This window comes from Phyllobates terribilis, unplaced genomic scaffold, assembly GCF_046119375.1.
Source record: "Phyllobates terribilis strain yellow unplaced genomic scaffold, ASM4611937v1 Scaffold_1__5_contigs__length_1240528914, whole genome shotgun sequence".
NCBI classification, from domain to species: Eukaryota; Metazoa; Chordata; class Amphibia; order Anura; family Dendrobatidae; genus Phyllobates; species Phyllobates terribilis.
Window position 1 is genome coordinate 592,376,335 of NW_027362761.1, and position 71,542 is coordinate 592,447,876.

The following is a 71,542-nucleotide window of genomic DNA, read 5'->3' on the forward strand; positions in this document are numbered from 1 at the left end:
CATTTTCAGTGGAGTGATGCAGTCAAAAGCCAGATTTTAAGCGGTCAAAGAGGGAGCAGGAGGAGAGGAGATATTGTTACAGTAATTTTGAGGTATAGGGGAGAAGTGATATGGGGCAACAGCTAGACACAGAAGATGAGTCAAGGGAGGGCTTTTTGAGGATGGGTGTGATCGAGGCATGTTTGGAGCATGAGGAGAAAACACCAGTTGTTAGGGACAGGTTGAAGTGATGGGTTAGGGTTGGGATGAAGACTGTGGTGAGGTTCGGGATGAGGTGGAACGGGATCGGGTCGAGTGCACAGGTGGTGAGATGTGATCTTTAGAGTAGAGAGGAAAGTTGATCTTCTCTAATGGTGGAAAAGCTGGAGGAGGAGGGCTGAGTAGTTATGAGCAGGAGCTGTGGGGACTGTAGGCCAAAGCTTTCTCTGTTGTTATCGATCTTCTGCTTGAAGAATGAGCCAAAGTCTTTAGCTGAGATGAGAGGAGAGGGGGGAGGTGCTGGGGGACGGAGAAGAGAATTGAAAGTGTTGAATAGCTGTATCTGACAGGAGAAAAACAACTCCACCATGCTTGCTGCTGTGGGGGAGTTCATGTGAGAAAAGTGGAGGGAGTGAGCCAGGTTTCGGTGATGCCAAGGAAGGAAAGTTTGTTAGTAATGGAAAGATCATGGATGTATGAAAGTTTGTTGCAGACGGAGCGATAGTTAAATAGAGCTCCTGTTAGAGGGACTGGGGAAGCAGTGGCTGGATGAATGGGTATAAGGTTAGAGAGAATATTTGTGATAGATTGTGGATGAAGGGTAGAAGTGACTTTGGGGATGTGGTGAGAAGGACCAGGATTTGGGGAGGTATCACCGGTAGTGAGGAGGAGCAGAGAAAGTCTTGGTAGGTGGGAGCAGGAGAGGGCATGAGGTGACTGTGTTTGGAGACACAGGATTGTATGTTGAAGAACAGTTCTGAGGAGAAGGAGAGATGGATGGGAATATGGGGGGAGAGATGACCAGTTCATTACTATGTGTATGGATTAGGGAGGTTAGTAGGAAGTGAAGGACTATAGGGGTGAGAGTGAAAACGAACAGAAACATTATTTACTGTGACTATTTATTCAGTTACCTTCAATTCCCTTCTGATTTAATTTGGGTCTAATTCATAGCAGTACACTTAAATGTTGCACTTATATGGTACACGAGCAGAATATCCATCTTGTCAGCCGAAGTGTCCATGAGGAGAAGCCTCCTCCTGCCAGCGGATCTGTCTTTAATAATGCACGTAATCTTAGACCGGCTGCCAATCCCCTTTACCCCTTAGTGTAACCACCCGTTAGAGCCCCTGTAATCTGATTTTTTAATTTCTCGTGTGCACCAGTAGTGATGTCACTCAATTGTGACTTCCGGTGATGTCCTTCCAGGGCTGTAAACTGCACCAGAGCCCAGCCTAATCCAAAGCCCGTCATCTGGTCTGCAATCTTTGGTAAGATGGGGCATCCACTGATGAATCCTGGGGTCTTGAAAGGGCTTCTCCTGGAGCCGGGTCAGGGTCCTAGAGGGAAAACTGCGCTTTGTGCACTCCAAAACCCAAATAAGGAGTTTCTTCTATTTTTTAACAAAGTAATTGCCCCAATTACCTCAGCCGCACTGCAAATGCAATATGATGGCAATAAGTCATTAATGTGCACTCCACATCACTAATGGGTCTTCTTGGCTTTTGAAATCTGCCATATACTGATGCAGCACTGTACAACAACACAGGGGTCTGTACCTTACTGGGTAGAAACTGCTTAACAAATGGTGGGGGGCTATTTGTATTATTACTTTATCACAAGGGGGCATTTAGATGCAGTGACTGTGAGGCAGCTCTTGCCATGAGACCGAGAACTGTAAGCCGAAAACTGCAGCACGATCCCTATGTCAGAATATATTTCTTGGCTTGTCTTCCAGGATCGTGGCAGAGAAATAAATGTACCACCATGTTGAGGACGTGAGCCATGCAAGGCACGTGTGTGAGCTTGCCTCGCCCTAGGGCCGCTAAAGGGTTCGCACTGTTATCGCACACGGCCTTCCCTGGCTCTAGGTTCCGCGGAGACAACCATTGCTCAAACTGAGCCTGGAAAGCTGCCTACAAATCTTCACCTGTATGACTGCGATCTCCAAGGCATATTAATTTGAAGACTGCCTGACTACGGTGAGCCTTGACTGCGCAGTATGGAGGTGGTGTGTATTCGCTCCACACCCTTGGAACGCATGTCTCGTTAAGGTGGAGGTTGAGTGCGCAAGTGGAGGCCCTAGAGGAGGTGGAGGACGCAGAAGCAGCAGAGGAAGTGGAAAATACAGAGGTTTCTTCTTCAAGCCTTGGGGATACCAAGATTTGTGGAGCAGCCCCCTCCCCGCCTGCCCCCACAGTCACCAGAATCAACCAATGCCCAGTCAGCAAGATGTAACGCCCTTGAGCTTACTCGTTCAGGTGTCTGTGACGAAATGCACCCCTGCACACGTAGATTTAGACAAGGAACGGGTGATGTTGTCTGCGACATGCTGGTGTAGCGCAGGCACAGCTTTCTTAGAGAAGCAATGGAGACTGGGCAACAGGTACTGGGGGACTGCGACGGCCATTAATTTTCAGAAACCGTCTGTATCTACCAGGCGGAAAGGCAGCATTTCCATGGCCAACAGATTGGAGATGGTGGAGTTCAACCTCTTAGCTTTGTCATGTGTAGGATGAAACAATCTTTTACATGACCACAATTGCGGGACCGAGGGCTGGCTAAGGTGCTGAGAGAGGGCGGAGTATGGTGAACAGGAAAAATTGGTGGAGCGTGAGTGAGGTGCAGATGTTACGGTGGATTGAGAAACATGCGGTGTGCTCTGTGAAACAAACACAACAGGCAAGTCCACTTCCGTTACAGCTGACGGGCTGTCACTCAGCCTGACTGGAGCGGGTAGAGAACCAGAGATTCTGCGATGGGAGACCTGCGTGACAATACTTGGCACGGTAACAGAGGAGGAGGAAGAAGCAGCTGATGTGTTTGATGGGGCAGCTGATGGTTGTTGGTGTGCGCTGGTCCCAGGGTAAAGAATGTTGTTTGAGCATGTGAACGTTCATGCATGCAGTAGTCAAATTATTGCAGTTTTTCCCTCTACTGAGTTTTTTATCGCAGAGTTTCCAGATATTGTGAGTTGGCTCATCCTTTGCATTGACAAAAAAGGCCCAAGCTACGCAACCCTTGCTGCCCCTGCGAGCTGCAGACCAGTGACCGCTGCTGACCACAGCCATGGTTGTGGCTAAGGATGCAGTGCTCCTCGTGCTTGCCTCACTCCGTGTCTGCACCGTAGGGTGAAATATAACCTCCTTGTCTTCCTCCTCCATCTCCTCAGATGAGCTACTCGACTGCGTGACTCTGGGTTCACACCAAGTAGGATCTTCAACCTCGTCATCATCCAATGTGTTATCCCATTCCTCACCCTCAGAGTGACCCCTCTCCTCTTGTTGCCCTGACAGCACAGTACAGTCCGCATAAGCCTGTAAAAAAATACTTATTTCCGTATATTTTTTCTATTGAGGACTTCTTATCAGATGTGATCGATCAAAGTATCAATATCACGATATTCTTATAAAAAATTGTATCGATTTATTCTTGGATTGTCCATTAAAAAGAATGATTGCAATAGTTACATAAAATAGTTAGTTACAATGTGATTGTCCATAATTAGCTTAATTGTTGAGAGTCACCCATCTTTCCCTGGGATCCTGGGTGATAGGTTGCGTCTGTCTTTGTCCAGCACGTGTGTCAGGATGACACCATATGTTGTCCAGTGTCCTGTGAAATGGCAAGAGCGCGCCCCGTCTCTAACATGGGGTTATATTACCGATCATACCGGCTGTTCTTCTATTTATGGTACTAACTAGACAAACTACACAAATTGTGCATGTCATCTAGAAACCCTAGCATGATGGCTGATGCATTCTAATGCAATGTATGGTACAGAATTCAGAATAAAATGAATATGCATAATTAATATTTAACGAACCTCAGGTATCTGAGTCTCATCGGGATCACCTCCCTCCCCTGCGGTTAACGTCTGGTGAAGAGGGTCAAGAACCTGCACGGACCCTACTTCGTCCTGCCCCGAATCCAAGCTAAAAAAATTTTGGGCATCGGTGCAGATGCTTTCCTCCCCTTGACTCTGTGACTGTTTGGAGTACACTTCTGATGCCCATGGTGTAGAATGGGTGAAGAGTTCTACAGACTCAACCATCTGTGGTTCGCTACAGTCAGTTGGGCAGTTGTGACGTGGGGGGGGGGGGGGGAGCATGGTTAATTGGGATACCACCTCTGTGGACTGTACTGTGTGTGATGTTGAGGTGGAGGAAGAAGAGGAGAGGCCATTGGAAACAGAGCTTGCCATCCACTGGAGCACCTGCTCTTTCTGGGCCTTATCAACAAGGAATATCGCTGTGCGGCAGCCAAAGGAAGGGAGTGCAGTAGGCCGTCCACTAACATAATTTGTCTGTTGTCTTTGGATAGGACCTGTTTGTGTTGGTTCACTAGTGCTTTTACTAACATTACCATGTGCCCCACGTACACCAAGCCTATTCCCCCTTCCACAACGCCCTCTCTTTTTCCCACTCATGTTGATCAGATACAGTGGTAGGAGCACGCAATTAACTAAAGAAAAATACTTTTTTATCCTGTGCAATAGCTCAGCACACGCCTGAATTTCAGCGACACTAAATGACAAGGTAAGATATGGCCTGCCGTATAAAGTTGCCAACAGACAAAAGAAATTTGTTAGTGTGCATGAGGCCGATAAAACCTACGAGATATTCTCCAAACAATTTCAAACTGAGATGTCCCCTGCTGTATTACTTTAGGAACAGAAGACATTTTTTTTTTTAATGTGGATGAGGCCAGTATGACATAGAATATATGCTCCAAAATATTTCAAACTCAGATCTAGGCTGCTGTATCACTTTACTCAGAGCAAAAAAATTTTGGGGGTTACTCTGCATAAGCTCTGCGTCCAGCTGACTTTGACCGCCACTGACGTAGTAGCTGGCTTATAGCACTGTATGACTTCTGGCACAGGAAAAAAATATTTTTTGGATTGGGCCTAGTAAGAGAAGGTTTTTTTTTTTTTTTTTTTTTTTTACTGTGAAACAAGTTCAATGCCACTAAAATAGGATCTGCCTTTTAGCAGACTGGATCAACTTTGCCACAGTAAAAAAAACCTTTGATGGACTCTGCCTGCCAACCAAAAATAAATATAGGTTTGACTGTGTATACAAGCTGAATTTGACCGCCACTGACGTAGTAGCTGGCTTATAGCACTGTATGACTTTTGGCACAGGAAAAAATATTTTTTTGACTGGGCGTAGCAAGAGAAAAAAATTATTTTTTTACTCTGAAACCACCTGAAGTTCAACTCCACTAAAATAGTATCTGACACAAAAAAAACTTTAGTGCACACAGCTTTCAATATCACAATAGCAACGAAAAAAACCAACTGATTTTGTGCTCTGCAATAAGAAGCTCTGCAGACTGTGCAGAGCACAATTTCAACCCCACTAAATGAAAAGGTGCACTGCGCTTGCTTGATCACATTAGCAAGTGCAAAAAAAGATTCAAGGTAGACTGAGACATGGAGCTCTATACCAGCGGTGCACAGCACTATTGTATGGCATGGGCCCTCTGCTTCTGTCAGAATCTCAGTACTTGCACAAGAACACCAAAAATGTGCTGCACCAGCGGTTGCAGAGGTACACAGGCCAGGAATTATCTACACTCTCTGACTACCACACAAGCGCCCATTTATTCGGCTAATATCTCTCATTACACAGGAGAAAACTGAGCTGCGTCAGAATCCAGCAGTGACATGGATATAATGGCGCTGAGGGAACATGGCCGCTTTTTATATTGAGAGAACATGTGATTTCTGCAGTCAATTGCAGAAGCCCTTATGTCTGGACAGTGTAGATGCTTTCTGAACTATGATTGGCTGACCACGCTTTCCTCAGTTAAAGTTACCGCCCACAGGGGAAAAAAAAAAAACAGTGCGCCTCTGATCTGACCTGTTCTAAGCTCTCCACAGCCCCCACACTCACCTGGCACATGTCACCGCTCATCATACACTTGCACTATGCTAACAAAACTGTTCAAAACGCCGTGGCTGACCTGTATTCGCGGTCCCGCGCAAATTCGTCAAACTTCTCCGATTTTAAGAAAATTTGCTCGCCTTTGCGATCACGAATCCGAATGTGCCATATTCGTGCCGAATTTGAAACTTTCGAACATTCGCCGAACAAATTCGCTTAACACTAGTTCTGTAGCCCTGCTAGGTATAGCACAAGCAATCGGATGATCGTAGCTTCAAGTCTTCTAAGAGGACTAACAAAGACAGTAAAAAGTTTTTAAAAATATGAAAAAATAAAAAAGTTCAAATCACTATTTTTCCCCATTAAAGATAAAAGAAAAAAACCCACATATTATTATTATTTATTTATATAGCGCCATTGATTCCATGGCGCTGTACATAAGGGGTTACATACCAAATACAGATATCACTTACAGTAAACAAACTAACAATGATAGACTGGTACGGAGGGAGGAGGACCCTGTCCTTGCGGCTTACATTCTACAGGAGTGGGAAGGAGACAGTAGGTTAGAGGGTTGCAGTAGCTCCGGTGGTGTTGAGATGGCAGCAAGCAAAGTCATGGCAGGCTGTCATATTTGATATTTCTGCATTCAAAAATGCACAATCAAAATATAAAATAAATTAATCCGATCGGTACAGGTGTAGCGAGAAAAAAACGGCAAAATTAGTTTTTTTTGGTCACCGCAGAATTGCAATAAATGCAATAAGAAGCGATCAAAAGATTGTATCTACCCCAAAATGGTATCAGTAAAAAAAGCTCTAGGTGCAAAACGAAAGCGACGAAGGCGACAAAAGCAAAATAATTTTTACCACTTATATAAACTATACATGTTTGGTATCTGCGTACTCATACTGATCTGGGGAATCATATTGCCAGGTCAGTTTTACCGTATAGTGAACAAGGTAAATACAATACCCAAAAAACTTTTGTGGAATTGCACTTTTTTTTGCAATTTCAATTCACTTGGAATTTTTTCCCATTTTCCAGTACACTATATGGTAAAATTAATGGTGATAATCAAAAGTACAACTCGCCCAGGCAAAAAACAAGCCCTCATGCGGCCATATTGATGGAAAAATGAAAAAGTTATGGCTCTTGGAAGAAGGGGAGTGAAATGCAAAAAACGGAAATTGGCCATGTCAGGAAGGGGTTAAAGCTATATAATGATTTTCCACATTCTGAACCGGAAAGCGTTTTTTTCCCGTGTAAATTCTCTGATGTTTAACAAGATCTGATCTAACAGTGAAACATTTCCCACATTCTAAACATGAAGCTGGCTTCCCTCTGTGTGAGATCTTTCATGTCTAACAAGACCTGATTTACGGGTAAAACATTTTCCACAATCTGAACATGAAAATGGCTTCACCCCTGTGTGAATTCTCTGATGTCCAATGAGAGTTTGTTTCTGATTAAAACATTTCCCACATTCTGAACATAAAAATGGCTTCTCCCCTGTGTGAATTCTTTGATGTCTAATAAGAGATAGTTTTTGTTTAAAACATTTCCCACACTCTGAACATGAAAATGGCTTCTCCCCAGTGTGACTTTTATGATGTCTAATGAGATCTGGTTTCATGGTAAAACATTTTCCACACTCTGAACATGAAAATGGCTTCTCTCCTGTATGAATTCTTTGATGTCTAATAAGATTATTCTTCCGGTTAAAACTGATCCCACATTCTGAACAAGAAAATGGTTTCTCCCCTGTGTGGCTTTTATGATGTGTAACGAGATTTGATTTTTCAGTAAAGCATTTTCCACATTCCTGACATGTAAATGGCTTCTCCCCTGTGTGAATTCTATGATGTTTAATAAGAATTTGTTTTTGATTAAAACATTTCCCACACTCTAAACATGAAAATGGCTTCTCGGTTGTGTGAATTCTCTCATGTCTAACAAGATCTGATTTTTCAGTAAAGCATCTTCCACATTCCCGACATGAAAACGGCTTCTCCGTTGTGTGAATTCTATGATGTCTAACCAAACCTGATTTAGTGGAACAACATTTCCCACATTCTGAACATAAATATGGCTTTTCCCTTATGGGAACTTTTTGACGTTTGACGCCCAATCTGTAACTTCTATTTTGCTTTACAGCCTGTGATGAATCAGGAGATAGGATCTGTGTAATAGGATCAGATGATACATTTTGGATATGAGGGGCGGAGGGTATATCTTCAATATTGCCATTTTTCTCATATCCATATTGAATGATCCTACAATCATCTGCATTAACATGTGAAGATTTTGGATGTCCCTCTGAGCTCCCGGTACAGTCATCTGCAAAGAATAAAACTGATTATATTATTTTATAGCAATATAACCTAATATTACAATTGTACTAAAGGTTTATGACATTACCATTGAGAAGTATTCATTTAATAACTAAAATATTTGGCTGCAAAATGGATCACAATCTCAGAGCAGGGACCACTAGATCACAATCTTATGATAACAGGTTTTTCTGTTGCGGTTTCCGCGTTTGTGTTGAAGACATCTTCATGTTTCAGGTCTGATGTCGGTTACCGCTCTTTTCTCAGAAAATTGCCTAATGGAAAATCCTAAGTGAACCTGTAGGTCAAAGCTGTTAGGTGCTGTCCATCTCAGAAATCACAGAAGAAATCAATTCCTTAATACCAACAGTAGACAAGGCGCTGACAGATTTAGTACTTTATTTTTATATTTAAAAATTAACTTTTAATAAATGTATCTTAAAACTTGACACCATTAAAACAACAAAGCACATTATCCGTGCAAACAAATGAAAGAAGGGGAGTCCCTTTCCTTAATACGGCACTACCTAACCCTACCTTGCAGCGGAGGTTGGCACCCTATGTCCTGCTCAATGGCGCCGCTGCTCACCGACGACTAACCCTGCTTTCCCTAGATCACCCTGTAGCGACAAAAAAATAAAGTGCAAGGTGCAGAAGATTGAGGTAGAAATGTATATAGACTATTAGCAAATCGTAGGGAAAAATATGTAAAAGCTGCTCTGATCAGTTCAATTTAGCATCAGATACAAAAAAAATCTATGCTGGGAATCCTTCACATCCCTGGCATGTATATTGACAATACTTTCCTCAGAATGGTAAGTATAGATTATTCAATCATGATTTATTAAACAGTTAGTCATTTTTAGATTGATACTGGGCAAATGTACAGTGGTGGCCAAAAGTATTGGCACCCCTGCAATTCTGTCAGATAATACTCAGTTTCTTCCTGAAAATGATTGCAATCACAAATTCTTTGGTCTTATTATCTTCATTTAATTTGTCTTCAATGAAAAAACACAAAAGAGAATGAAGCAAAAATCAAATCATTGATCATTTCACACAAAACTCCAAAAATGGGCCAGACAAAAGTATTGGCACCCTCAGCCTAATACTTGGTTGCACAACCTTTAGCCAAAATAACTGCGAACAACCGCTTCCGGTAACCATCAATGAGTTTCTTACAATGCTCTGCTGGAATTGTAGACCATTCTTCTTTGGCAAACTGCTCCAGGTCCCTGATATGTGAAGGGTGCCTTCTCCAAACTGCCATTTTGAGATCTCTCCACAGGTGTTCTATGGGATTCAGGTCTGGACTCATTGCTGACCACCTTAGAAGTCTCCAGTGCTTTCTCTCAAACCATTTTGTAGTGCTTTTGGAAGTGTGTTTTGGGTCATTGTCCTGCTGGAAGACCCATGACCTCTGAGGGAGACCCAGCTTTCTCACACTGGGCCCTACATTATGCTGCAAAATTTGTTGGTAGTCTTCAGACTTCATAATGCCATGCACACGGTCAAGCAGTGCAGTGCCAGAGGCAGCAAAGCAACCCCAAAACATCAGGGAACCTCCACCATGTTTGACTGTAGGGACCGTGTTCTTTTCTTTGAATGCCTTTTTTTTTTTCCTGTACACTCTATGTTGATGCTTTTTCTCAAAAAGCTCTACTTTTGTCTCATCTGACCAGAGAACATTCTTCCAAGACGTTTTAGGCTTTCTCAGGTACGTTTTGGCAAACTCCAGCCTGGCTTTTTTATGTCTCGGGGTAAGAAGTGGGGTCTTCCTGGGTATCCTACCATACAGTCCCTTTTCATTCAGACGCCGACGGATAGTACGGGTTGACACTGTTGTACCCTCGGACTGCAGGGCAGCTTGAACTTGTTTGGATGTTAGTCGAGGTTCTTTATCCACTATCCCCACAATCTTGTGTTGAAATCTTTCGTCAATTTTTCTTTTCCGTCCACATCTAGGGAGGTTAGCCACAGTGCTATGGGCTTTACACTTCTTGATGACGCTGAGCACGGAAGACACCGGAACATTCAGGTCTTTGGAGATGGACTTGTAGCCTTGAGATTGCTCATGCTTCCTCACAATTTGGTTTCTCAAGTCCTCAGACAGTTCTTTGGTCTTCTTTCTTTTCTCTATGCTCAATGTGGTACACACAAGGACACAGGACAGAGGTTGAGTCAACTTTAATCCATGTTAACTGGCTGCAAGTGTGATTTAGTTATTGCCAACACCTGTTAGGTGCCACAGGTAAGTTACAGGTGCTGTTAATTACACGAATTAGAGAAGCATCACATGATTTTTCAAACAGTGCCAATACTTTTGTCCACCCCCTTCTTTAGGTTTGGTGTGGAATTATATCCAATTTGGCTTTAGGACAATTCTTTTTGTGTTTTTTCATTGAAGACAAATTAAATGAAGAGAATAATACCAAAGAATTTGTGATTGCAATCATTTTCAGGAAGAAACGGAGTATTATCTGACAGAATTGCAGGGGTGCCAATACTTTTGGCCACCACTGTATGCTGCCAATTTAAATGCCAATATATAATCAGGAATTCTAATAATTAATCCCACAAATACAGTATAATCAGCTGGACTCAGTTTTGGTCCATTCAGCCTTATCAGTCTATCTACAAATCAAAATAAATCTCAAGTTGATAGTAATCTACACAATGTCATATCAGATGCGGCTAAGTAAACCCAAGCATGATCTATGCAGCCTAATCAATACAAATATCAACTCGACGCATTTCTCCTTTTACAAGGTTCATCAGGAGTAATCAATTAGGCAGACTTCATAATCAAAAACTACTTATCTGGCTCCTTCAGTTTCTCAGACATGGCTCAGTAAGGACCCAGCCTCATGATAGGGCGTTTTCTTGTCATCCGAGGAGAAACCCCCGTAACTCCCATACCCTGATAATGGGACAGCTTACCTCACCAAAAGACCCTTCTTATATATGCCTGGGGTGCGATACAGCGTGCGTCTCTCCTGCACGTGCTTTGCTTTCCAGCCATAGCAGGGGATCGCTGTGTGTCTAGAACAACCGGAAATAAGTCACCGGAAGTCACTATAAGTTTCAGGGTGTGTTCCAAACAGCGTAACCACGTCACCGCAGCTTTCTTAGTTAGACCATATGATCGGAAAGCACCGTGCGTTCCACGGTACATTATCCCACCAGAACCACCACTGATCAAATACGGGTGTATGACCTGAGATGTTAAATTATAGTCCCTACATATCCCATTATTCAGACTAGACATTATTCAATATCAATTTGCCCCATGTTATGTTCGCCCTAGGCTTGATTTGTGTAATGAACTTAGTAAGTTCGTTTATATACATATTAATAATATTACAAAACACAAATGAATGCAGATTAACACATATGCACGGAACAGTGGTAAATTAAATTGTACTATTTCATTTAAAAATCCCTCAAATCAGGGCATTCTGTTCCAAATTAAATCACTCATTAAGGCCGATGACATTGATCAGATTAATACGGTCATATTTTAATCATGTAAAATACAAGGGAGTATTTAAATGTAGCATCCAAAATGTAATTGTTCACTCAGCCCATTTGGCTGAAAGGATTTAAATCTATATATCCACATTAGTTTTTTTTGCAGGACCTTTTTATCCCAGTCGCCCTTTCTAATTGAAGGTGTTATTACCTCTATGACTGAGAAAAAGAACGAATTCAAATCACCATGGTGTTTTTCCTTAATGTGCCTTGACATCAGCGTATCCCTGGCATGCTTAATGTCACCAATATGGTCCCCTATCCTCCTCCTAAGCGCCCTTTTCGTCTTGCCAAAGTAATTTAAAGGGCAGGAACATTCTAACAAGTATAGGACCCCTGTCGTCTTACAGTTAGTGAAACGTTTGCTCTTATATCTGGAGCCCGTTCTAACGCTCTCAAAATCATCTCCTACTTTTATATATTTCATTTATTTGTTTGCACTGATAATGTGGTTTGTTGTTTTAATGGTGTCAAGTTTTAAGATACATTTATTAAAAGTTAATTTTTAAATATAAAAATAAAGTACTAAATCAGCGAGCTGTCCATCTCATCACAATCCCTAGCTCCATTCACTGCTGTTTAACTATTTACATGCCGGAGCAATGGTTACATGGTTAAGACCTCTGTGCACATGACAAAATCGTGGAGTGCCGATGGGTTACCGTGAAAGCTGGGTGCTCAATGAAGGCCCTGTCGACATAATTTCTGTGCTCCTTTTAATTTCTTTATATTCTGCAAAACCAGTATTAATAATAAAAAATAAGTAATGTAAATAGTTAAATTTAATTGAAAAGTGTGTGTGTGTATATATATATATATATATATATATATATATATATATATATATACACACATACATACATACACACACACACACACACACACACACACACACACACACACACACACACACACACACTACAGACCAAAAGTTTGGACACACCTTCTCATTTAAAGATTTTTCTGTATTTTCATGACTATTAAAAGTGTACATTCACACTGAAGGCATCAAAACTATGAATTAACACATGTGGAATTATATACTTAACAAAAAAGTGTGAAACAACTGAAAATATGTCTTATATTCTAGGTTCTTCAAAGTAGCCACCTTTTGCTTTGATGACTGCTTTGCACACTCTTGGCATTCTCTTGATGAGCTTCAAGAGGTAGTCACCGGAAATGGTTTCCACTTCACAGGTGTGCCCTGTCAGGTTTAATAAGTGGGATTTCTTGCCTTATAAATGGGGTTGGGACCATCAGTTGTGTTGTGCAGAAGTCTGGTGGATACACAGCTGATAGTCCTACTGAATAGACTGTTAGAATTTGTATTATGGCAAGAAAAAAGCAGCTAAGTAAAGAAAAACGAGTGGCCATCATTACTTTAAGAAATGAAGGTCAGTCAGTCCGAAAAATTGGGCAAACTTTGAATGTGTCCCCAAATGCAGTTGCAAAAACCATCAAGCACTACAAAGAAACTGGCTCACATGAGGACCGCCCCAGGAAAGGAAGACCAAGAGTCACCTCTGCTTCTGAGGATGTTTATCCGAGTAACCAGCCTCAGAAATCGCAGGTTAACAGCAGCTCAGATTAGAGACCAGGTCAATGCCACACAGAGTTCTAGCAGCAGACACATCTCTTCAACAACTGTTAAGAGGAGACTTTGTGCAGCAGGCCTTCATGGTAAAATAGCTGCTAGGAAACCACTGCTAAGGACAGGCAACAAGCAGAAGAGACTTGTTTGGGCTAAACAACACAAGGAATGGACATTAGACCAGTGGAAATCTGTGCTTTGGTCTGATGAGTCCAATTTTGAGATCTTTGGTTCCAACCACCGTGTCTTTGTGCGACACAGAAAAGGTGAACGGATGGACTCTACATGCCTGGTTCCCACCGTGAAGCATGGAGGAGGAGGTGTGATGGTGTAGGGGTGCTTTGCTGGTGACACTGTTGGGGATTTATTCAAAATTGAAGGCATACTGAACCAGCATGGCTACCACAGCATCTTGCAGCGGCATGCTATTCCATCCGGTTTGCGTTTAGTTGGACCATCATTTATTTTTCAACAGGACAATGACCCCAAACACACCTCCAGGCTGTGTAAGGGCTATTTGACCAAGAAGGAGAGTGATGGGGTGCTACACTAGATGACCTGGCCTCCACAGTCACCAGACCTGAACCCAATCGAGATGGTTTGGGGTGAGCTGGACCGCAGAGTGAAGGCAAACGGCCAACAAGTGCTAAGCATCTCTAGGAACTCCTTCAAGATTGTTGGAAGACCATTTCCTTTGACTACCTCTTGAAGCTTATCAAGAGAATGCCAAGAGTGTGCAAAGCAGTCATCAAAGCAAAAGGTGGCTACTTTGAAGAACCTAGAATATAAGACATATTTTCAGTTGTTTCACACTTTTTTGTTAAGTATATAATTCCACATGTGTTAATTCATAGTTTTGATGCCTTCAGTGTGAATGTACACTTTTAATAGTCATGAAAATACAGAAAAATCTTTAAATGAGAAGGTGTGTCCAAACTTTTGGTCTGTACTGTATATAAATATATATATATATATTTATTGTTAGGGAAATATTGAGGAATAATGAAAGTCTGTCATAGATATTGACCATTTCTCCCTCATTACCCTTTTGCCCAGCACAAAGCCCCAATTAACACATCCATGAGTAAGAGCCTACACAAACAAATGGCAGCCAAGAGGTGCCACCAAGCTACTTAGAATGCTGGAAGACACAGGGGGTGATTAAAACGCAGGATTGCCATAATTTGTGTGTAATTGGGAAAACTTGTTTCCCAAGCTGCAAACAGACATTTATAGACACTTCGACTCCGAAATGAAATATGAAATATTGTACGTTTCATATGTCCGACAATAGTGGGACCTATATTTTTAGTGGCAGGGATAGCCGACGAATGTACCCATAGTTTTTCATGGCTGTAAGCAGAATCAGGGAGCTGTAGCGCAAAAACACCAGAATAGCAGACTGCAGCTATGCGATGTGTGTCCTCTTTATGAAGGTAAAATCATAATAGAAAATATGATATCACTTTTGGGCTTCTGGGATCAACGAGCGAAGAGTTATCCCAAAAAACAGGTTTATAATACAAATCTGAAGGGTGGAGCCCAGCCCCTGTGATGTCATCACAGGGGGGGGGTCTCTCCCTTCAGCATAAAATAGTTTGTTTAGGCTGAAGCCATGTTCTTTGCCCGGGTGTATATGTCTATCATAGCGGAGGACCCTGTTCGATAACAGTTTAAATGGAGCGTCTCCCCTCCACCTATATTGAATCGTCGCAGCGGCCTTTATAGTGCAAGTTTCTCTCCTTTTATCCTGTTTTATTTGTGTAACTGCTTATGTATTTTAATGTCTCCTTTGTAACATCCTTGTATATATTTTTCTTAAACACTGCCTCCCTTTTGGATTAAATATAAAATTTAATAGTTCTGTTTCTTTTGTCCTGTAATCGTTCCTTTCCCCGAAGCCTTATACGCTACCAAAACGCAGGCGTCCGGCCAGGCCTGTATTATATTTCAAACTCGACCAGTGGTGGCAGTGTATAATATTAATAATCGGGCTATCGTGAAGCTGACAGTGATCGTACAGAGGGCGTAAACACTTGTTCCATGCTTTGGAACCCAGAGGTGTGACGCCATACGCTCACTGGTCTCTTGCCGATACCTACGCAGCGAGTAGTCTGGATATTATAATATATATATATATATATATATATATATATATATATATATATATATATATATATATATATATATATATATATATATATATATATATATATATATATACATACATATACATACATACATACATACATACATACACAGTACAGACCAAAAGTTTGGACACACCTTCTCATTTAAAGATTTTTCTGTATTTTCATGACTTTGAAAATTGTACATTCACACTGAAGGCATCAAAACTGTGAAATAACACATGTGGAATTATATACTTAACAAAAAAGTGTGAAACAACTGAAAATATGTCTTATATTCTAGGTTCTTCAAAGTAGCCACCTTTTGCTTTGATGACTGCTTTGCACACTCTTGGCATTCTCTTGATGAGCTTCAAGAGGTAGTCACCGGAAATGGTTTTCACTTCACAGGTGTGTCCTGTAAGGTTTAATAAGTGGGATTTCTTGCCTTATAAATGGGGTTGGGACCATCAGTTGTGTTGTGCAGAAGTCAGGTGGATACACAGCTGATAGTCCTACTGAATAGACTGTTAGAATTTGTATTATGGCAAGAAAAAAGCAGCTAAGTAAAGAAAAACGAGTGGCCATCATTACTTTAAGAAATGAAGGTCAATCAGTCCGAAAAATTGGGCAAACTCTGAAAGTGTCCCCAAGTGCAGTTGCAAAAACCATCAAGCGCTACAAAGAAACTGGCTCACATGAGGACCGCCCCAGGAAAGGAAGACCAAGAGGTACCTCTGCTTCTGAGGATAAGTTTATCCGAGTCACCAGCCTCAGAAATCGCAGGTTAACAGCAGCTCAGATTAGAGACCAGGTCAAGGCCACACAGAGTTCTAGCAGCAGACACATCTTTACAACAACTGTTAAGAGGAGACTTTGTGCAGCAGGCCTTCATGGTAAAATAGCTGCTATGAAAACACTGCTAAGGACAGGCAACAAGCAGAAGAGACTTGTTTGGGCTAAAGAACACAAGGAATGGACATTAGACCAGTGGAAATCTGTGCTTTGGTCTGATGAGTCCAAATTTGAGATCTTTGGTTCCAACCACCGTGTATTTGTGCGAAGCAGAAAAGGTGAACGGATGGACTCTACATGCCTGGTTCCCGCCGTGAAGCATGGAGGAGGAGTTGTGATGGTGTGGGGGTGCTTTGCTGGTGACACTGTTGGGGATTTATTCAAAATTGAAGGCATACTGAACCAGCATGGCTACAACAGCATCTTGCAGCTGCATGCTATTCCATCCGGTTTGCGTTTAGTTGGACCATCAATTATTTTCAACAGGACAATGACCCCAAACACACCTCCAGGCTGTGTAAGGGCTATTTGACCAAGAAGGAGAGTGATTTGGTGCTATGCCTGATGACCTGACCTCCACAGTCACCAGATCTGAACCCAATCGAGATGGTTTGGAGTGAGCTGGACCGCAGAGTGAAGGTAAAAGGGCCAACAAGTGCTAAGCATCTCTGGGAACTCCTTCAAGATTGTTGGAAGACCATTTCCGGTAACTACCTCTGGAAGCTCATCAAGAGAATGCCAAGATGCAAAAGGTGGCTACTTTGAAGGACCTAGAAAATAAGACATATTTTCAGTTGTTTCACACTTTTTTGTTAAGTATATAATTCCACATGTGTTAATTCATAGTTTTGATGCCTTCAGTGTGAATGTACAATTTTCAAAGTCATGAAAATACAGAAAATGTTTAAATAAGAAGGTGTGTCCAAACTTTTGGTCTGTACTGTATATTATATATATTATATATATATATATATATTGTGGTAGATCGGCTCACTCGGCTATGCATTGAGGTATGAAGGGAACACTGTCTCTTTAAATTTTCAGTTGGTTTATTGAGCAACATAAACCAATTTAAGGTTCATGGAAAATAAATACAGCCCATCCGGCCTAACGGCAAAACAAAATAAGCAAAGAGTCCAGCAAAGTCCTTGCACCGGCCGGGGTCCGGTCACTCAGGCTCACAGGCATCACGTGACACCCGGCTGCAGCCGGCTCTGACATCCGCTTATGTCACGACAAGTGCTGGCAGCAGCCGGGGGTCGCGATCTTCCTGGTTCCAGGTGGATGCCAGGCTGTGGGTGGGGTTACCCCCCCCCCGCGTCACATCCGGCATCCACCGCACGCTCAGCCTCTCCACATTCATTGGGAAAGCACGTGGTGGATGCCGGGTGTGAGTCCCTATGTACAGAATTTTTTTCAGGCGCTGGCTCACATATAAGATGACCCCAACCCTGTCTCCCTGGCCCAGCCTACACTATGTCAGCTTCGGAAGGGACACCGGCCTGAGGAGAATTTCTCAGAGTTTTAGAGGTGGTCACCAATACTAACTGGAATGACCCCGCACTTCATAGCCAGTTCATTCAAGGGTTATCGGTAAGGGTAAATAATGCCTTTGCCCTACATGAGACTCTGGTCTCCCAGGAGGTGGCCATGTATTTGGCCATCCATGTGGACCGCTGTCTTCATCAGAGACATAAGGAGACACTCCAATTTGCGAGGGGCCCAGAGTCAAGGATGTCTGGGACTGAGTCTACCATGGAATCCAAGCGGTTGGGTGGTGCGGCACATCCTGTTAGTCCAACAGTAGTTCAGAGTAAAGTGGGAGTGTGTATATTCTGTGGTGGAAAGGGTCATTTTTTTTGGGTGCGTATCCTTCCATATTCCCCCATAAACAGCCACTGGAAAACTAAGGTACCTGGGTTGCTGGAGGTTGGCAACCCGGGTGTACTTATTTCCTCAGTTGGTAGATATCAATTTTTTCTACTGGCCGAGATTAATCTCTGCAAAGATAAGGTAGTAATTTCTGCCTTTCTGGACAGTGGGGCGCGTTTTGATTTGATTGACACTAGGTTCATTCAGGCCCATGGGCTCAAACCACAATTATCTAAATCAATACCCATTATCGCTTTTGACTCAAGTCGTTAAGATGTTGAATCTACATGTAGGGGCCATGCACTCAGAATTTACAGACTTATGTGCTAGAGGGTCTGCCCTGTGGTCCTAGGATTACCTTGGCTTAAGATACACAACCCTGTGGTAGACTGGCAGACTCAAAAGGTGGTTAAATGGAGCGAATATTGCCAGGAACACTGCTTGGGCACCCGGCTTGCCAGAGTGGCTGCCCAATCTCTGCCTGAATACCTGTCTGACTTTGGGGATCTGTTTTCGGAATAGGGGTGTCAGGAACTTCCTCCACATCGTTCTTATGACTGCGCCGTTAATATTATTCCTGGGACAAAGTTGTCAAAGAGCAGATTATACAATATCTCTGGTCCAGAGGGGCAGGCCATGAAGGACTCACTGAAAGTCTGGCAAAGGGTCAAATCAGACCTTTGTCATCTCCCGCTGCTGCAGGGTTTTTCTTTGTCAAGAAAAAAGTCGGGGAACTCAAATCTCGCAAACTCAATCGGATCACGGTCCGGGATCCATATCCTCTCCCTCTCATTTTGGACCTCTTTAATCAGATTGTGGGAGCCAAATAGTTTTCTAAACTAGATCTCATGGGGGCTTATAATCTCATTCGCATCAAGGAGGGGGATGAGTGGAAAACAGCCTTCAATATACCTGAGGGACACAATGAGAACCTTGTGGTGCAATTTGGGTTGACTAATTCTCCCACCATCTTTCTACACTTGACAATTTTACTCACCTAGCATGCAGGTTTGTTGTGATCTTCCTTGATGACATTTTGATTTATTCACTTGACCTCCAGTCACATCAGGTACATGTCAGGCAGGTCCTTCAGATACTCAGAGACAATAAATTATTTGTCAAACCAGAGAAATGCATGTTCTCGGTTTAGGAGATCCCTTTTCTAGGTTAGTTTTTTTTAATCGCCCATCGGTTTTCGCATGCATCCGGCAAAAGTCCAGGCGGTACTGGATTGGGATCGTCCTGAGGACCTCAAAGCCTTACAAAGGTTCTTGGGTTTCGCCAACTACTACCGAAAGTTTATCAACGGTTTTTCAGTGGTGGCCAAACCTTTGACGGATATGACCAGGAAAGGGACAGACTTTTCCAAATGGTCCAGTCCGTCCCAGGAGGCTTTTGATACCTTGAAAAGATGCCTCCACATGTTTCATCCCGACTACACAGGTAGGCACAAAGTCAACTGTGACTTTATTTTATATGATCCTTTTCTTTTATACATGCTATATTCACATCACATTGGGTGCACAGTACTATATATATATATATATATATCTCTCTATCTGTTTCATTTCTATTTTCACATCCCCACGCACAAAGGCAGTTAGTGCATTTATTCATGCAGCTTTTGTGCTTATATAGGACAGTGAAAGCACTTGTGCATAGTAAACATATTTTATTACAATACTTGCCCATTTATAACTCATGGAATAATACGGTTGCAAAAGCTCCCATAAAGAAAAATAGGAGAAAAAGAACAATTCATTGACAAATAGAAGTTTATTCTATAAAAATACCAAACAAGTGCATCAATGCACAATATCACAAATTATGTTGGCGGTGGATGAACAATACGGCTAGGGACAACAGGAGATCTTATAAGTACATGAGAAAGAGACATAATCCCTCAAAGGATCCCCCACAATGAACGCCTATATATAGAAAAACTCAGAATCTGGTTTAAGATAAAAACAGAAGCTATAGAAAGGAACAGAGATGAAAGATTACGGACCATGGCAAGAACTGGGGTCCCTAAGTATATTAATGTATATACCTGGGTTAACCATTCAGATGTCCCTCCACTTTATAGAAATCAAGAAAGTGGATTTAGGCTGAGTGGTTAAAACATCCCACACGATGGTCAGGGTGTCACGGCAGAAGACTTTATAAGACCCCTGATCCCATAATACACCGCAAGGTCCTTACTGGACTGATATATGACCATCTATGATATTCCTGTCACTAGTTATCACAAGACACAAGTTATCGTGAGTCACAAATAGCGTTGGTGAAATAGTCTATACCTTGTGACATGATGACGACAATGTGAAGGCCCAAAGAGGGAAAAAGATATCGCACCCCGATGCGCGTTTTGCCTGCGTGGCTTCTTCAGGAGGAGTGGCTAATGATGAGGAGGTGGGTGTTTATATAGTGATGAGCGATGACATGCAGCCAATCGGCGTGCTGCTATACATGATGCCGCGCCCACCAGCGGCAGGGCGCGCCTGAGCATATAGAACGCAATGAGACGGAGGACACCCGTCATCCATCTCATTGCCACGGCAACCCAGTGCCGCCCACAACGCTGGAAAGGCACGGCAGCGAATGAACAGAGCACGTCCATGCTGTCATGAAGAAGACCCATACCAAAATATGGATGGGCCAGTGGTACCTGCGGTGATGTCGAGAGGAGCACATACCTGGCTAAGCCGGGTGGCCAGCCCAACTCACCCAGGGGCGCCATCTCGATCACCTCATCACGGAATAACCAAGATGGTCGCAGAGAAAGGTAACAGTTTGATGTGAACACATTACAAGTACAGGGGCCTCAGCCTGACCGGACAGAACCATAAATCAGTAATAATCTACAATATGCAAAATTCAAGTGATGGTACATAACCATGTGCAAGGCTATACAGTCAAACCGGCCATGCAATATAACAATAAGAATTTACACTGTCCCGCATATTATCAATAATAGTGTAAGGCTGTGTGCCCACGATGCGTTTTTTAAGCATTTCCGCAGCGGCAAAAACGCTGCAGAAACGCTTAAAAAAAAAGATGGTAGAAGGTCTGCCATGTTTCCCAATGATAATCCGCATGTGCTGTGCACATGCTACGGAAATTTCCGCTGCGGATTATCATTGCGGAAAAAAATGCAGCACTACCAATTATTTTGCGGAAGCGCGGCGTTTTCGCCGCCATTGACTTGCATTAGAACGCATGGAATCTGCATCCCTGCATCTGTAGATGCGGAATCCAAGCGTTTCAATGTGCGGATGGTACCCGGGTGTGGAGGACAGGAGACTCTCCTCCGGACCCGGGTACCATAGAACCTGTAAAAAAAAGAATAAAATAAAAGATAAATATTATACTCCCCTTCTGATGGCCCCCGGTCTTCTTGCCGGCAGATCGCGGTGGACTTAAGGACCTGCGCTTACATCATTTAGTCATGTGACGGCAGGTCCTTCAGTATACCGCGAGCTGCCGGCAAGAAGACCGGGGGCCATCAGAAGGTAAGTATAGATTTATTTTTTTATATTCTTTGGGGTCACCATATATATAAATCCATGCCGTTTGCATGGATTTATATAGTGTGACCAAGTTGTCAAGCACTTTCCAAGTGATGCTAAAATCGTATGGAAAGCGCTTGTCAACCCGCATGCGGAAATGCAAGTGAAGAACGCTTCACTTCCGCTTGTCCCTGGCAGGAAAACGCATTTACAATCCGCATGTACAATCCGCATGCGTTTTTTCTGCCAGGGAGATGCAGAAACGCTCAAAAAAAATCCAGAGCATTTCTGCATTTTGGGCACATAGCCTAAGCCTGTCCAGATAAGCTGATACTGTTCTCAGCTTTACTAGACCAATTTAAATGTGTAAGCCAAGGCTGCAACCAGGGCTGTAGAGCTGGAGTCTTAGTCATGGAGTTGGAGTCGGAGTCCATTTTGATGGATTCGGAATCTGAGTCGGTATAAAATGGACCGACTCCAACTCCTAAAATATATAATAAATTGGGTACAGTAGTTCAATGCAGTTTGTGGGGAATATTTTTTCATAAGAATTTGGGAAAGTTATGAAATGTCCTATAAATGTCTGTCCTATTCCTGATCTCAGGGTCTAGACTTTTAGCTGAGCTGAATCTGTGCTACACTAAATTCATCACTTACACTTGGGCCGTGTATGAGGGAGTCGTGGAGGCAAGGTCAGAGTTGGAGTTGGTGTCATGGAAATTGAGGAGTCGGAGGTTTGGCTTACCGACTGCACAGCCCTGGCAGCAACGATATATAGCAAGTTGTCAGGGGTTCACAAGATCCCAATTACTTACAGAGACCACCCACTGTGATCTCTTGAGCAAACAGCTCTCTGCTTCCCCCTATCGTCGGGAAAATTGCACGATTAGTCGACGATCAATATAGGAGGCTGCAGGCTGTTCTCACTAAGTAGTTATCAGCAAGCTAGCAGTGAGCCTTCGGCGTACACACCCCTTCCAACACATGGAATATATGTATATGCCCATGCGCTATCACTGATAGCCTCACGATAACCCACTTAATATTATTCGCTGCCACCACCGATCAATTTTAAAGTATAATACAGGCCTGATCGGACGCCTGCGTTCTGGTAGCGTATGGCTTCGGGGGAGGAACAATTACAGGACAAAAGAAACAGGACTATTACATTTTATATTTAATCCAAAAGGGGAGGCAGTGTTCATGAAAAATATACAAAAGGTTTTACAAAAAAAGACAATACAGTACAGAATATACAGTTACACAAAATAAATGGGATTAAAGAAGAACTTGCTATAAAGATCGCAGAGACAATTCAGTTTAGCTGGAGGGAAGCGCTCCAATGCCCGTTCAGCGAACATGACCCAATGCAACATATCAATATGTAACTCTCAACATGAGTATGGACCCATCCTCAGCTGGGTCTTTTATGCCGAAGGGGGGGACCAGCCCACACACCCCCTGTGATGACATCACGTGGGCGGGGCTCCATCCTTCATGTTTTTATTAAAATATCTAACTTTCGCGATAACTTCTCGCTGGTTGTTCGCAGAAGCTCACAAGTGATGCCATATTTTGTATTACGAATTTACCTTTCTTTAGAGACCACACATGGCATAGCTGGGGTCTGCGGGTTTTATATGGTGCTTCATGGACATGTTTTACTTTTAATCTGTTCGCTTCTCTAGATTCAAGTTTTTTCCCATGTGACGTTGCTGTATATTCTCTTGATGACTGTTCATGGAAATTGGACCTGCCCTTGATGTTATCTTAAGACTTTGAAGACATATTTTAAAGTGCATTTTTCTATTGTAAGGACTCTTCAGCTTTGGGACTACTACAACTGTCTCCGTGGACCTCTTTTTGGCCCGGTCTGTTTTGCTGCATGAGTCTGTTCATTTGCTTGCTATATATAGTTGAAGCCTCGGCTTGCACATTTAAATTGGTCTAGTAAAGGTGAGAACAATATCAGCTTATCTGGATCGGCTTACACTATTATTGATAATATGCGGGACAGTGTAAATTCTTATTGTTATATTGCATGGCGGTTTGACTGTATAGCCTTGCACATGGTTATGTACCATCACTTGAATTCCGCATATTGTAGATTATTACTGATTTATGGTTCTGTCCGGTCAGGCTGAGGCCCCTGTACTTGTAATGTGTTCACATCAAACTGTTACCTTTCTCTGCGACCATCCTGGTTATTCCGTGATGAGGTGATCGAGATGGCGCCCCTACGTGAGTTGGGCTGGCCACCCGGCTTAGCCAGGTATGTGCGCCTCTCGACATCACCGCAGGTACCACTGGCCCATCCATATTCCGGTACGGGTCCTCTTCATGACAGCATGCACATGCTCTGCTCATGCGCTGCTGTGCCTCTCCGGCGTCGTGGGCGGCGCTGGGTTGCCGTGGCAATGAGATGGATGATGGATGTCCTCTGTCTCATTGCGTCCGATATGCTCGGGCGCGCCCTGCCGATGGTGGGCGTGACATTATGAATAGCAGCGCGCCGATTGGCTGCATGTCATCGCTCGTCTCTATATAAACACCCACCTCCTCATCATTAGCCACTCCTCCTGAAGAAGCCACGCGCGTCGGGGCGCAATATCTCTTTTCCTATTTGGACCTTCACATTGTCGTCATCATGTCACAAGGTATACACTATTTCCCCAAAGCTAATTGTGACTCATGATAACTTGTGTCTTGTGCTAACTGGTGACAGGAATATCATAGATGCTCATATATCAGTCCAGTAAGGACCTTGCGGTGTATTATGGGATCAGGGATCTTATAAAGTCTTCTGCCGTGACACCCTGACCATTGTGTGGGATGTTTTAACCACTCAGCCTGAATCCACTTTCTTGATTTCTATAAAGTCGGTGACATCTGAATGGTTAACCCAGGTATATACATAAATATACTTAGGGACCCCAGTTCTTGCACATGGTCCGTAATCTTTCATCGCTGTTCCTTTCTATAGCTTCTGTTTTTATCTTAAACCAGATTCTGAGCATTTCTATATATAGGTGTTCATTGTGGGGGATCCTTTGAGGGATTATGTCTCTTTCTCAGGCACTTTTAAGATCTCCTATTGTCCCTAGCAGTATTGCTCATCCACCGCCACCATAATTTGTGATATTGTGTATTGATACACTTGTTTGGTATTTTCATAGAATAAACTTCTATTCGTCAATTAATTGTTCTTTTTCCCATGTTTTTGTTTATGGGAGTTTTTTAACCGTGTTATTCCATATGAGGTTTAAATGGGCATGTATTTCCCTGTTCTGTTAGGTATATACTTCATAGGGGGATTTTTTGTATAGGTTAACATATTTTATTACAATTTAATCTAAGTGAATGATGTCATTCAAAACTACAGCTCATCCTGGAAATAACAAGCCTCGTACAACACACAATAAAAATATGGTTCTTGGAACAAGTACCAGTAAAAAAAAAAGAAGTCTGCCAGAACATGGAGGAATAAGGGGAGGAAAAAGAAGAAAAAAGTGTAGAAATGAAAATTTCATAAACAGATTAAGGACTGCAGGGATTTTTTATTTTTGCACCACTGTGTTCAGGTGACCATAACTTTTCATTTTTCAATCCGCCTAGTTTTACGAGGCCTTGTTTCCTTGTTTTTGGAGGAATGATTTGTATTTTCCAGTTGTGACATTTAAGGGTTCGTATAACTTACAAATTAACTCATATTAACTCTTGGTGGGGGGGGGGGGGGGGTAGAAACAATTCTGCCATTGACTTTCTGTACATTTATGCCCCTCCCTGTGCGGCATAACTAACCGGGTCCTTACGATTACAGCGAACGGTTTTTTACAACTTTTGCACAAAAAAAATCCACTTTTTATGGCAAGAAAATACTTAGTTCCAAGAACTTCATTGTCTGATTATTTTTCTTTCACGATGAGTCACAATTTTTAATTTCGGGGCAGCTGTAAAGGATTCAATTTTTTTTTCTTTTTTGGGAAAGGGTAATAGCTGTCAAAATAATATATTAACTTTACTATCTGGGTTACACTTTATAGTTACACTTTTCTAAAAAAAATTAATTAAAAATTAATTTTTTATCCCTGTCCACTTACATTGTTCAAAAATTGTTATTTATTTAAAGGGAATCTATCACCCCCCTGGGACGTATATGACCTATGATTATGGGCATACAGGTGATAGAAATGTTAATCTAGTCCTACCTGTAGGCCTCATATTAGAGGTCTTGTTGGGAAATTTTATTTTATATATTTATGTTAATGATCCCTTCCAGGCCAAGAAGAAATCCCCGCCTCCTGCCTTCATTATAATAGCACCCCCCTCCCCTGCACATCGGTGCCCTGCGACGTGCAGCTGCGGTGCTGTAATCCTGCACCTGCTCCCCCTCCACCATCCTCCCTCCCTCTCCACCATCCTCCCTCCCTCTCCACCATCCACCCTCCCTCTCCACCATCCACCCTCCCTCTCCACCATCCACCCTCCCTCTTCACCATCCACCCTCCCTCTCCACCATCCACCCTCCCTCTCCACCATCCACCCTCCCTCTCCACCATCCACCCTCCCTCTCCACCATCCTCCCTCCCTCTCCACCATCCTCCCTCCCTCTCCACCATCCTCCCCCTATGGGAGAAAGACTCCGTGACTCGACGGCGCCTGTGCAGGACATCACTGACCAGTGTATTCAGGGCCTGGAAGAAATCATTAACATAAATATATAAAATAACATTTCACAAGAATATGACCATGAGGCATACAGGTAGGACAAATACTTTTCTTCATTAGAACTGACATCAGATGATGAAGAAATCGGCCGCTCACATAAGTATAATTCATCTCCCGCTGTATATTATCATCCATATTATAAATGCACGACCTGTGACATCACATATAACAGGATCACATTATTATCAATTCAGATTGTGGCTGAACAGTGAATATTCATCTAAAGCTCCTCACCTGGGCGGTTATCTGTAGGGGTCTCCTCTTTACACCGCTGATCGCCCCTCACATTTCTCTCTGGAGCAGTAATATTGTTCAGATCTTTATCCGGATCCAAAAGCTGCAAAACAAATATTGTAAAAGTACCCGATGATTGGAGAAGTCACCGGGAATAATGGTGAGAAGATCCGGCCATGTCTGTGGTCAGCTGTGATCCTGCCGTCTCCACCGCTCTCATTACACAAGTATAAAACATCTAATACTGGAGGAGAAGACAAGACTGAACACAAGGAGGTCACAGCCGTCTACACATCATAGGGGAGATCTCCATCTACCTGATGGTCCTGTGCAGGAGGAGGAGCGGGACATCTCTCTGGGGTTGTCCTCTTACTGGAGAGACCTGCAGGAGACACAGACAGGACTGACATCATTATTACATACAGAGAATTATAGGCCGTGTGGATTTAGTCCTGTCTATTACCTGGTGATGTGCGGGGCCGGTGCTCCTCCATCATCACCTCCTTGTACCGATCCTTGTGTCCTTCTAGATACTCCCACTCCTCCATGGAGAAATAGACGGTGACGTCCTGACACCTTATAGGAACCTGACACACACAATGATACCGTCATCACCCAGAATCCTCCAGTGCTGTCCTGTATAATGTCCCAGCATTCCCAGCAGTGTCACCTCTCCAGTCAGCAGCTCAATCATCTTGTGGGTGAGTTCTAGGATCTTCTGGTCATTGATGTCCTGATGTATCCGGAGGTGAGGTGGAGGCCCCGGGATTGGGCTCAGGGTTCCTCCCCGTCCTTCAGACACAGGGGCCTGACAGCGATCACTAGAGGTCTTCTTCACTACTGTGTAATCCTGAGTGTGGAGACATTAATAATATCACTACAGACATTTCCAGAGTCCATCACCTCTCCGGTCATATCACCTGTTATTCCCATAGATAATGATGTCATGTGATGACATCACAACCTCTCACCTCTCCGGTCATATCACCTGTTATTCCCATAGATAATGATGTTATGTGATGACATCACAACCTCTCACCTCTCCGGTCATATCACCTGTTATTCCCATAGATAATGATGTCATGTGATGACATCACAACCTCTCACCTCTCCGGTAAGATAGAAGATTATCTCCAGGGTGAGGTTTATTATCCTCTCCGCCATCTTGCCTCTGTCCTTATTCATCCTTGACACATTAATCAGGAAGATTCTCGCAGAGACGTTATCAGCAGAGGATCCTTGATTGTAGGAACCTGAATGGGAAAAAGATGAGATGATAAAAATGTAAAACTTCATAGTAAACAATATGAAGAAACGTTAAAAGACTAATCATCATTTTATCCCGCTACCATGATTTCTGCCTCTAGGTGGCGCCACACTTGCACTGCGAACAGCATTGGGTGACGCAGGCACAGTCCTGTATGACATTAGTCTGGCTGGGATTTGTGGTGCCGCCCAGCAGGGAATCTATGTCTTACTGCAGAGCGCTGGCTGTCAGTTGTAGTCCGCTCTCTGCGCTCGGCCCTGGGTGAGGACACGTCCTGTTTCCTCCACAGCAGCTGCTTCTGGCTCCAAGATATAAGTTGGTTCTGACCCTGATCTGCTGCTTTATCTTCTCCAATCTCTTGGCTATTAGTTCCTGACCTCGGCTTGTATTCTGTCCCTGACTGCGACCCGGCATCACGACTATTCTCTGCCAGCTCGCTCCTCCGGCCAGCAGCCTCTCCATGGATGTAACCCGGGGCCCCTGTGTAAGTCCAGATCCCAGTACAGGGATTGCAGGGAGAAGGCTGGGGCCCCCCTGGTATCTGCTGGACAGAGAGGTTTGTGCAGATCCAGCCAATGGAAGCCCCTTATAGAACGGCCATAGTCCCACATCCACTGTACCAGGTACCGGTGTGACGTTGAGACAGCAAGGAAAGAGGACGGTATAGACCAGGTCCTGGGCCCTTAGGGCCACACTGAACGAAGATACAGGACGACTGTTCGGCGGACATGACAGTCGTATCACAATCCTCTAGTGCGGAGCCTCCACGTGTAACCGCTGAGCTGCGGCCTCCATTATAGAGGCTGTCTGGTGTAGACAAGTTATGTGCAGCCTCCAGGAGAGGTGATACCTTACTGATCATGGGGTCCGACTGCCGGGAGCGGCACTGATCATAGGAGGGGACATTTTTATCCCTATTACACAATGGCCGCAGGTCGGACACCCGAACACCGCTGCATTCATTCTGTATGGGGCGGCCAGAAAAAGCCGCACACAACATCATACACGGAAAGGACTTGATCACCGGCGTCACCACAAGCCAGAGAATCACTGCTGCTGCAACCCATCGAATACAACACTGGTCATGTAACATCAGATGTAATCCACAACCACACAAGTAACAAACACAACTCATCCCATAACACTGTTCTATAACCAAATTAGTTCAGAGACTAAAACAGTTGAACTTAACTAATAGTGTGTACTGAAAATGAATATGATGCTTACATTTGCTGATTGGATCTTGAAAATTAGAGCCAGCTTGTAATTAGTTATGACACCTTTCATTAAGACTTATAGAAACATTGCGTCTTTATTATTTCCTTCTCATTATTGCATTGTTAGTAGCTCGTCTGTTACATCATCTATTTGGTCTATTGAGCCTTCAGTCTTCTATCATCTTAGGGCGACCAATCAAAAAACGCCAACTCCGCTCCGGTGACGTCATCCTAATTACAGCTGCATCACCTACATTTATAAACGCTCTCTGTGTAAGGTGTCCAGTTTTAGGATTTCTTAGCTTAGTTTCTTAGCATATTGACTTGTTTCTATAGGTTTTTTTTCCCAGATATGCCTCGTTCTTGCATTTACATAGCGGATAGTTTTTGCTACATATGTAGAGAAGTCACTTTTGCATCAGAAAGGCAAAACTTGACTACCATGATAAGGAAAGCCTACAACCTGTATTTTGGCTGCAGAATAAGAGATCAGGACAAGAGCTGGGCTCCACACATATACTGCAATAGATGTGCATCACATCTTACCCAGAGGTTGCATGGGAAGAGGCAATCTATGCCTTTTAGAATCCCAATAATCTGGAGAGTGCCAATCGATCACACTAGCAATTGCTAGTTCTTCATGGTTCCCCCCATTAGGAAAGTAGTTTCAAGGAAGGAGACGTGGTTTTTACAGTATCCAAACCTTCAATCTGCAATATGCCCCCTACCACATACAGAAGAGCTGCTGGACCCAAAAGCAACAGAAACTTTGTCAGTAGAGTCAAGTAAGGAAGAAGAGGGCGCTTGGTGTCATGAAGCATCTTGCTCTCATGACCCAGACTTTCTGTCAGCAACCTCAACTGAACTCAACCGAACCATCTCGTTAGAGATTTGGATCAGCCTCAGAGTCAGGGTGAGCTATTAGGTTCCCGGCTACAGCAGTGGAATCTCCTAGCGCCCGATGTTTGGATTTCTTTGTTCTGCGACCGTGATAAAGATCATGTCCAATACTTCATCATGGAGGGCAATTTTGTGGCACACAACATCAACAGTTTAATCGCAGCTCTGAAGATAAATCATAATGCAGAGGAATGGAGGCTCTTCATCGATTCGTCCAAACCTAGCCTAAAAGAAGTCTTGCTTCATAATGACAATACGCTGCCATCAATGCCAGCTGGTTATGCCATCCATATGAAAGAATCCCATGACCACATTGTAAAGAATATTCAAGATAATCCCATGTCAATCATTGTGCCCTGTTTGGTGGGGATTACAGAGAACTTCGATGTACAGTGTAATTAGACACTCCTGCAAGGGAGGGAGCCGAGAGGCAGGATGGACATACCTCACAGCAGCTGTGAGCTGCACAGGATGACCCCCTGCGGATTCCAAGCCATGCAGCCTTTTGTGTCAGATATTATAATTCAACACCGAGTTATGGAAATACAATACATCCCAGTGATAAACCAAATAGATTTTTGGAAAACCAAAAGAATGGGGAATGTCACCCTGGCTTTCAGCACAGTCCAGCGCGCAGGGAAAGGAAGATACATGGTGTAGTATCGGCGTCTCTGCCCCCTGACAGTCAGAGACGCCGTCCCACTCACCGCCGCGCTCCCTGCCTGGCGTCCTCCGGTGCTCCTGCCTCTCTTGCTGCTGGCAAGCGCAGCTCCCCGGGCACTGTGTTTAGGGTGCGCTCCCTCCCTCTTAAAGGGGCTGCGCGCCGTCCTAAAAAGTCCCCGGCCAATGGCCGGAGGACTTCCCCTATAAAAAGCACCTCCTCCAATATGGAGGTGCTCGTGCAAGGTTGTTGCTCTGTATGCTAAACTCTGCTTCAGCCCACAGGTCCTGCTGCCTGTCTGACTACCAGTCTAGTCCGCCTGACTATCAGTCCAGTCTGCCAGCCTGATTACCAGTCCAGCCCGGCAGTCTGCTTACAGCCCAGTCCGCTAGTCTGTCTATGGGCTTGGCCAGTCCGCTTATCCGGAGCCTTCACCTGCTACCGGTCTCCGCCTGCCAAGGACACTCTCCAGCCCGACAGTCTGCCTACGGTCAAACCCGCCAGTCTGTCTATGGGCTACACTAGCCTGCCTACTTGGAGAACTTGCCTGTTACCTGGAGGCTCCTGCCTGCACCTGCTGTGTATACTTGACAGCCTACCTAGAGGCTCCTGCCTGCACCTGCCGTGTATACCTGACAGCCTACCTAGAAGCTCCTGCTTGCACCAACCGTGTATACCTGACAGCCTACCTAGAGGCTCCTGCCCGTCACTTGCCGTGACCACCAGACAGCCTACCTAGAGGCTCCTGCTAGTTACCTGCCGTGCCTGCCAGCCCGGATCTCCCGTCAGCCTGCCTGCCGTGCTCATCTGCTGTACTTGTCAGTCTCTGCCTTCTGACCCGTGGGAGTTACCTGCTCTCATACAAGGTCGGTCCCCAGAGTAGCACCTGGTCCCTCTGCTCGGTCCTTCCCTGGTCACGGAGTCGATTGAACCGCCGTACGGCCTTGGTCAGTCCGAGTTGATACCTAGTTATGCTCCTCTGGTCCCTCCTTGCACCGCAGCACAGAGGTTCCACCACCCGGACCCGTAACAGTTTGCACGGGGCCATGGAACCCCGTGGCCCCCAGGCTCCTTCGCTTGCTGACCTGTACCAGGAGGTTTGTCGTTAGAGATCCCAACAGGAAACCATCCTGACCTACCTGCGGTCTGTCAACTCTCACCTGGACACAATGTCTGTTCCACCGGTGTCCGTCTCAAGTCGAGCGACACCCGCTCCGGCAGCGCTGCTGCCTACCAATACCACGGTATCCAGCCCAGGACCCCGGCTTTCTGCGCCTCCTCGTTTTGGAGGTGACCCCGTCCCATGTCGGGGCTTTCTGAACCAGTGCACGCTGCACTTTGAACTGCTGCCACATCAGTTTCCCTCCAACCTGGCCAAAGTGGCGTTCATCATGTCTCACCTCACCGGGGAAGCTTTGGCATGGCTAAACCCTCTATGGGAGGGGATTCCCTGGTGTCCGATCTTCCGGCTTTCCTCACTGCCTTCCGGAAGGTCTTCGATGAACCCGGACGAATGATTACTACTGCCTCCTCATTGCTCCGTCTCCGCCAAGGGAGTCTCACCGTGGGCCAGTATGCCATACAGTTCCGTACCCTCGCTTCTGAGCTTGCCTGGGGCAATGAGGCCCTGGTGTCCACCTTCTGGGAGGGTCTTTCCGGTCGAATTTAGGACGAGTTAGCCGGCCGGGACATTCCTACCACCCTGGATGACCTGGTGTCACTGGCTACCCTGATTGACATCCGTTTCCTAGAACGTGCCAAGGAGACTACCTGGGAGAGAAGATTTCCCCGTCTTGCTCCGGTTTTTCAGAAACCGGCTTCCCAAACAGCCACTCGCCGGGCACGCTTGCCCGAACCCATGCAGATTGACCAGACCAAGATGGTCAAGTCTCGCCAAGAAACACGCCGAGCCGAGGGGAGCTGTTTCTACTGTGGTAGTGAGGAGCACCTGATCCGTTCCTGTCCGGTGAAGCCGGGAAACTCCAGTGTCTAGGACTGCTCGGAGAGGTCGTCCTAGGCAAGAGCAAATCCTCTCCGTTCTTGACTTTGTCCGTTTCTATCTCCTGTGGAGAGAACCGCTTCTTTGAAACTGCACATCTGGACTCTGGAGCCGCTGGGAATCTCATTTCCCAGTCCCTTGTAGAGAAGTATCAGATTCCTACCAAATCTCTGGCTGAACCATTGGCAGTCGCTTCCGGGAATGGAAGACTCCTTCCGGTGACCATCTTGCTTGTCACAGAGCCCGTAACCCTGCAGGTAGGAATGCTGCACTCAGAGAGGATCTCATTCCATGTGCTCTCCGGACTCTCTCACCCTCTTTTACTAGGTCTACCCTGGCTACAGAGACACGAACCCGTTCTGAACTGGCAATCCGGTGAGGTGCTCCGTTGGGGGCAGGATTGCCATAATACCTGCCTGGTCCCGGTTCGACCTCCATCTACTCCGACTAATTTACCCGGTCTACAGGCACCTTACTGGTCCTATGCTGATGTCTTCGACAAAAAAGAGGCAGAGACACAGCCACCTCATAGGCCATATGACTGCCCTATCGACCTGATACCCGATGCCACTCCACCCCGTGGGCGTATCTATCCTGGGCTTCGCCAACTATTACCATTACTGTCTCTTCATCCCACATTTCTCTTCCCGGACTGCAACAAACAGTTCTTTTTGGAGGTAGATGCTTCCTCTTCCGGAGCGGTGCTCACCCAGAAATCTCCAACCGGGAGAATGGTAACCTGCGGCTTCTTCTCCAAGCTCTTCTCCTCGTCTGAGCGCAACTACTCCATAGGAGACCAAGAACTGCTAGCCATCAAATTGGCGCTGGAGGAGTGGCGTTACCTGCTCGAAGGGACTCTGCACCCGGTGGTCATCTATACTGACCACAAAAAACTGGCATATTTACAAAATGCCCAAAGACTCAATCCGCGTCAGGCCCGGTGGTCTTTGTTCTTCGCCCGCTTTAACTTTACCCTACATTACCGCCCGGCGGACAAGAACGTTAAAGCAGACGCCTTGTCCCGATCCTTTCTGTCTTCCGATCAAGAGGAGGAGCCTATGCATATCATCGATCCCTCCAAAGTGATGAATGTAGCCCCCTTAGATCTGTCTCGTCTCCCACCCGGTAAGACGTTTGCAGCGGTTCCGGATCTTCACTGGGGTCATTCATCCAAATTAGCCGGCCATGCTGGCCAGAAGAAGACCTTCCTGCTCCTTACCCGGCATTACTGGTGGCCTACCTTGCGCCAGGATGTGGTAGACTTCGTCACGGCCTGTTCATCCTGTGCCCACAAGGTTCCCAGACATCTTCCTGCCTGGTCACCTGCTCTCATACAAGGTCGGTCCCCAGAGTAGCACCTGGTCCCTCTGCTCGGTCCTTCCCTGGTCACGGAGTCGATTGAGCCGCCGCATGGCCTTGGTCGGTCCGAATTGATACCTAGTTACGCTCCTCTGGTCCCTCCTAGCACCGCAGCACAGAGGTTCCACCACCTGGATCCGTAACACATGGCACAGCCTTGCGGGGGCCCCTAGGGCCCCGGTGCTTAGTATCCATGGCGCCCAGCTGGATCCGATGACACCAGAAATGGCTCCCTAGGACCGTCCATTAAGGAGGTATAGCCCATTTTAATTTTTGGGAGTTTTAAGCTGAGAGAGACCAGGGGTGGAAACTTAGGCTCAACTAGGGGGCAGTAAGGGGAGTGACCCAGAGAAGTTAAGAGCCCCTGCAGATAGAGTCCAGTGTCTTTTTCCTTGGGAGGTCGAGACGTCACGTCGTGTGGGAGAAGTCCTGCAAGAAAGAGAGGGCACCACAAGCCTCTCATGTGGCATCCCTTCCCCCAAAAGCCAGGTCGTCCATTTGACTGGTAACTGACTCTTAATAACTGCGTTATATCTTTTGTACCCCTACTATGGTGTTTGCAACTCTGACCATTGTGTATGTATAACCCTTATGTATAACTTTTCTGTTTGGAACAAGCGGTGGACACCGCGTTCCCCTGCCAGTACTCTCATCTTGCCTCTACCACTGCTAAGCTACCGCACCATCCGGGCACCTGCCCCATATGCCTATTTACCAAACTATATTGTACACCGATGAAGGACCAATTGGACCGAAACGTTTGTTTTTTGTACTTCACTTGCTTGTCCTATTAAATAACACCACATGATCTGAGTCACTTGAGTGGCAAGTTATTTTTTACATAGTTACGGGTTTGGACCCTACTTGAGCACCTCTATACCCCAGGCTACCTTCCTCTGGCTAATTAACACCCTGGTCTGGGTGTATAAATACCTGCTGTGTGCCAGAGGGAGGTGCCGGCAATATTCATTACTCCATGTGAAGGCTTTAGCAAGAGCAGTACTTCTTCCTCACTGGTGCTTGAGGACATGTACGCATTTGTCTGGAGCCGTCTAAAGCTAAGCAATTTACCGTTTGTCCTCCTTTGTTGTCTTTAGTGTTCAGTGGGGATCGACTAGTGCTCATCTCCTCCCTTCCCTAGCCTGTGTCAAACGCTAGGGAAAGACAGGGCGAGGTACGCGTGCGGCAATTGGTGAAGAACCAATATAGGGTCTTTAGTGGAGACAGGGTGACACTAGACTAACCTAGGAGGTCTCCATTTCCCCCTTTCCCTAGAATCTAGGCTCCCTTTCCCTCTTCCCTTTGTTTTGCACTTAGTCTTTCCCACACCTTGCGTGACAGCCTATAGGGCAACCTCAACTGTGTCACCTTTGCAGTAAGCCGGGCCACTTCAAAGCCATGTGTCCCCAACGCCAGAAGGGCCCGTCCCTGTCCCAGAAACCGTCCACTGTTTTGTGTGTCAGTGGGGGTGGTCGGAGGTCCCTTGACAACCTTCAGACCATCACCATAGGCCACGCCAGGGACATGGGACTGCAAGACTCCGGCGCTGAGATGACTTGTGCGGATGGCGCCTGAGATTCCGATGGCCGGACATCTAGGGATCACTAAGACCAAGGCCAGGCTAGCCAGCATTTCTACTGGCCAAGGATGGAGGACTGCCTATTGCCGGTCATGTGACACCTGTCAAAGAGTGGGGAAGGCGGGGCGGCGCCCCAAAGCCCACTGGTAACTCTGCCCATCATTGAATAGCCTATCAGGAGAGTGGCTGTGGATTTGGTTGGCCTGATGGCCACTCCCAGCAGCTCTGGGAAACGCTTCATACTAACAGTAGTAGACTATGCCACCCGGTACCCGGAGGCGGTAGCCTTGTTGTCCATTCGGGTTGACAAGGTGGCCACCGCCATACTGGAGATTTTCAATCGAGTGGGTTTTCCTCAGGGAATGCTCACTGACCGGGGGACCCAGTTCATGTCGCAGCTGATGGAGCCCCTCTGTAAGCAAATACAGGTGCAACATCTGGTGACCAGCCCGTACCACCCACAGACCAATGGCCTGTGCTAATGGTTCAATGGCACCCTGAAGCTATGCTTAAGATGTTGGTCGACTCCTACGGGAGCTACTGGGAGTGGTACCTCCCACACCTGCTATTTGCCTATCGGGAGGTTCCACAGGCCTCAACGGGGTTCTCCCCCTTTGAGCTCCTGTACGGCCGGTGAGCACGGGGTCCCCTGGCTCTGGTGAAGGAGGTCTGGGAAGGGGACTTAGCCACCTCTGGAGTGTCGGTCATCGAATATGTCATGCGCTTCCGTGACAAAATGCCGGCCTTTGGTGCAGCTGGTGCACGACAATATGACGCGAGCCCAGGCCGACCAGCAGCGATGGTACGACCAGAATGCTTGTGAGAGGACTTACCAGGTGGGTCAAAAGGTGTGGGTACTGGTCCCTGTACCCCAGGACAAGCTTCAGGCGGCCTGGGAAGGCCCGTACCTCGTGCACAAGCAGCTCAACACCATAACGTACCTAGTCACCCTGGACCACGCCCGGGGAAGGCAGAAGGCCTTCCACGTAAACATGATGAATGCACTGTTAGAACCCTTCTGTTTGTTTTTTCCGTGTTTTACGGTCATGTGACCATCTGCCTTTATATTCCAGCTCCGCACTTTTGGCTGTGCTGGACTTCAGTGTTTGACTGTTTCTCTAGCCAGAGCTTCAGTGCCTTTCTCTGTCAGTTTGCTTGGTCCTTCTGGGACCTCTAGTACCTTTTTGTCAGTTTGTCTTTTTGTGTTCTGCAACAACTTCTCTGTTTAGGAGGTGTCCCATTTTGGTCCTAGTCCTTAGTGCTTTTAGGGACCCCTCCCCTTATGCTGTAGGTCTTCGTTCAGACTGGCTAAGGACTAAGGCGGGTCCCAGTTAGGAACAGTCAGCACGCTACATCGTAGGGATTCAGCTTAGTCTTACTGTAGGGACAGCTTTCCCCTATCTTTCCTTAGTACTTGTTGCAGATCATAACAGTAAGTCCAGCCCAAAAAACTAAAAGGAAAGAAATTCGGGGATCAGTATGGTTTCCGTCCAGCATTTGGCTCAATGCTTGCAAGGATTGTCTCTGGAGGTGGCCGAGCTACAGCAACACATGAGTAGCTGTTCTGGAGAGCATTTTGTGGAACCCAAAGGTAGGACTGCCTGATGTTTTTTATGGTAAACAGCAAGATTTTTTTTCCTTTAAAAATGCTTGTTTGTTATATTTTCGTTTGAGACCAAGGTCCTCTGGGAATTAATCACAGCGCATTGGTTTTATTATGTCACTTTTGCGCAATGAACCACAGGGGTGGGCCTTTTCTCTCCAACCTAATGATCTGTGTTTAAGGTCTGTAGAAGAATTTTTTTCTGCTATGGTGCTATTATATGACGATCCTGATAGAATCTCATCTGCTGAGGCAGAACTCAGGCGTTTGAATCAGCGGTCAGGTGATGTTGAAAATTATTGCACACACACTTCAGGAGATGGGCTTCAGAAGTCAAATGGAATGATCCTGCACTGAAATGTTTATTTCTTGCTGGTCTGAGTGAAAGGGTTAAGAATCTGCTAATTGCATTCCCCACACCTGAGACTCTGCAGGATGCCATGCAGTTAGCTGTTCATGTGGACAGGAGACTGAGGTAAAGACTCCTGCAATGTCAGGTCCTAGTACCCAGAAAATCTGCTCTGACGGCGGAGAACCGATGGAGGTTGTAAAGAAAAAAAAAAGTCAGTTACGCCCGTATAGCTTGTTTACGCTCTGCAGGAGTATTTCTTTCTGGGAGTACTACTTTTCAGGAAAATTTGATTGAATTTCAGGTATTTGTGGATTGTGGTTCAACACTTAATGTGATTGATAAAGGGTTTTTGGAAAACCTTAAATTGAAATCCAAACCTTTGTCATCACCTATTTCTGTGATTGCAATTGATAACACTCCCTTGAAATGTATTACTCACAAGGTTGCTGCATTTCCCCACACTATCAATGGAGTTCACCAATAAATTTTGGACTTGGTTGTATTAGATAATTTACCCTCTCCGGTCGTTTTAGGTTTGCCTTGGTTAAAACTGCACAATCCTTTGCTGGACTGGTCTACTAATGTGATTAAGTCTTGGAGTCCGAAGAGCTATGATAAATGTTGTAATGGTCGCATTGCGGCTGTGGAAAAAAAGGGAATTACTTGTACCTATTCAAGATTTTTGGAGGGTTTTTTCAGAGGAGGAGCCGCAAGTTTTACCTCCTCATAGGGATTATGATTGTGCCATTGAGTTTGTTCCGGGAGCTACTCTTCCCAAGAGTCGCTTGCTTAATCTGACTATTCCTGAAAGAAAGGCCTTGGAGGAATACATACAGACTAGCCTGGCTGCTGGTCACATTAGACCTTCTAAGTCGCCTGTGGCAGTTGGATTTTTCTTTGCTAAAAAAAAGGACGGGGGTTTACGTCCATGTCTGGATTTCGTGAAATTAATAAGATTACCATACGCAATTCCTACCCATTGCCGTTAATTCCTGACTTGTTTAACCAGTTGGTGGGGGCCAAGTGGTTCTCTAAAATTGATCTCCGGGGGGCATACAATTTGTTATGAATGAAGGAGGGTGATGAATAGAAAACTGCTTTTAACACTCCGGTAGGTCATTTTGAGAATCTGGTGATGCCTTTTGGTCTTACCAATGCACCTGCATTTTTTCAGAACTTTATTAATGACATCCTGAGACCTTTGATTGGTAAGAATGTGGTTGTGTATTTGGATGACATTTTGATTTATTCACCAGATCTAGAGTCCCATTGGCAGAGTGTACGTGAAGTTTTGCAGTTATTGAGTGATAATTCACTCTTTGTTAAGGTGGAGAAATGTGAGTTCGCTGTGCAGAAAATTAGTTTTTTGGGCTACATTGTCTCCAGCGACGGCTTTGAGATAGACCCGGTGAAGGTTCAGGCTGAGCAGGAATGGCCTAGGCCTATTAGTTTGAAATCTATACAGAGATTTTTGGGTTTTTCCAATTATTACAGGAAATTCATTAACAATTTTTCTATAATTGTTAAGCCTCTGACCGATCTCAATAGGAAAGGTGCGAATACGGTCCAGTGGACTACTGAGGCCATTGAAGCATTTGAGTATCTCAAAGAGGTTCAGTTCTGCCCCTATCCGTATTCAGCCTGATGAGACCAAGCCTTTTTTGGTTGAAGTCGATGCTTCATCAGTGGAGGTCGGAGCAGTTTTGTCTCAGGAGAACAAGGATGGAGTACATCCTTGTGCCTTCTTTTCGAAAAAATTTTCGGAAACCGAACTGAATTATGATGTTGGAAATCGGGAGTTGCTGGCTATTAAACTTGCGTTTGAACATTGGCGTCATTTTTTGGAAGGCGCTAGATTTCCTATTCAGGTTTTCACAGATCAAATTCTTATGATCTATCTGGATGCTGCCAAGCGCTTGAATGCCCGTCAAGCTAGGTGGGCACTTTTTTTTTTTCTCGGTTTCATTTTTCTGTTACCTATATCCCTGGTACTAAGAATGTTAAAGCCGATGCTTTATCTCGCAGTTTCTCTCCTACAGTTGGTGCCGAGGAGGAGGAGAGCATTTTACAGAAAGGAGTTGTAGTGGCGGCATTGGACTCCGTTTTGGAGAATGGGATTCTGAAAGCTCAAGATGATGCTCCATCTAAAACTCCCCATGGGAGGTTGCTTGTGCCTAGAGCCTTTAGGAGAGATTTGTTTGTCGAGTGTCATGAGTCTCGGTTGGCAGGTCATCCAGGAATTTCGGAGACTAAGAGACTTATCAGTCGCAGTGTTTGGTGGCCTGGATGGCAGAAGGAAGTCATCAAGTGGATGCGTCAGTGTACTGTGTGTGCTAGGTCAAAGGCTTCAAATACTCCTGCTGCGGGGTTGCTTTGCCCTCTGGAGGTTCCTAGTGCGCATTGGACACATCTCACAATGGATTTTATTACTGATTTTCCTGTGTCCAAGGGTTTTTCTGTCATCTGGGTGGTCGTGGACTGTTTTAGTAAGATGTGTCATTTGGTTTCATTCATTAAGTTGCCCTGCGCCAAGACACTTCTGCCTCTTGCGGAATTTGCTCTTAACAATCATACATCCTCCTCTGCTGGGTGTTCTTTTTTTTTGTTGTACTGGGAGACATCAGTCTTTTGGTTCGTTCTCCAAATTGGGGTCAGCGGTGCCGGAGGAGGAGAATTTTTCCGGTGATTTGGAGAGAGTTTGAACCAATGTATGTTGCAACCTTCAAGAGGCTAACAAAAAGTCCAAGAAGTATTTTGACAGGAAACGTAAGGAGGTTTTGGTTACTGTGGGTGACATGGTTTGGTTGTCCTCAAAAAACCTGCGGTTGAGGATTCCCTCTAAAAAACTGGGTCCTAAGTTTGTGGGTCCATTTAAAGTGCTTCAGGTTGTTAACCCGTCTGCTGTTAGGTTGGATGTCCCTACTTCCTGGAAGATTAATCCTGTGTTTCATGTTTCCTTGTTGAAAAAGGCTGTCACAGTTCCTCCTGTTGTGGAAGACAGTGAATTTGAAATTTCTCGTATCTTGAATTCTAGATGGCATAGAGGGAGATTATAGTACCTTGTTTCCTGGAAGGGTTTCGGTCCCGAAGACAACTGCTGGGTAAGGACGGGTGATGTCTCTGCTCTGCTTGTTAAAGCTTTCCATAAGAGGTTTCCGGATAGGCCTGGGCCTGGAGGATCCTCATAAAAGAGGGGTTACTGTTAGAACCCTCCTGTTTGTTTTTTCCATCTTGTGTTTTGCAGTTACGTGACCATCTGCCTTTATATTCCAGCTCCGCCCTTTTGGCTGTGCTGGACTTCAGTGTTTGACTGTTTCTCTAGCCAAGAGCTTCGGTGCCTTTCTCTGTCAGTTCGCTTGGTCCTTCTGGGACCTCTAGTACCTTTTTGTCAGTTTGTCTTTTTGTGTTCTGCAACAACTTCTCTGTTTAGGAGGTGTCCCATTTTTGTCCCAGTCCTTAGTTCTTTTAGGGACCCCTCCCCTTATGCTGTAGGTCTTTGTTCAGACTAGCCGAGGACTAAGGCGGGTCTGTTCGCTAGGAACAGTCAGCCCGCTACATCATAGGGATTCAGCTTAGTCTTACTGTAGGGACAGCTTTCCCCTATCTTTCCTCAGTACTTGTTGCAGATCATAACAGGCACATCATGAGCGGGAGGCCTGCACCCTCCCCGTGTGCAACCTGCCACAGGAGGGAGAGACGGAAACCCTCCTGGACATACTCGCCCAGGTTGGGGTGGGTGGGACCATCGAGGATGTGGAGGTTTGCCACCAGCTGTTGTCGGACCAACAGTCCCAGCTGTGGGCAACCGTACACCCATTCCGGGATGTGTTCAGCAACAAGCCCGGAAGTACAGAGTTGGCAGTTCATCACGTGGACATCGGGGATCAGCCATCAATCTGGCGTTCAGTATATCGGGTCTCCCTGGAAGTACAGCAGCACATGTGCCAGGAGACTGACGAGATGATGAAGCTGGGGGTCACCCAACCCTAAAGCAACACTTGGGCCTTGCCTGTGGTCCTCGTCATAAAGAAGGACCGGAAAAGTCGGTTCTGCATGGACTACAGGGGGCTTCATGCTGTCACAGTCACCGATGCATACCCAATGCCACGCATCGATACCTGCTCGATCAGTTGGCCGGGGCCAAGTACCTGACCATCATGGATCTGAGCCGAGGATATTGGCAGATTTCCTTGACACCCGTCACTTTTCAGCAGATGGTCAACACACTGCTCAAGGGACTCGAAGGGTATGCGGCCACGTACCTGGATGACATTGCCATCTTCAGTCCCATCTGGGAGGATCACCTGGAGCATCTGGAGCAGGTGCTCGGGCAGATCCAACGGGCAGGCTTGACCATTAAGCCGGAAAAGTACCAGCTGGGTATGAGTGAGGTCCACTATCTGGGACACCGGAAAGGTGGGGGAGCTCTAAAGCCAGAGCCTGGGAAGGTGGATGCCCACCCCCATGACCAAGAAACAGGTGATGTCCTTCCTGGGCACCGCCGGGTACTATAGGATGTTAGTTCCTCACTATAGTAGCCTGACGAAGCCCCCAACGGACCTCACCAAGAAGAAGATGCCCTCCGTAGTCTGTTGGACAAACGACTGTGAGACGGCCTTCCAGTCACTGAAGACCGCACTTTTTAACTCCCCGGTACTACAGGCAGCCTACTTCACGCAGCCATTTGTAGTGCAGACCGACACCAGTGACTTTAGCCTCGGTGCTGTGCTCAGTCAGGTTGACACTAGGGGCCATGAACAACCCGTTTGGTACCTGAGCCGGAAGCACCTGCTGAGGGAGGTGGCCTATTCCATGATGGAGAAGGAATGTCTGGCAATTGTGTGGGGCATGCAGCCATACTTGTACGGACGCCAATTCAACGTGGAAACAGGCATCAAAACTATGAATTAACACATGTGGAATTATATACTTACCAAAAAAGTATGAAGCAACTGAAAATATGTCTTATATTCTAGGTTCTTCAAAGTAGCCACCTTTTGCTTTGATGACTGCTTTGTACACTCTTGGCATTCTCTTGATGAGCTTCAAGAGGTAGTCACCGGAAATGGTCTTCCAACAATCTTGAAGGAGTTCCCAGAGATGCTTAGCACTTGTTGGCCCTTTTGCCTTCACTCTGCGGTCCAGCTCACCCCAAACCATCTCGATTGGGTTCAGGTCTGGTGACTGTGGAGGCCAGGTCATCTGGCGTAGCACCCCATCACTCTCCTTCTTGGTCAAATAGCCCTTACACAGCCTGGAGGTGTGTTTGGGGTCATTGTCCTGTTTGAAAAATAAATGATGGTCCAACTAAACGCAAACCGGATGGAATAGCATGCCGCTGCAAGATGCTGTGGTAGCCATGCTGGTTCAGTATGCCTTCAATTTTGAATAAATCCCCAACAGTGTCACCAGCAAAGTACCCCCACACCATCACACCTCCTCCTCCATGCTTCACGGTGGGAACCAGGCATGTAGAGTCCATCCGTTCACCTTTTCTGTGTCGCACAAATACACGGTGGTTGGAACCAAAGATCTCAAATTTGGACTCATCAGACCAAAGCACAGATTTCCACTGGTCTAATGTCCATTCCTTGTGTTCTTTAGCCCAAACAAGTGCTTCACAGAAGTTTATAACGTTGAGCCGTGAAAAAAAAATTCATTTTTCCCACAAAAATGTTTTTCATCCCCAAATTTTGCATTTTCATAAGGGTAACAGGAGAAAATGGACCCCAAAATTTGTTGTGCAATTTCTCCTGAGTATGCAGATACCCCACATGTGGTCGAAAACTACTTTTGAGGCATAGTGCAAAGCTCAGAAGGGAAGAAGCGCCATATTGGAGTTCAGATTTTGCTTGACTGGTTTGAGGGTGCCATGTCACATTGGTAGAGCCCCTGAGATGCCCCATAATTGACCCCATTTTACAAACTACACCTCTCAATGAATTCATCTAGGTGATGCAGTGATTATATTGACGCCACAAGTAGGTCACAGCATTTTATACCACTGGGCAGTGAAGAAAAAATAATTACATTTGTACCACCAAAATGTTGTTTTAGCCCCAGATTTTACATTTTCACACTGGGAAATGGGTAAAAATGGCACCAAAATGAGTCCCACAATTTCTGCTGAATGTAAAAATACCCCATATGTGACTGTGCAATACTGCTTAGCCATACGGCGAGACTCAGGAGGGATGAATCGCTATCTGCCTCTTGGAGCGCAGATTTTCCTAGAATAGTTTGCGGACTCCATATACAGAGCCCCTACGTGTTAGAAGAGCAGAATCCCCCTCAAGTGACCCCATTTTGGAATCTATACCTCTTTGTCTACAGGTGTAATGACGATTTTGACTCCATGGGTGTATTTCAGAAACAAGCAGCAGTGGATGTGGCTAATTGAAGATTGCAAACTGCTGTTGTAGTGACCGGTACGTTGTAGTGACCAGTATGTTGGGCCCAGCTCATGCTTCTGGAGACATGCATCCGTAAATTAGGCGGGCTCTCATCACTACAGGAATGCCAAACATGTGGACGCTAGCTGCGCTTTAGGCACACTGTGGAGCTCAGAATGTAGGGGGGACATTTGGATTTGGGAGCGCAGAATTTGCTGGATTTCTTTTGGAGGGCGAGGAGCCACTTCGTTTTTCCAGAGCCCTTCTACCAGAAGCCCACTATATTTCCGTTAACAGATGATGGACCTGAGTAGAGACTTGCTTTTTTGTGGATTGAGTTGAAGCTTTTATTGGGAACATTTTACATAACATTTGGGATCACATTTATCCTGTGCTCTACGCTGAGCACTTACAAGTGCTTCTCACTAAATTAGAATATCATCATCAAAAAGTTTATTTATTTCAGTTCATCAATACAAAAAGTGAAACTCATATTATATAGAGTCACTACAAACAGAGTGATCTATTTCAAGCGTTTATTTCTGGTAATGTTGATGATTATGGCTTACAGCCAATGAAAACACAAAAGTCATTATCTCAGTAAATTAGAATAATTAACAAAAAACACATGTAAAGGCTTCCTAAGCGTTTAAAAAGGTCCCTTAGTCTGTTTCAGTAGGCTCCACAATCATGGGGAAAACTGCTGACTTGACACACTCCACAAGGAGGGTAAGCCACAAAAGGTCATTGCTAAAGAAGCTGGCTGTTCACAGAGTGAAACTATTTTATAGAAAAAATAATTATTTTTGCATCGCTTTATTCTGAGAGCTATAACTTTTTTATTTTTCCGCTGACGGAGCTGTATGGCGGCTTGTTTTTTGCGGGACAAGATGACATTTTCAATAGTAAAAATTTGATTTACATTTGTCTTTTTGATCGTGTTTTATTCCACTTTTTGTTCGGTGATATGATGATAAAGCATAGTTTTTAGCCTTGTTTTTCATTTATTTTTTTAAGGTGTTAATTGAAGGGGTTAACCAGTGGGACAGTTTTATAGGTCCGGTCGTTCTGGAATGGGCTACATCAAATATGTGTACTTTTTTTGTTTATTTATTCTTTTTTAGCACAAATAAATGTATTTATTGGATTCATATTTTTTTCTTTTTTTTGTTCTTTATTTTGTGATTTTATGCTAATATTTTTATAATTTTTATTAACTTTTTTTTTACTGTTTCACATTGTCCCACTTTGGGACATCACCTTTCCCTGCCCTGATCGCTGATCTAATACTCTGCAATGCTTCTGAACTGCAAAGCATCAGATCAGCGTCTGACAGGCAGGAAGGAGGCGTCTCAGCTCCTGCTCTCTGACAGGCCACATTCCTGCTGGACCCTGAAGGACCCCGCGGCCATCTTGGGACCGGGGATCACCATGGAGACAAGGAAGCAGAGAGGGAGCCCACTCCTCTGCGATGCCACGCGATGTTGCGGTCACTGTCGCTATTGACAGTGGCAGCACAGGGGTTAAACGCCCACGTCCGGTGCTAGCATCAATAGTGGGCGTTGCTGCGGGGTGTCAGCTCTCACATAGAGCCGACACCCGCATGTGATTGTAGCGGTGATCAGTGTGAGCCCGCGCGATCACTGCACCGTACATATACTGATCTTTGTGGGAATGCAGCCCCCGCAGTGCAGTACATGTACGGCGCATATCGGGAAAGGATTAAAGAAAAACGAACAGGTCTGTGAGAGCCAGAATTCTTGTGCCTGGTCTGTGATCAAATACTTATTTCATGCAATGAAACCTACAATAAATATCACATACCTCTCCAGTCTTTGTAGGTGGCAAAACTTGCAAAATCAGCAGTGTATCAAATACTTAATTTTCCCCACTGTATATGGGGCCATTGTACTGTATGGAGCGCTATGTGGGGCAATTATACAGTATGGAGCGCTATGTGGGGCCATTATACTGTATGGAGGGCTATGTGGGGCCATTATACTGTATGGAGGACTATGTGGGGCCATTATACTGTATGGAGGACTATGTGGGGCCATTATACTGTATGGAGGACTATGTGGGGCCATTGTACTGTATGGAGGACTATGTGGGGCCATTGTACTGTATGGAGCGCTATGTGGGGCCATTATACTGTATGGAGGACTATGTGGGGCCATTATACTGTATGGAGGACTATGTGGGGCCATTATACTGTATGGAGGACTATGTGGGGCCATTATACTGTATGGAGGACTATGTGGGGCCATTATACTGTATGGAGGACTATGTGGGGCCATTATACTGTATGGAGGACTATGTGGGGCCATTATACTGTATGGAGGACTATGTGGGGCCATTATACTGTATGGAGCACTATGTGGGGGCCATTACACTGTATGGAGCACTATGTGGGGCCATTACACTGTATGAAGCACTATGTGGGGCCCATTATACTGTATGGAGGACTATGTGGGGCCATTACACTGTATGAAGGACTATGTGGGGAAATTATTCTGTATGGAGGACTATGTGGGACCATTATACTGTATGGAGGACTATGTGGGGGCCATTACACTGTATGGATCACTATGTGGGGCCATTGCACTGTATGGATCACTATGTGGGGCCATTGCACTGTATGGAGGACTATGTGGGGTCATTATACTGTATGGAGGACTATGTGGTGGGTCATTATACTGTATGGAGAACTATGTGGGGCCATTATACTGTATGGAGGACTATGTGGGGCCATTATACTGCATGGAGGACTATGTGGGGCCATTACACTGTATGGAGGACTATGTGGGGCCATTACACTGTATGGAGGACTATGTGGGGCCATTACACTGTATGGAGGACTATGTGGGGCCATTACACTGTATGGAGGACTATGTGGGACCATTATACTGTATGGAGGACTATGTGGGGCCATTACACTGTATGGAGGACTATGTGGGGCCATTACACTGTATGGAGCACTATGTGGGGCCATTACACTGTATGGAGCACTATGTGGGGCCATTATACTGTATGGAGGACTATGTGGGGCCATTATACTGTATGGAGGACTATGTGGGGCCATTATACTGTATGGAGGGCTATGTGGGGCCATTATACTGTATGGAGGACTATGTGGGGCCCTTATACTGTATGGAGGACTATGTGGGGCCATTATACTGTATGGAGGACTATGTGGGGCCCTTATACTGTATGGAGGACTATGTGGGGCCATTATACTGTATGGAGGACTATGTGGGGCCCTTATACTGTATGGAGGACTATGTGGGGCCATTATACTGTATGGAGCACTATGTGGGACCATTATACTGTATGGAGCACTATGTGGGACCATTATACTGTATGGAGCACTATGTGGGACCATTATACTGTATGGAGCACTATGTGGGACCATTATTCTGTATGGAGGACTATGTGGGGCCCTTATACTGTATGGAGGACTATGTGGGACCATTATACTGTATGGAGGGCTATATAGGAAGATAATGACGTCTGTACACTGTTGAGGACAGTTTCCCGTTTCCCTCTGATACTACGAGTTGTGAATCCTGCGGCCCCTCGATCCCCTGAATCCCCTCTGCTGTCTGTATTGTAGAATGGAGAACAGACGTCACTCATGTAATGGAAGAAGTGCAGTCTGTGCCTTGTCCTGTACCTGTGTTCTCTGCCGTATCTGTGTATCATGAACCGCGGAAACCTGGAGCCGAGAGCACAACACACCTCCACCTGCACAGCCGGCACCGCCGTGTGCTGCCAGGACCTGTGTGACGTCACCGTCATGTGATCAGTCACATGATCAGGGGCGGAGCTCCAGGGTTCTCTGCTCAGTGTCTGCAGGACTCTGCTGTGCTGGATGATGTATAGTATTATAGAGGAGGACGGAGCAGAGCCGAGTGTGTAATGTGCGGAGCGGAGCCGAGTGTGTAATGTGCGGAGCCGAGTGTGTAATGTGCGGAGCGGAGCCGAGCGTGTAATGTGCGGAGCGGAGCCGAGTGTGTAATGTGCGGAGCGGAGCCGAGTGTGTAATGTGCGGAGCGGAGCCGAGTGTGTAATGTGCGGAGCCGAGCCGAGTGTGTAATGTGCGGAGCGGAGCCGAGTGTGTAATGTGCGGAGCAGAGCCGAGTGTGTAATGTGCGGAGCAGAGCCAAGTGTATAATGTGCGGAGCGGAGTGTGTAATGTGCGGAGCGGAGCCGAGTGTGTAATGTGCGGAGCCGAGCCGAGTGTGTAATGTGCGGAGCGGAGCCGAGCGTGTAATGAGCGGAGCCGAGTGTGTAATGTGCGGAGCGGAGCCGAGTGTGTAATGTGCGGAGCGGAGCCGAGTGTGTAATGTGCGGAGCGGAGCCGAGTGTGTAATGTGCGGAGCGGAGCCGAGTGTGTAATGTGCGGAGCCGAGCCGAGTGTGTAATGTGCGGAGCCGAGCCGAGTGTGTAATGTGCGGAGCCGAGCCGAGTGTGTAATGTGCGGAGCCGAGCCGAGTGTGTAATGTGCGGAGCGGAGCCGAGTGTGTAATGTGCGGAGCGGAGCCGAGTGTGTAATGTGCGGAGCCGAGCCGAGTGTGTAATGTGCGGAGCGGAGCCGAGTGTGTAATGTGCGGAGCGGAGCCGAGTGTGTAATGTGCGGAGCCGAGCCGAGTGTGTAATGTGCGGAGCGGAGCCGAGTGTGTAATGTGCGGAGCGGAGCCGAGTGTGTAATGTGCGGAGCCGAGTGTGTAATGTGCGGAGCGGAGCCGAGTGTGTAATGTGCGGAGCCGAGTGTGTAATGTGCGGAGCGGAGCCGAGTGTGTAATGTGCGGAGCCGAGTGTGTAATGTGCGGAGCAGAGCCGAGTGTGTAATGTGCGGAGCGGAGCCGAGTGTGTAATGTGCGGAGCCGAGTGTGTAATGTGCGGAGCCGAGTGTGTAATGTGCGGAGCGGAGCCGAGTGTGTAATGTGCGGAGCCGAGTGTGTAATGTGCGGAGCAGAGCCGAGTGTGTAATGTGCGGAGCGGAGCCGAGTGTGTAATGTGCGGAGCCGAGCGTGTAATGTGCGGAGCGGAGCCGAGCGTGTAATGTGCGGAGCGGAGCCGAGTGTGTAATGTGCGGAGCGGAGCCGAGTGTGTAATGTGCGGAGCGGAGCCGAGTGTGTAATGTGCGGAGCGGAGCCGAGTGTGTAATGTGCGGAGCCGAGTGTGTAATGTGCGGAGCGGAGCGGAGTGTGCAATGTGCGGAGCAGAGCCGAGTGTGTAATGTGCGGAGCAGAGCCGAGTGTGTAATGTGCGGAGCGGAGCCGAGTGTGTAATGTGCGGAGCGGAGCCGAGTGTGTAATGAGCGGAGCGGAGCCGAGTGTGTAATGAGCGGAGCCGAGTGTGTAATGTGCGGAGCCGAGTGTGTAATGTGCGGAGCCGAGTGTGTAATGTGCGGAGTGGAGCCGAGTGTGTAATGTGCGGAGCGGAGCCGAGTGTGTAATGTGCGGAGCGGAGCCGAGTGTGTAATGTGCGGAGCGGAGCCGAGTGTGTAATGTGCGGAGCGGAGCCGAGTGTGTAATGTGCGGAGCCGAGTGTGTAATGTGCGGAGCAGAGCCGAGTGTGTAATGTGCGGAGCAGAGCTGAGTGTGTAATGTGCGGAGCGGAGCCGAGTGTGTAATGTGCGGAGCGGAGCCGAGTGTGTAATGAGCGGAGCGGAGCCGAGTGTGTAATGTGCGGAGCGGAGCCGAGTGTGTAATGTGCGGAGCCGAGTGTGTAATGTGCGGAGCGGAGCCGAGTGTGTAATGTGCGGAGCGGAGCCGAGTGTGTAATGTGCGGAGCGGAGCCGAGTGTGTAATGTGCGGAGCGGAGCCGAGTGTGTAATGTGCGGAGCGGAGCCGAGTGTGTAATGTGCGGAGCGGAGCCGAGTGTGTAATGTGCGGAGCAGAGCCGAGTGTGTAATGTGCGGAGCAGAGCCGAGTGTGTAATGTGCGGAGCAGAGCCGAGTGTGTAATGTGCGGAGCGGAGCCGAGTGTGTAATGAGCGGAACGGAGCCGAGTGTGTAATGTGCGGAGCCGAGTGTGTAATGTGCGGAGCCGAGTGTGTAATGTGCGGAGCCGAGTGTGTAATGTGCGGAGCCGAGTGTGTAATGTGCGGAGTGGAGCCGAGTGTGTAATGTGCGGAGCGGAGCCGAGTGTGTAATGTGCGGAGCGGAGCCGAGTGTGTAATGTGCGGTGCGGAGCCGAGCGTGTAATGTGCGGAGCGGAGTCGAGCGTGTAATGTGCGGAGCGGAGCCGAGCGTGTAATGTGCGGAGCGGAGCCGAGCGTGTAATGTGCGGAGTGGAGCCGAGCGTGTAATGTGCGGAGCGGAGCCGAGCGTGTAATGTGCGGAGCGGAGCCGAGCGTGTAATCTGCGGAGAGGAGCCGAGTGTGTAATGTGCGGAGCCGAGTGTGTAATGTGCGGAGCCGAGTGTGTAATGTGCGGAGCCGAGTGTGTAATGTGCGGAGTGGAGCCGAGTGTGTAATGTGCGGAGCGGAGCCGAGTGTGTAATGTGCGGAGCGGAGCCGAGTGTGTAATGTGCGGAGCGGAGCCGAGTGTGTAATGTGCGGAGCGGAGCCGAGTGTGTAATGTGCGGAGCGGAGCCGAGTGTGTAATGTGCGGAGCCGAGTGTGTAATGTGCGGAGCGGAGTGTGTAATGTGCGGAGCAGAGCCGAGTGTGTAATGTGCGGAGCAGAGCCGAGTGTGTAATGTGCGGAGCGGAGCCGAGTGTGTAATGAGCGGAGCGGAGCCGAGTGTGTAATGTGCGGAGCGGAGCCGAGTGTGTAATGTGCGGAGCCGAGTGTGTAATGTGCGGAGCCGAGTGTGTAATGTGCGGAGCGGAGCCGAGTGTGTAATGTGCGGAGCGGAGCCGAGTGTGTAATGTGCGGAGCGGAGCCGAGTGTGTAATGTGCGGAGCGGAGCCGAGTGTGTAATGTGCGGAGCCGAGTGTGTAATGTGCGGAGCGGAGCGGAGTGTGTAATGTGCGGAGCAGAGCCGAGTGTGTAATGTGCGGAGCAGAGCCGAGTGTGTAATGTGCGGAGCAGAGCCGAGTGTGTAATGTGCGGAGCGGAGCCGAGTGTGTAATGAGCGGAGCCGAGTGTGTAATGTGCGGAGCGGAGCCGAGTGTGTAATGTGCGGAGCCGAGTGTGTAATGTGCGGAGTGGAGCCGAGTGTGTAATGTGCGGAGCGGAGCCGAGTGTGTAATGTGCGGAGCGGAGCCGAGTGTGTAATGTGCGGAGCGGAGCCGAGCGTGTAATGTGCGGAGCGGAGTCGAGCGTGTAATGTGCGGAGCGGAGCCGAGCGTGTAATGTGCGGAGCGGAGCCGAGCGTGTAATGTGCGGAGCGGAGCCGAGCGTGTAATGTGCGGAGCGGAGCCGAGCGTGTAATGTGCGGAGCGGAGCCGAGCGTGTAATCTGCGGAGAGGAGCCGAGCGTGTAATGTGCGTAGCGGAGCCGAGTGTGTAATGTGCGTAGCGGAGCCGAGCGTGTAATGTGCGGAGCGGAGCCGAGCGTGTAATGTGCGGAGCAAAACCGAGCGTGTAATGTGCGGAGCAAAACCGAGTGTGTAATGTGCGGAGCGGAGCCGAGTGTGTAATGTGCGGAGCGGAGCCGAGTGTGTAATGTGCGGAGCGGAGCCGAGTGTGTAATGTGCGGAGCGGAGCCGAGTGTGTAATGTGCGGAGCGGAGCCGAGTGTGTAATGTGCGGAGCGGAGCCGAGTGTGTAATGTGCGGAGCGGAGCCGAGTGTGTAATGTGCGGAGCGGAGCCGAGTGCGTAATGTGCGGAGCGGAGCCGAGTGTGTAATGTGCGGAGCGGAGCCGAGTGTGTAATGTGCGGAGCCGAGCGCGTAATGTGCGGAGCGGAGCCGAGCGTGTAATGTGCGGAGCGGAGCCGAGCGTGTAATGTGCGGAGCGGAGCCGAGTGTGTAATGTGCGGAGCCGAGCGTGTAATGAGCGGAGCCGAGCGTGTAATGTGCGGAGCGGAGCCGAGTGTGTAATGTGCGGAGCCGAGCGTGTAATGTGCGGAGCCGAGCGTGTAATGTGCGGAGCCGAGCGTGTAATGTGCGGAGCAGAGCCGAGTGTGTAATGTGCGGAGCTGAGCGTGTAATGTGCGGAGCGGAGCCGAGCGTGTAATGTGCTGAGCGGAGCCGAGTGTGTAATGTGCGGAGCGGAGCCGAGCGTGTAATGTGCGGAGAGGAGCCGAGTGTGTAATGTGCGAAGCCGAGCCTAGTGTGTAATGTGCGGAGCCGAGCCGAGTGTGTAATGTGCGGAGCCGAGTGTGTAATGTGCGGAGCCGAGTGTGTAATGTGCGGAGCGGAGCCGAGCGTGTAATGTGCGGAGCCGAGCGTGTAATGTGCGCAGCTGAGCGTGTAATGTGCGGAGCCGAGCGTGTAATGTGCGGAGCCGAGCCGAGCGTGTAATGTGCGGAGCCGAGCCGAGCGTGTAATGTGCGGAGCCGAGCCGAGCGTGTAATGTGCGGAGCCGAGCCGAGCGAGTAATGTGCGGAGCCGAGCCGAGCGCGTAATGTGCGGAGCCGCGCCGAGCGCGTAATGTGCGGAGCCGAGCGCGTAATGTGAGGAGCCGAGCGCGTAATGTGCGGAGCGGTGCCGAGCGCGTAATGTGCGGAGCGGAGCCGAGCGCGTAATGTGAGGAGCCGAGCGCGTAATGTGCGGAGCGGAGCCGAGTGTGTAATGTGCGGAGCAGAGCCGAGTGTGTAATGTGCGGAGCCGAGTGTGTAATGTGCGGAGCGGAGCCGAGTGTGTAATGTGCGGAGCGGAGCCGAGTGTGTAATGTGCGGAGCGGAGTCGAGCGTGTAATGTGCGGAGCGGAGCTGAGTGTGTAATGTGCGGAGCCGAGTGTGTAATGTGCGGAGCGGAGCCGAGTGTGTAATGTGCGGAGCGGAGTCGAGCGTGTAATGTGCGAAGCGGAGCCGAGCGTGTAATGTGCGGTTGGAGCCGAGTGTGTAATGTGCGGAGCCGAGTGTGTAATGTGCGGAGCGGAGCCGAGTGTGTAATGTGCAGAGCGGAGCCGAGTGTAATGTGCGGAGCCGAGCGTGTAATGTGCGGAGCGGAGCCGAGCGTGTAATGTGCGGAGCGGAGCCGAGCATGTAATGTGCGGAGCCGCGCCGAGCGTGTAATGTGCGGAGCCGCGCCGAGCGTGTAATGTGCGGAGCGGAGCCGAGCGTGTAATGTGCGGAGCGGAGCCGAGCGTGTAATGTGCGGAGCCGAGTGCGTAATATGCGGAGCGGAGCCGAGTGCGTAATGTGCGGAGCCGAGTGCGTAATGTGCGGAGCGGAGCCGAGTGTGTAATGAGCGGAGCTGTGTGTGTAATGTGCGGAGCGGAGCCGAGTGTGTAATGAGCGGAGCTGTGTGTGTAATGTGCGGAGCAGAGCCGAGTGTGTAATGTGCGGAGCGGAGCCGAGTGTGTAATGTGCGGAGCGGAGCCGAGTGTGTAATGTGCGGAGCCGAGTGTGTAATGTGCGGAGCGGAGCCGAGTGTGTAATGTGCGGAGCGGAGCCGAGTGTGTAATGTGCGGAGCGGAGCCGAGTGTGTAATGTGCGGAGCGGAGCCGAGTGTGTAATGTGCTGAGCGGAGCCGAGTGTGTAATGTGCGGAGCGGAGCCGAGTGTGTAATGTGCGGAGCGGAGCCGAGTGTGAATGTGCGGAGCGGAGCCGAGTGTGTAATGTGCGGAGCCGAGTGTGTAATGTGCGGAGCGGAGTGTGTAATGTGTGGAGCAGAGCCGAGTGTGTAATGTGTGGAGCGGAGCCGAGTGTGTAATGTGCGGAGCGGAGCCGAGTGTGTAATGTGCGGAGCGGAGCCGAGTGTGTAATGAGCGGAGCGGAGCCGAGTGTGTAATGTGCGGAGCGGAGCCGAGTGTGTAATGTGCGGAGCCGAGTGTGTAATGTGCGGAGCCGAGTGTGTAATGTGCGGAGCGGAGTGTGTAATGTGCGGAGCAGAGCCGAGTGTGTAATGTGCGGAGCAGAGCCGAGTGTGTAATGTGCGGAGCGGAGCCGAGTGTGTAATGTGCGGAGCGGAGCCGAGTGTGTAATGTGCGGAGCGGAGCCGAGTGTGTAATGTGCGGAGCGGAGCCGAGTGTGTAATGTGCGGAGCCGAGTGTGTAATGTGCGGAGCCGAGTGTGTAATGTGCGGAGCGGAGCCGAGTGTGTAATGTGCGGAGCGGAGCCGAGTGTGTAATGTGCGGAGCGGAGCCGAGTGTGTAATGTGCGGAGCGGAGCCGAGTGTGTAATGTGCGGAGCGGAGCCGAGTGTGTAATGTGCGGAGCGGAGCCGAGTGTGTAATGTGCGGAGCGGAGCCGAGTGTGTAATGTGCGGAGCGGAGCGGAGTGTGTAATGTGCGGAGCAGAGCCGAGTGTGTAATGTGCGGAGCAGAGCCGAGTGTGTAATGTGCGGAGCAGAGCCGAGTGTGTAATGTGCGGAGCGGAGCCGAGTGTGTAATGAGCGGAGCGGAGCCGAGTGTGTAATGTGCGGAGCGGAGCCGAGTGTGTAATGTGCGGAGCCGAGTGTGTAATGTGCGGAGTGGAGCCGAGTGTGTAATGTGCGGAGCGGAGCCGAGTGTGTAATGTGCGGAGCGGAGCCGAGCGTGTAATGTGCGGAGCGGAGCCGAGCGTGTAATGTGCGGAGCGGAGTCGAGCGTGTAATGTGCGGAGCGGAGCCGAGCGTGTAATGTGCGGAGCCGAGCGTGTAATGTGCGGAGCGGAGCCGAGCGTGTAATGTGCGGAGCGGAGCCGAGCGTGTAATGTGCGGAGCGGAGCCGAGCGTGTAATGTGCGGAGCGGAGCCGAGCGTGTAATGTGCGGAGCGGAGCCGAGCGTGTAATCTGCGGAGAGGAGCCGAGCGTGTAATGTGCGTAGCGGAGCCGAGCGTGTAATGTGCGTAGCGGAGCCGAGCGTGTAATGTGCGGAGCGGAGCCGAGCGTGTAATGTGCGGAGCAAAACCGAGTGTGTAATGTGCGGAGCAAAACCGAGTGTGTAATGTGCGGAGCGGAGCCGAGTGTGTAATGTGCGGAGCGGAGCCGAGTGTGTAATGTGCGGAGCGGAGCCGAGTGTGTAATGTGCGGAGCGGAGCCGAGTGTGTAATGTGCGGAGCGGAGCCGAGTGTGTAATGTGCGGAGCGGAGCCGAGTGCGTAATGTGCGGAGCGGAGCCGAGTGCGTAATGTGCGGAGCGGAGCCGAGTGTGTAATGTGCGGAGCGGAGCCGAGTGTGTAATGTGCGGAGCCGAGCGCGTAATGTGCGGAGCGGAGCCGAGCGTGTAATGTGCGGAGCGGAGCCGAGTGTGTAATGTGCGGAGCCGAGCGTGTAATGAGCGGAGCCGAGCGTGTAATGTGCGGAGCGGAGCCGAGTGTGTAATGTGCGGAGCCGAGCGTGTAATGTGCGGAGCCGAGCGTGTAATGTGCGGAGCAGAGCCGAGTGTGTAATGTGCGGAGCCGAGCGTGTAATGTGCGGAGCGGAGCCGAGTGTGTAATGTGCGGAGCGGAGCCGAGCGTGTAATGTGCGGAGAGGAGCCGAGTGTGTAATGTGCGAAGCCGAGCCGAGTGTGTAATGTGCGGAGCCGAGCCGAGTGTGTAATGTGCGGAGCCGAGCCGAGTGTGTAATGTGCGGAGCCGAGTGTGTAATGTGCGGAGCCGAGTGTGTAATGTGCGGAGCGGAGCCGAGTGTGTAATGTGCGGAGCGGAGCCGAGTGTGTAATGTGCGGAGCGGAGCCGAGCGTGTAATGTGCGCAGCCGAGCGTGTAATGTGCGCAGCTGAGCGTGTAATGTGCGGAGCCGAGCGTGTAATGTGCGGAGCCGAGCCGAGCGTGTAATGTGCGGAGCCGAGCCGAGCGTGTAATGTGCGGAGCCGAGCCGAGCGTGTAATGTGCGGAGCCGAGCCGAGCGAGTAATGTGCGGAGCCGAGCCGAGCGCGTAATGTGCGGAGCCGCGCCGAGCGCGTAATGTGCGGAGCCGAGCGCGTAATGTGAGGAGCCGAGCGCGTAATGTGCGGAGCGGTGCCGAGCGCGTAATGTGCGGAGCGGAGCCGAGCGCGTAATGTGAGGAGCCGAGCGCGTAATGTGCGGAGCAGAGCCGAGTGTGTAATGTGCGGAGCCGAGTGTGTAATGTGCGGAGCGGAGCCGAGTGTGTAATGTGCGGAGCGGAGTCGAGCGTGTAATGTGCGGAGCGGAGCTGAGTGTGTAATGTGCGGAGCCGAGTGTGTAATGTGCGGAGCGGAGCCGAGCGTGTAATGTGCGAAGCGGAGCCGAGCGTGTAATGTGCGGTTGGAGCAGAGTGTGTAATGTGCGGAGCCGAGTGTGTAATGTGCGGAGCGGAGCCGAGTGTGTAATGTGCAGAGCGGAGCCGAGTGTAATGTGCGGAGCCGAGCGTGTAATGTGCGGAGCGGAGCCGAGCGTGTAATGTGCGGAGCGGAGCCGAGCATGTAATGTGCGGAGCCGCGCCGAGCGTGTAATGTGCGGAGCCGCGCCGAGCGTGTAATGTGCGGAGCGGAGCCGAGCGTGTAATGTGCGGAGCCGAGTGCGTAATGTGCGGAGCGGAGCCGAGTGCGTAATGTGCGTAGCGGAGCCGAGAGTGTAATGTGCGGAGCCGAGTGCGTAATGTGCGGAGCGGAGCCGAGTGTGTAATGAGCGGAGCTGTGTGTGTAATGTGCGGAGCGGAGCCGAGTGTGTAATGAGCGGAGCTGTGTGTGTAATGTGCGGAGCAGAGCCGAGTGTGTAATGTGCGGAGCGGAGCCGAGTGTGTAATGTGCGGAGCGGAGCCGAGTGTGTAATGTGCGGAGCCGAGTGTGTAATGTGCGGAGCGGAGCCGAGTGTGTAATGTGCGGAGCGGAGCCGAGTGTGTAATGTGCGGAGCGGAGCCGAGTGTGTAATGTGCGGAGCGGAGCCGAGTGTGTAATGTGCGGAGCGGAGCCGAGTGTGTAATGTGCGGAGCGGAGCCGAGTGTGTAATGTGCTGAGCGGAGCCGAGTGTGTAATGTGCTGAGCGGAGCCGAGTGTGTAATGTGCGGAGCGGAGCCGAGTGTGTAATGTGCGGAGCGGAGCCGAGTGTGAATGTGCGGAGCGGAGCCGAGTGTGTAATGTGCGGAGCCGAGTGTGTAATGTGCGGAGCGGAGTGTGTAATGTGTGGAGCAGAGCCGAGTGTGTAATGTGCGGAGCGGAGCCGAGTGTGTAATGTGCGGAGCGGAGCCGAGTGTGTAATGTGCGGAGCGGAGCCGAGTGTGTAATGAGCGGAGCGGAGCCGAGTGTGTAATGTGCGGAGCGGAGCCGAGTGTGTAATGTGCGGAGCCGAGTGTGTAATGTGCGGAGCCGAGTGTGTAATGTGCGGAGTGGAGCCGAGCGTGTAATGTGCGGAGCGGAGCCGAGCGTGTAATGTGCGGAGCGGAGCCGAGCGTGTAATGTGCGGAGCGGAGCCGAGCGTGTAATGTGCGGAGCGGAGCCGAGCGTGTAATGTGCGGAGCGGAGCCGAGCGTGTAATGTGCGGAGCGGAGCCGAGCGTGTAATGTGCGGAGAGGAGCCGAGCGTGTAATGTGCGTAGCGGAGCCGAGCGTGTAATGTGCGGAGCGGAGCCGAGCGTGTAATGTGCGGAGCAAAACCGAGTGAGTAATGTGCGGAGCAAAACCGAGTGTGTAATGTGCGGAGCGGAGCCGAGTGTGTAATGTGCGGAGCGGAGCCGAGTGTGTAATGTGCGGAGCCGAGTGTGTAATGTGCGGAGCGGAGCCGAGTGTGTAATGTGCGGAGCGGAGCCGAGTGTGTAATGTGCGGAGCGGAGCCGAGTGTGTAATGTGCGGAGCGGAGCCGAGTGTGTAATGTGCGGAGCCGAGTGTGTAATGTGCGGAGCGGAGCCGAGTGTGTAATGTGCGGAGCGGAGCCGAGTGTGTAATGTGCGGAGCCGAGTGCGTAATGTGCGGAGCGGAGCCGAGTGTGTAATGTGCGGAGCGGAGCCGAGTGTGTAATGTGCGGAGCGGAGCCGAGTGTGTAATGTGCGGAGCGGAGCCGAGTGTGTAATGTGCGGAGCCGAGTGCGTAATGTGCGGAGCGGAGCCGAGCGTGTGTTATGTGCGGAGCGGAGCCGAGCGTGTAATGTGCGGAGCGGAGCCGAGCGTGTAATGTGCGGAGCGGAGCCGAGCGTGTAATGTGCGGAGCGGAGCCGAGTGTGTAATGTGCGGAGCGGAGCCGAGTGTGTAATGTGCGGAGCGGAGCCGAGTGTGTAATGAGCGGAGCGGAGCCGAGTGTGTAATGTGCGGAGCGGAGCCGAGTGTGTAATGTGCGGAGCCGAGTGTGTAATGTGCGGAGCCGAGTGTGTAATGTGCGGAGTGGAGCCGAGTGTGTAATGTGCGGAGCGGAGCCGAGTGTGTAATGTGCGGAGCGGAGCCGAGCGTGTAATGTGCGGAGCGGAGCCGAGCGTGTAATGTGCGGAGCGGAGCCGAGCGTGTAATGTGCGGAGCGGAGCCGAGCGTGTAATGTGCGGAGCGGAGCCGAGCGTGTAATGTGCGGAGCGGAGCCGAGCGTGTAATGTGCGGAGCGGAGCCGAGCGTGTAATGTGCGGAGCGGAGCCGAGCGTGTAATGTGCGGAGAGGAGCCGAGCGTGTAATGTGCGTAGCGGAGCCGAGCGTGTAATGTGCGTAGCGGAGCCGAGCGTGTAATGTGCGGAGCGGAGCCGAGCGTGTAATGTGCGGAGCAAAACCGAGTGAGTAATGTGCGGAGCAAAACCGAGTGTGTAATGTGCGGAGCGGAGCCGAGTGTGTAATGTGCGGAGCGGAGCCGAGTGTGTAATGTGCGGAGCCGAGTGTGTAATGTGCGGAGCGGAGCCGAGTGTGTAATGTGCGGAGCGGAGTCGAGCGTGTAATGTGCGAAGCGGAGCCGAGCGTGTAATGTGCGGTTGGAGCCGAGTGTGTAATGTGCGGAGCCGAGTGTGTAATGTGCGGAGCGGAGCCGAGTGTGTAATGTGCAGAGCGGAGCCGAGTGTAATGTGCGGAGCCGAGCGTGTAATGTGCGGAGCGGAGCCGAGCGTGTAATGTGCGGAGCGGAGCCGAGCATGTAATGTGCGGAGCCGCGCCGAGCGTGTAATGTGCGGAGCCGCGCCGAGCGTGTAATGTGCGGAGCGGAGCCGAGCGTGTAATGTGCGGAGCGGAGCCGAGCGTGTAATGTGCGGAGCCGAGTGCGTAATATGCGGAGCGGAGCCGAGTGCGTAATGTGCGGAGCGGAGCCGAGTGTGTAATGAGCGGAGCTGTGTGTGTAATGTGCGGAGCGGAGCCGAGTGTGTAATGAGCGGAGCTGTGTGTGTAATGTGCGGAGCAGAGCCGAGTGTGTAATGTGCGGAGCGGAGCCGAGTGTGTAATGTGCGGAGCGGAGCCGAGTGTGTAATGTGCGGAGCCGAGTGTGTAATGTGCGGAGCGGAGCCGAGTGTGTAATGTGCGGAGCGGAGCCGAGTGTGTAATGTGCGGAGCGGAGCCGAGTGTGTAATGTGCGGAGCGGAGCCGAGTGTGTAATGTGCGGAGCGGAGCCGAGTGTGTAATGTGCGGAGCGGAGCCGAGTGTGAATGTGCGGAGCGGAGCCGAGTGTGTAATGTGCGGAGCCGAGTGTGTAATGTGCGGAGCGGAGTGTGTAATGTGTGGAGCAGAGCCGAGTGTGTAATGTGTGGAGCAGAGCCGAGTGTGTAATGTGCGGAGCGGAGCCGAGTGTGTAATGTGCGGAGCGGAGCCGAGTGTGTAATGAGCGGAGCGGAGCCGAGTGTGTAATGTGCAGAGCCGAGTGTGTAATGTGCGGAGCCGAGTGTGTAATGTGCGGAGCGGAGTGTGTAATGTGCGGAGCAGAGCCGAGTGTGTAATGTGCGGAGCAGAGCCGAGTGTGTAATGTGCGGAGCGGAGCCGAGTGTGTAATGTGCGGAGCGGAGCCGAGTGTGTAATGTGCGGAGCGGAGCCGAGTGTGTAATGTGCGGAGCGGAGCCGAGTGTGTAATGTGCGGAGCCGAGTGTGTAATGTGCGGAGCCGAGTGTGTAATGTGCGGAGTGGAGCCGAGTGTGTAATGTGCGGAGCGGAGCCGAGTGTGTAATGTGCGGAGCGGAGCCGAGTGTGTAATGTGCGGAGCGGAGCCGAGTGTGTAATGTGCGGAGCGGAGCCGAGTGTGTAATGTGCGGAGCGGAGCCGAGTGTGTAATGTGCGGAGCCGAGTGTGTAATGTGCGGAGCGGAGCGGAGTGTGTAATGTGCGGAGCAGAGCCGAGTGTGTAATGTGCGGAGCAGAGCCGAGTGTGTAATGTGCGGAGCAGAGCCGAGTGTGTAATGTGCGGAGCAGAGCCGAGTGTGTAATGTGCGGAGCGGAGCCGAGTGTGTAATGAGCGGAGCGGAGCCGAGTGTGTAATGTGCGGAGCGGAGCCGAGTGTGTAATGTGCGGAGCCGAGTGTGTAATGTGCGGAGTGGAGCCGAGTGTGTAATGTGCGGAGCGGAGCCGAGTGTGTAATGTGCGGAGCGGAGCCGAGTGTGTAATGTGCGGAGCGGAGCCGAGCGTGTAATGTGCGGAGCGGAGTCGAGCGTGTAATGTGCGGAGCGGAGCCGAGCGTGTAATGTGCGGAGCGGAGCCGAGCGTGTAATGTGCGGAGCGGAGCCGAGCGTGTAATGTGCGGAGCGGAGCCGAGCGTGTAATGTGCGGAGCGGAGCCGAGCGTGTAATCTGCGGAGAGGAGCCGAGCGTGTAATGTGCGTAGCGGAGCCGAGCGTGTAATGTGCGTAGCGGAGCCGAGCGTGTAATGTGCGGAGCGGAGCCGAGCGTGTAATGTGCGGAGCAAAACCGAGTGTGTAATGTGCGGAGCAAAACCGAGTGTGTAATGTGCGGAGCGGAGCCGAGTGTGTAATGTGCGGAGCGGAGCCGAGTGCGTAATGTGCGGAGCGGAGCCGAGTGCGTAATGTGCGGAGCGGAGCCGAGTGCGTAATGTGCGGAGCGGAGCCGAGTGCGTAATGTGCGGAGCGGAGCCGAGTGTGTAATGTGCGGAGCGGAGCCGAGTGTGTAATGTGCGGAGCGGAGCCGAGTGTGTAATGTGCGGAGCCGAGCGCGTAATGTGCGGAGCGGAGCCGAGCGTGTAATGTGCGGAGCGGAGCCGAGTGTGTAATGTGCGGAGCCGAGCGTGTAATGAGCGGAGCCGAGCGTGTAATGTGCGGAGCGGAGCCGAGTGTGTAATGTGCGGAGCCGAGCGTGTAATGTGCGGAGCCGAGCGTGTAATGTGCGGAGCAGAGCCGAGTGTGTAATGTGCGGAGCCGAGCGTGTAATGTGCGGAGCGGAGCCGAGTGTGTAATGTGCGGAGCGGAGCCGAGCGTGTAATGTGCGGAGAGGAGCCGAGTGTGTAATGTGCGAAGCCGAGCCGAGTGTGTAATGTGCGGAGCCGAGCCGAGTGTGTAATGTGCGGAGCCGAGTGTGTAATGTGCGGAGCCGAGTGTGTAATGTGCGGAGCCGAGTGTGTAATGTGCGGAGCGGAGCCGAGTGTGTAATGTGCGGAGCGGAGCCGAGCGTGTAATGTGCGCAGCCGAGCGTGTAATGTGCGCAGCTGAGCGTGTAATGTGCGGAGCCGAGCGTGTAATGTGCGGAGCCGAGCCGAGCGTGTAATGTGCGGAGCCGAGCCGAGCGTGTAATGTGCGGAGCCGAGCCGAGCGTGTAATGTGCGGAGCCGAGCCGAGCGAGTAATGTGCGGAGCCGAGCCGAGCGCGTAATGTGCGGAGCCGCGCCGAGCGCGTAATGTGCGGAGCCGAGCGCGTAATGTGAGGAGCCGAGCGCGTAATGTGCGGAGCGGTGCCGAGCGCGTAATGTGCGGAGCGGAGCCGAGCGCGTAATGTGAGGAGCCGAGCGCGTAATGTGCGGAGCGGAGCCGAGTGTGTAATGTGCGGAGCAGAGCCGAGTGTGTAATGTGCGGAGCCGAGTGTGTAATGTGCGGAGCGGAGCCGAGTGTGTAATGTGCGGAGCGGAGTCGAGCGTGTAATGTGCGGAGCGGAGCTGAGTGTGTAATGTGCGGAGCCGAGTGTGTAATGTGCGGAGCGGAGCCGAGCGTGTAATGTGCGAAGCGGAGCCGAGCGTGTAATGTGCGGTTGGAGCAGAGTGTGTAATGTGCGGAGCCGAGTGTGTAATGTGCGGAGCGGAGCCGAGTGTGTAATGTGCAGAGCGGAGCCGAGTGTAATGTGCGGAGCCGAGCGTGTAATGTGCGGAGCGGAGCCGAGCGTGTAATGTGCGGAGCGGAGCCGAGCATGTAATGTGCGGAGCCGCGCCGAGCGTGTAATGTGCGGAGCCGCGCCGAGCGTGTAATGTGCGGAGCGGAGCCGAGCGTGTAATGTGCGGAGCCGAGTGCGTAATGTGCGGAGCGGAGCCGAGTGCGTAATGTGCGTAGCGGAGCCGAGAGTGTAATGTGCGGAGCCGAGTGCGTAATGTGCGGAGCGGAGCCGAGTGTGTAATGAGCGGAGCTGTGTGTGTAATGTGCGGAGCGGAGCCGAGTGTGTAATGAGCGGAGCTGTGTGTGTAATGTGCGGAGCAGAGCCGAGTGTGTAATGTGCGGAGCGGAGCCGAGTGTGTAATGTGCGGAGCGGAGCCGAGTGTGTAATGTGCGGAGCCGAGTGTGTAATGTGCGGAGCGGAGCCGAGTGTGTAATGTGCGGAGCGGAGCCGAGTGTGTAATGTGCGGAGCGGAGCCGAGTGTGTAATGTGCGGAGCGGAGCCGAGTGTGTAATGTGCGGAGCGGAGCCGAGTGTGTAATGTGCGGAGCGGAGCCGAGTGTGTAATGTGCTGAGCGGAGCCGAGTGTGTAATGTGCTGAGCGGAGCCGAGTGTGTAATGTGCGGAGCGGAGCCGAGTGTGTAATGTGCGGAGCGGAGCCGAGTGTGAATGTGCGGAGCGGAGCCGAGTGTGTAATGTGCGGAGCCGAGTGTGTAATGTGCGGAGCGGAGTGTGTAATGTGTGGAGCAGAGCCGAGTGTGTAATGTGCGGAGCGGAGCCGAGTGTGTAATGTGCGGAGCGGAGCCGAGTGTGTAATGTGCGGAGCGGAGCCGAGTGTGTAATGAGCGGAGCGGAGCCGAGTGTGTAATGTGCGGAGCGGAGCCGAGTGTGTAATGTGTGGAGCCGAGTGTGTAATGTGCGGAGCCGAGTGTGTAATGTGCGGAGTGGAGCCGAGCGTGTAATGTGCGGAGCGGAGCCGAGCGTGTAATGTGCGGAGCGGAGCCGAGCGTGTAATGTGCGGAGCGGAGCCGAGCGTGTAATGTGCGGAGCGGAGCCGAGCGTGTAATGTGCGGAGCGGAGCCGAGCGTGTAATGTGCGGAGCGGAGCCGAGCGTGTAATGTGCGGAGAGGAGCCGAGCGTGTAATGTGCGTAGCGGAGCCGAGCGTGTAATGTGCGTAGCGGAGCCGAGCGTGTAATGTGCGGAGCGGAGCCGAGCGTGTAATGTGCGGAGCAAAACCGAGTGAGTAATGTGCGGAGCAAAACCGAGTGTGTAATGTGCGGAGCGGAGCCGAGTGTGTAATGTGCGGAGCGGAGCCGAGTGTGTAATGTGCGGAGCCGAGTGTGTAATGTGCGGAGCGGAGCCGAGTGTGTAATGTGCGGAGCGGAGCCGAGTGTGTAATGTGCGGAGCGGAGCCGAGTGTGTAATGTGCGGAGCGGAGCCGAGTGTGTAATGTGCGGAGCCGAGTGTGTAATGTGCGGAGCGGAGCCGAGTGTGTAATGTGCGGAGCGGAGCCGAGTGTGTAATGTGCGGAGCCGAGTGCGTAATGTGCGGAGCGGAGCCGAGTGTGTAATGTGCGGAGCGGAGCCGAGTGTGTAATGTGCGGAGCGGAGCCGAGTGTGTAATGTGCGGAGCCGAGTGCGTAATGTGCGGAGCGGAGCCGAGCGTGTGTTATGTGCGGAGCGGAGCCGAGCGTGTAATGTGCGGAGCGGAGCCGAGCGTGTAATGTGCGGAGCGGAGCCGAGCGTGTAATGTGCGGAGCGGAGCCGAGCGTGTAATGTGCGGAGCGGAGCCGAGTGTGTAATGTGCGGAGCGGAGCCGAGTGTGTAATGAGCGGAGCGGAGCCGAGTGTGTAATGTGCGGAGCGGAGCCGAGTGTGTAATGTGCGGAGCCGAGTGTGTAATGTGCGGAGCCGAGTGTGTAATGTGCGGAGCGGAGCCGAGTGTGTAATGTGCGGAGCGGAGCCGAGTGTGTAATGTGCGGAGCGGAGCCGAGCGTGTAATGTGCGGAGCGGAGCCGAGCGTGTAATGTGCGGAGCGGAGCCGAGCGTGTAATGTGCGGAGCGGAGCCGAGCGTGTAATGTGCGGAGCGGAGCCGAGCGTGTAATGTGCGGAGCGGAGCCGAGCGTGTAATGTGCGGAGCGGAGCCGAGCGTGTAATGTGCGGAGCGGAGCCGAGCGTGTAATGTGCGGAGAGGAGCCGAGCGTGTAATGTGCGTAGCGGAGCCGAGCGTGTAATGTGCGTAGCGGAGCCGAGCGTGTAATGTGCGGAGCGGAGCCGAGCGTGTAATGTGCGGAGCAAAACCGAGTGAGTAATGTGCGGAGCAAAACCGAGTGTGTAATGTGCGGAGCGGAGCCGAGTGTGTAATGTGCGGAGCGGAGCCGAGTGTGTAATGTGCGGAGCCGAGTGTGTAATGTGCGGAGCGGAGCCGAGTGTGTAATGTGCGGAGCGGAGCCGAGTGTGTAATGTGCGGAGCGGAGCCGAGTGTGTAATGTGCGGAGCCGAGTGTGTAATGTGCGGAGCGGAGCCGAGTGTGTAATGTGCGGAGCGGAGCCGAGTGTGTAATGTGCGGAGCCGAGTGCGTAATGTGCGGAGCGGAGCCGAGTGTGTAATGTGCGGAGCGGAGCCGAGTGTGTAATGTGCGGAGCGGAGCCGAGTGTGTAATGTGCGGAGCCGAGTGCGTAATGTGCGGAGCGGAGCCGAGCGTGTGTTATGTGCGGAGCGGAGCCGAGCGTGTAATGTGCGGAGCGGAGCCGAGCGTGTAATGTGCGGAGCCGAGCGTGTAATGAGCGGAGCCGAGCGTGTAATGTGCGGAGCGGAGCCGAGTGTGTAATGTGCGGAGCCGAGCGTGTAATGTGCGGAGCCGAGCGTGTAATGTGCGGAGCAGAGCCGAGTGTGTAATGTGCGGAGCCGAGCGTGTAATGTGCGGAGCGGAGCCGAGCGTGTAATGTGCGGAGCGGAGCCGAGTGTGTAATGTGCGGAGCGGAGCCGAGCGTGTAATGTGCGGAGAGGAGCCGAGTGTGTAATGTGCGAAGCCGAGCCGAGTGTGTAATGTGCGGAGCCGAGCCGAGTGTGTAATGTGCGGAGCCGAGTGTGTAATGTGCGGAGCGGAGCCGAGTGTGTAATGTGCGGAGCGGAGCCGAGTGTGTAATGTGCGGAGCGGAGCCGAGCGTGTAATGTGCGGTTGGAGCCGAGTGTGTAATGTGCGGAGCCGAGTGTGTAATGTGCGGAGCGGAGCCGAGTGTGTAATGTGCAGAGCGGAGCCGAGTGTGTAATGTGCGGAGCCGAGCGTGTAATGTGCGGAGCGGAGCCGAGCGTGTAATGTGCGGAGCGGAGCCGAGCATGTAATGTGCGGAGCCGCGCCGAGCGTGTAATGTGCGGAGCCGCGCCGAGCGTGTAATGTGCGGAGCGGAGCCGAGCGTGTAATGTGCGGAGCGGAGCCGAGCGTGTAATGTGCGGAGCCGAGTGCGTAATGTGCGGAGCGGAGCCGAGTGCGTAATGTGCGTAGCGGAGCCGAGAGTGTAATGTGCGGAGCCGAGTGCGTAATGTGCGGAGCGGAGCCGAGTGTGTAATGTGCGGAGCGGAGCCGAGTGTGTAATGAGCGGAGCTGTGTGTGTAATGTGCGGAGCGGAGCCGAGTGTGTAATGAGCGGAGCTGTGTGTGTAATGTGTGGAGCAGAGCCGAGTGTGTAATGTGCGGAGCGGAGCCGAGCGTGTAATGTGCGCAGCCGAGCGTGTAATGTGCGCAGCTGAGCGTGTAATGTGCGGAGCCGAGCGTGTAATGTGCGGAGCCGAGCCGAGCGTGTAATGTGCGGAGCCGAGCCGAGCGTGTAATGTGCGGAGCCGAGCCGAGCGTGTAATGTGCGGAGCCGAGCCGAGCGAGTAATGTGCGGAGCCGAGCGCGTAATGTGCGGAGCCGCGCCGAGCGCGTAATGTGCGGAGCCGAGCCGAGCGCGTAATGTGAGGAGCCGAGCGCGTAATGTGCGGAGCGGTGCCGAGCGCGTAATGTGCGGAGCGGAGCCGAGCGCGTAATGTGAGGAGCCGAGTGCGTAATGTGCGGAGCGGAGCCGAGTGTGTAATGTGCGGAGCAGAGCCGAGTGTGTAATGTGCGGAGCCGAGTGTGTAATGTGCGGAGCGGAGCCGAGTGTGTAATGTGCGGAGCGGAGCCGAGTGTGTAATGTGCGGAGCGGAGTCGAGCGTGTAATGTGCGGAGCGGAGCTGAGTGTGTAATGTGCGGAGCCGAGTGTGTAATGTGCGGAGCGGAGCCGAGTGTGTAATGTGCGGAGCGGAGCCGAGTGTGTAATGTGCGGAGCGGAGCCGAGTGTGTAATGTGCGGAGCGGAGCCGAGCGTGTAATGTGCGGTTGGAGCCGAGTGTGTAATGTGCGGAGCCGAGTGTGTAATGTGCGGAGCGGAGCCGAGTGTGTAATGTGCAGAGCGGAGCCGAGTGTGTAATGTGCGGAGCCGAGCGTGTAATGTGCGGAGCGGAGCCGAGCGTGTAATGTGCGGAGCGGAGCCGAGCATGTAATGTGCGGAGCCGCGCCGAGCGTGTAATGTGCGGAGCCGCGCCGAGCGTGTAATGTGCGGAGCGGAGCCGAGCGTGTAATGTGCGGAGCGGAGCCGAGCGTGTAATGTGCGGAGCCGAGTGCGTAATGTGCGGAGCGGAGCCGAGTGCGTAATGTGCGTAGCGGAGCCGAGAGTGTAATGTGCGGAGCCGAGTGCGTAATGTGCGGAGCGGAGCCGAGTGTGTAATGTGCGGAGCGGAGCCGAGTGTGTAATGAGCGGAGCTGTGTGTGTAATGTGCGGAGCGGAGCCGAGTGTGTAATGAGCGGAGCTGTGTGTGTAATGTGTGGAGCAGAGCCGAGTGTGTAATGTGCGGAGCGGAGCCGAGTGTGTAATGTGCGGAGCGGAGCCGAGTGTGTAATGTGCGGAGCGGAGCCGAGTGTGTAATGTGCGGAGCGGAGCCGAGTGTGTAATGTGCGGAGCCGAGTGTGTAATGTGCGGAGCCGAGTGTGTAATGTGCGGAGCGGAGCCGAGTGTGTAATGTGCGGAGCGGAGCCGAGTGTGTAATGTGCGGAGCCGAGTGTGTAATGTGCGGAGCCGAGTGTGTAATGTGCGGAGCCGAGTGCGTAATGTGCGGAGCGGAGCCGAGTGTGTAATGTGCGGAGCGGAGCGGATCGTGTAATGTGCGGAGCCGAGTGTGTAATGTGCGGAGCGGAGCCGAGTGTGTAATGTGCGGAGCCGAGTGCGTAATGTGCGGAGCGGAGCCGAGCGTGTAATGTGCGGAGCGGAGCCGAGCGTGTAATGTGCGGAGCGGAGCCGAGCGTGTAATGTGCGGAGCGGAGCCGAGCGTGTAATGTGCGGAGCGGAGCCGAGTGTGTAATGTGCGGAGCCGAGCGTGTAATGTGCGGAGCCGAGCGTGTAATGTGCGGAGCCGAGCGTGTAATGTGCGGAGCGGAGCCGAGCGTGTAATGTGCGGAGCGGAGCCGAGCGTGTAATGTGCGGAGCCGAGCGTGTAATGTGCGGAGCCGAGCGTGTAATGTGCGGAGCAGAGCCGAGTGTGTAATGTGCGGAGCCGAGTGTGTAATGTGCGGAGCCGAGTGTGTAATGTGCGGAGCGGAGCCGAGTGTGTAATGTGCGGAGCCGAGTGTGTAATGTGCGGAGCCGAGCGTGTAATGTGCGGAGCGGAGCCGAGCGTGTAATGTGCGGAGCGGAGCCGAGCGTGTAATGTGCGGAGCGGAGCCGAGCGTGTAATGTGCGGAGCGGAGCCGAGCGTGTAATGTGCGGAGCGGAGCCGAGCGTGTAATGTGCGGAGCGGAGCCGAGCGTGTAATGTGCGGAGCGGAGCCGAGCGTGTAATGTGCGGAGCCGAGCGTGTAATGTGCGGAGCCGAGCGTGTAATGTGCGGAGAGGAGCCGAGCGTGTAATGTGCGGAGCGGAGCCGAGCGTGTAATGTGCGGAGCGGAGCCGAGCGTGTAATGTGCGGAGCGGAGCCGAGCGTGTAATGTGCGGAGCAAAACCGAGTGTGTAATGTGCGGAGCAAAACCGAGTGTGTAATGTGCGGAGCGGAGCCGAGTGTGTAATGTGCGGAGCGGAGCGGAGTGTGTAATGTGCGGAGCCGAGCGTGTAATGTGCGGAGCAGAGCCGAGTGTGTAATGTGCGGAGCCGAGCGTGTAATGTGCGGAGCGGAGCCGAGCGTGTAATGTGCGGAGCGGAGCCGAGCGTGTAATGTGCGGAGCGGAGCCGAGCGTGTAATGTGCGGAGCGGAGCCGAGCGTGTAATGTGCGGTTGGAGCCGAGTGTGTAATGTGCGGAGCCGAGTGTGTAATGTGCGGAGCGGAGCCGAGTGTGTAATGTGCAGAGCGGAGCCGAGTGTGTAATGTGCGGAGCCGAGCGTGTAATGTGCGGAGCGGAGCCGAGCGTGTAATGTGCGGAGCGGAGCCGAGCATGTAATGTGCGGAGCCGCGCCGAGCGTGTAATGTGCGGAGCCGCGCCGAGCGTGTAATGTGCGGAGCGGAGCCGAGCGTGTAATGTGCGGAGCGGAGCCGAGCGTGTAATGTGCGGAGCCGAGTGCGTAATGTGCGGAGCGGAGCCGAGTGCGTAATGTGCGTAGCGGAGCCGAGAGTGTAATGTGCGGAGCCGAGTGCGTAATGTGCGGAGCGGAGCCGAGTGTGTAATGTGCGGAGCGGAGCCGAGTGTGTAATGAGCGGAGCTGTGTGTGTAATGTGCGGAGCGGAGCCGAGTGTGTAATGAGCGGAGCTGTGTGTGTAATGTGTGGAGCAGAGCCGAGTGTGTAATGTGCGGAGCGGAGCCGAGTGTGTAATGTGCGGAGCGGAGCCGAGTGTGTAATGTGCGGAGCGGAGCCGAGTGTGTAATGTGCGGAGCCGAGTGTGTAATGTGCGGAGCCGAGTGTGTAATGTGCGGAGCGGAGCCGAGTGTGTAATGTGCGGAGCGGAGCCGAGTGTGTAATGTGCGGAGCCGAGTGTGTAATGTGCGGAGCGGAGCCGAGTGTGTAATGTGCGGAGCCGAGTGCGTAATGTGCGGAGCGGAGCCGAGTGTGTAATGTGCGGAGCGGAGCGGATCGTGTAATGTGCGGAGCCGAGTGTGTAATGTGCGGAGCGGAGCCGAGTGTGTAATGTGCGGAGCCGAGTGTGTAATGTGCGGAGCCGAGTGCGTAATGTGCGGAGCGGAGCCGAGCGTGTAATGTGCGGAGCGGAGCCGAGCGTGTAATGTGCGGAGCGGAGCCGAGCGTGTAATGTGCGGAGCGGAGCCGAGTGTGTAATGTGCGGAGCCGAGTGCGTAATGTGCGGAGCGGAGCCGAGTGCGTAATGTGCGTAGCGGAGCCGAGAGTGTAATGTGCGGAGCCGAGTGCGTAATGTGCGGAGCGGAGCCGAGTGTGTAATGTGCGGAGCGGAGCCGAGTGTGTAATGAGCGGAGCTGTGTGTGTAATGTGCGGAGCGGAGCCGAGTGTGTAATGAGCGGAGCTGTGTGTGTAATGTGTGGAGCAGAGCCGAGTGTGTAATGTGCGGAGCGGAGCCGAGTGTGTAATGTGCGGAGCGGAGCCGAGTGTGTAATGTGCGGAGCGGAGCCGAGTGTGTAATGTGCGGAGCGGAGCCGAGTGTGTAATGTGCGGAGCCGAGTGTGTAATGTGCGGAGCCGAGTGTGTAATGTGCGGAGCGGAGCCGAGTGTGTAATGTGCGGAGCGGAGCCGAGTGTGTAATGTGCGGAGCCGAGTGTGTAATGTGCGGAGCCGAGTGTGTAATGTGCGGAGCCGAGTGCGTAATGTGCGGAGCGGAGCCGAGTGTGTAATGTGCGGAGCGGAGCGGATCGTGTAATGTGCGGAGCCGAGTGTGTAATGTGCGGAGCGGAGCCGAGTGTGTAATGTGCGGAGCCGAGTGCGTAATGTGCGGAGCGGAGCCGAGCGTGTAATGTGCGGAGCGGAGCCGAGCGTGTAATGTGCGGAGCGGAGCCGAGCGTGTAATGTGCGGAGCGGAGCCGAGCGTGTAATGTGCGGAGCGGAGCCGAGTGTGTAATGTGCGGAGCCGAGCGTGTAATGTGCGGAGCCGAGCGTGTAATGTGCGGAGCCGAGCGTGTAATGTGCGGAGCGGAGCCGAGCGTGTAATGTGCGGAGCGGAGCCGAGCGTGTAATGTGCGGAGCCGAGCGTGTAATGTGCGGAGCCGAGCGTGTAATGTGCGGAGCAGAGCCGAGTGTGTAATGTGCGGAGCCGAGTGTGTAATGTGCGGAGCCGAGTGTGTAATGTGCGGAGCGGAGCCGAGTGTGTAATGTGCGGAGCCGAGTGTGTAATGTGCGGAGCCGAGCGTGTAATGTGCGGAGCGGAGCCGAGCGTGTAATGTGCGGAGCGGAGCCGAGCGTGTAATGTGCGGAGCGGAGCCGAGCGTGTAATGTGCGGAGCGGAGCCGAGCGTGTAATGTGCGGAGCGGAGCCGAGCGTGTAATGTGCGGAGCGGAGCCGAGCGTGTAATGTGCGGAGCGGAGCCGAGCGTGTAATGTGCGGAGCCGAGCGTGTAATGTGCGGAGCCGAGCGTGTAATGTGCGGAGAGGAGCCGAGCGTGTAATGTGCGGAGCGGAGCCGAGCGTGTAATGTGCGGAGCGGAGCCGAGCGTGTAATGTGCGGAGCGGAGCCGAGCGTGTAATGTGCGGAGCAAAACCGAGTGTGTAATGTGCGGAGCAAAACCGAGTGTGTAATGTGCGGAGCGGAGCCGAGTGTGTAATGTGCGGAGCGGAGCGGAGTGTGTAATGTGCGGAGCCGAGCGTGTAATGTGCGGAGCAGAGCCGAGTGTGTAATGTGCGGAGCCGAGCGTGTAATGTGCGGAGCGGAGCCGAGCGTGTAATGTGCGGAGCGGAGCCGAGCGTGTAATGTGCGGAGCGGAGCCGAGCGTGTAATGTGCGGAGCGGAGCCGAGCGTGTAATGTGCGGTTGGAGCCGAGTGTGTAATGTGCGGAGCCGAGTGTGTAATGTGCGGAGCGGAGCCGAGTGTGTAATGTGCAGAGCGGAGCCGAGTGTGTAATGTGCGGAGCCGAGCGTGTAATGTGCGGAGCGGAGCCGAGCGTGTAATGTGCGGAGCGGAGCCGAGCATGTAATGTGCGGAGCCGCGCCGAGCGTGTAATGTGCGGAGCCGCGCCGAGCGTGTAATGTGCGGAGCGGAGCCGAGCGTGTAATGTGCGGAGCGGAGCCGAGCGTGTAATGTGCGGAGCCGAGTGCGTAATGT

The 71,542-nt window shown here is 50.6% G+C and overlaps 1 pseudogene; it reads right to left on the bottom strand.

The window, feature by feature from the left end:
• Positions 1-5,121: 5,121 nt before the first annotated feature.
• On the bottom strand, positions 5,122-47,937 carry LOC141272398 (uncharacterized; annotated as a pseudogene).
• Positions 47,938-71,542: the final 23,605 nt, after the last annotated feature.